The sequence below is a fragment of the Pyrus communis genome, chromosome 6 (genome assembly GCF_963583255.1).
Source record: "Pyrus communis chromosome 6, drPyrComm1.1, whole genome shotgun sequence".
NCBI classification, from domain to species: Eukaryota; Viridiplantae; Streptophyta; class Magnoliopsida; order Rosales; family Rosaceae; genus Pyrus; species Pyrus communis.
Window position 1 is genome coordinate 22,610,971 of NC_084808.1, and position 66,548 is coordinate 22,677,518.

The 66,548-nt window shown below is 36.6% G+C and overlaps 8 protein-coding genes, 1 long non-coding RNA gene and 2 other non-coding genes across 11 annotated transcripts; 6 read left to right on the top strand and 5 right to left on the bottom strand.

The window, feature by feature from the left end:
• Positions 1-1,052: 1,052 nt before the first annotated feature.
• LOC137738453 (glycerophosphodiester phosphodiesterase GDPD2-like) lies at positions 1,053-3,173 on the bottom strand. The gene is made up of 8 exons (XM_068478084.1): positions 2,979-3,173; positions 2,700-2,893; positions 2,419-2,478; positions 2,247-2,327; positions 1,950-2,150; positions 1,761-1,856; positions 1,476-1,672; positions 1,053-1,383 (listed from the first exon to the last, which is right to left on the bottom strand). The coding sequence occupies exons 1-8, from the start codon at positions 3,076-3,078 to the stop codon at positions 1,242-1,244; spliced, it is 1,071 nt and encodes a 356-aa protein (XP_068334185.1). The 5' UTR covers positions 3,079-3,173; the 3' UTR covers positions 1,053-1,241.
• A 4,544-nt stretch (positions 3,174-7,717) lies between these two features.
• Positions 7,718-8,973, bottom strand: LOC137737559 (delta(3,5)-Delta(2,4)-dienoyl-CoA isomerase, peroxisomal-like). Its single transcript, XM_068477080.1, has 2 exons — positions 8,299-8,973; positions 7,718-8,053 (listed from the first exon to the last, which is right to left on the bottom strand). The coding sequence occupies exons 1-2, from the start codon at positions 8,933-8,935 to the stop codon at positions 7,863-7,865; spliced, it is 828 nt and encodes a 275-aa protein (XP_068333181.1). The 5' UTR covers positions 8,936-8,973; the 3' UTR covers positions 7,718-7,862.
• Positions 8,974-9,071: 98 nt separating this feature from the next.
• Positions 9,072-9,143, bottom strand: TRNAQ-UUG (transfer RNA glutamine (anticodon UUG)). Its single transcript has one exon. It is a non-coding gene; the product is annotated as a tRNA-Gln (tRNA).
• A 7,539-nt stretch (positions 9,144-16,682) lies between these two features.
• On the top strand, positions 16,683-19,468 carry LOC137738221 (bidirectional sugar transporter N3-like). Its single transcript, XM_068477854.1, has 6 exons — positions 16,683-16,929; positions 17,714-17,750; positions 17,860-18,070; positions 18,219-18,380; positions 18,633-18,752; positions 18,829-19,468. The coding sequence occupies exons 1-6, from the start codon at positions 16,875-16,877 to the stop codon at positions 19,159-19,161; spliced, it is 918 nt and encodes a 305-aa protein (XP_068333955.1). The 5' UTR covers positions 16,683-16,874; the 3' UTR covers positions 19,162-19,468.
• Positions 19,469-20,783: 1,315 nt separating this feature from the next.
• LOC137736963 (serine/threonine-protein kinase PBS1-like) lies at positions 20,784-25,103 on the bottom strand. Its single transcript, XM_068476291.1, has 5 exons — positions 24,264-25,103; positions 23,440-23,657; positions 22,701-22,890; positions 21,901-22,292; positions 20,784-21,765 (listed from the first exon to the last, which is right to left on the bottom strand). The coding sequence occupies exons 1-5, from the start codon at positions 24,385-24,387 to the stop codon at positions 21,301-21,303; spliced, it is 1,389 nt and encodes a 462-aa protein (XP_068332392.1). The 5' UTR covers positions 24,388-25,103; the 3' UTR covers positions 20,784-21,300.
• Positions 25,104-32,905: 7,802 nt separating this feature from the next.
• On the top strand, positions 32,906-34,997 carry LOC137736516 (exocyst complex component EXO70C1-like). Its single transcript, XM_068475776.1, has one exon. It carries the CDS (start codon positions 32,906-32,908, stop codon positions 34,928-34,930), a length of 2,025 nt encoding a protein of 674 aa, XP_068331877.1. The 3' UTR covers positions 34,931-34,997.
• A 5,988-nt stretch (positions 34,998-40,985) lies between these two features.
• Positions 40,986-42,684, top strand: LOC137736452 (uncharacterized). Its single transcript, XR_011068749.1, has 5 exons — positions 40,986-41,187; positions 41,552-41,625; positions 41,720-41,787; positions 41,893-41,983; positions 42,550-42,684. It is a non-coding gene; the product is annotated as an uncharacterized lncRNA (long non-coding RNA).
• Positions 42,685-45,502: 2,818 nt separating this feature from the next.
• On the top strand, positions 45,503-46,143 carry LOC137738417 (glutaredoxin-C1-like). The gene has a single exon (XM_068478053.1). It carries the CDS (start codon positions 45,636-45,638, stop codon positions 46,017-46,019), a length of 384 nt encoding a protein of 127 aa, XP_068334154.1. The 5' UTR covers positions 45,503-45,635; the 3' UTR covers positions 46,020-46,143.
• Positions 46,144-46,707: 564 nt separating this feature from the next.
• TRNAA-UGC (transfer RNA alanine (anticodon UGC)) lies at positions 46,708-46,780 on the top strand. Its single transcript has one exon. It is a non-coding gene; the product is annotated as a tRNA-Ala (tRNA).
• A 2,277-nt stretch (positions 46,781-49,057) lies between these two features.
• LOC137736469 (uncharacterized) lies at positions 49,058-50,499 on the top strand. The gene is made up of 2 exons (XM_068475732.1): positions 49,058-49,349; positions 49,760-50,499. Exons 1-2 carry the CDS (start codon positions 49,181-49,183, stop codon positions 50,497-50,499), a joined length of 909 nt encoding a protein of 302 aa, XP_068331833.1. The 5' UTR covers positions 49,058-49,180.
• An 845-nt stretch (positions 50,500-51,344) lies between these two features.
• On the bottom strand, positions 51,345-57,617 carry LOC137737696 (protein MICRORCHIDIA 7-like). Its single transcript, XM_068477240.1, has 19 exons — positions 56,850-57,617; positions 56,601-56,675; positions 56,451-56,485; positions 56,282-56,360; positions 55,810-55,902; positions 55,598-55,682; positions 55,324-55,399; positions 54,718-54,846; positions 54,072-54,170; positions 53,851-53,952; positions 53,541-53,705; positions 53,358-53,453; positions 53,199-53,250; positions 52,970-53,081; positions 52,591-52,885; positions 52,273-52,367; positions 52,096-52,177; positions 51,878-52,000; positions 51,345-51,800 (listed from the first exon to the last, which is right to left on the bottom strand). Exons 1-19 carry the CDS (start codon positions 57,331-57,333, stop codon positions 51,735-51,737), a joined length of 2,343 nt encoding a protein of 780 aa, XP_068333341.1. The 5' UTR covers positions 57,334-57,617; the 3' UTR covers positions 51,345-51,734.
• Between the last annotated feature and the right edge of the window lie 8,931 nt (positions 57,618-66,548).

Sequence of the window (66,548 nt, forward strand, 5' to 3'; positions counted from 1 at the left end):
GTAGATTGAAATATCCACTGTTTCGTAAAAAAAGAACACTATTTCTGAAAAATGTTAAAAATCACAAAAACAAAAAGTAAACTGAAATATCCATTATTTCGTAAAAAAATAAAAAATAAAAAAAACACTATTTCTAAAAAATGTTAACAACATCAAATGTGATGAACACAAATTAATTCATAATAAATTTCTGAAAAATGAAAACAAAATCAAAATGAACAACATGCAATATAAACAAAACAAATCAAAACTTACCTGAGATTCTTCGAAATAAGAAACTCCTAACTGAAAATTTCACAAACCGGAATCAATCTGCTAATATGAAAACAAATCAACAACAATATATAAGTCAAATAAAAAGTTAAGCATATTACATGCAAAAACGAATTCAAAATCAAATTCGAATTCAAAAAGAAAAATTGAATTCAAAATTGAATTCAAAACTACAAAACAATGTCGATTACCTCCAAACAAAAATCTAACCAAATGTGAAAGACGATCACTCTAGTGAAAATATTCAAGCACAACGAACAACACCAATGACAACAATTTGATAGAATCTCAAAATATGCAACCACTGTGAATCTGTTATGGAACAAAGGTTTATTTCGGAAAAATCGTCCTAACAGTGACAAAGAACAACGGTGATCACGATGCGCTCTCAACATTCGTTAGCAAGCATTACTCAAACCACTCAACCAATTTCAGAAAAAATTGAAGAACTCTCAGAAATTGTTTTGCAAAAATTAAAATTCAATTGGCTTATAGGTTCGGCTAACTCCAAACTAACTAATCTAACAGAATAGTTAAGTTAGGTTAACCAAATTCATTAGGGGTAAAATTAACAAATCATCGTGTTATTTTGTTTGGGCTGGTATAAAAATGGGCTTTGGACGAACCATTAAGTAAATACTTCTAATGTGGTTTTTGATTAAAAATTAAAGTTTTCAAACCCTTTTAGTTAGTTTTCTTTTTATTTTATTCGTTTTGGTGTGAACCAAGCCGCAAAAAGTGTTGATCTTGTTTCTGTACACAAAATACTATATTGACGATTGAAGACAATATATTCCTTAAAATCATTGTTCATAATATTTTCAACTCCAAATTCATCTTCCATTTGAGAAACCATTTGGATACTACTAAAAAAAAAGGAAACTAAGGTTCGGTACACAACATTTTGCATCTGGTTCTGGCCACGTTGATCGGCCCTCGACGTCGTATCTACTCTGGCATAAGCTCTACTACGAAAGAAAGTTCCAAGTTCCTGCTTCTTTGACAAGAATTCGGGAGTTGGAAACCGCTTCTGTGATCTCTCGAACAAGGTCAACAATCACTCCCTCAACACCCATTAGAAGTTGCATGTAAATAGCGTCTGGCACATTGCTGCAAGTCCACAAACCATATGATCATATTATTAGTCGGATAAGTGTTTCTGATCTCAAAAGTGCTTTTAGGAAACAAAAATGATAGCTTACTTTAATTGTCCATAGGTTATAATGCAGAGTTTGGCCTGTTTAATCTTAGTCACTGCCCCTGGATTTCTCAAGATAGCTTTTACTTCTGATACAATTCCTTGCAAACCACCTCCCGAACACAACTTCATGGCCTCTTCTAGCGAATTCCTTCGAATGTCGGTGTAAATTTTAGACCCTCCGTTTGTGAGGAAATAAACCTGGTTTGCATACATTGCAGCATCAGAAACCAAGTCATTGAAATTTGTTCAACACGGCTTCGACAAAAGGTTTAGAATGTGATCTTACAGGATATGTCGCCTGCATTTTTCTCATCAGCAATGCAGCATCAGGCTGAAAGCTCGAAAACAGGATCGGCCTGTCCTTGGCATACTTAATTACCACCTGTTTAAAAAACTCTTAGTACATATTATGTGCCTAAAACAACATTGATCACAATGTTCTATAGAACATGCTAAACAAATTTGGCATCCTTACCTGCAAAATTACTTGAAGAACATGTTCGAGCTTTTCTTCTTTGTAGACAATCTGATCATCGAACTTCAACTCAATGTTAAAACCCTTGGAACGCTCAACTTTCTCGAACACCTCCTGCAATGTGCATAGGGAGTCATCCTGTTCTACCTTCCAGTCGAAAATTCTCCCGTCTTGTATTTTTCTGACCAAAGGCCTCCCCACCTACATTTGAGCGAATGAAAAAAAATAGACTTGTTAACAAAACATCCACATACATTTTAATGATTTGGAATCGGATAAAATCACCATTTTTGATACCTTTCCGGCCTCTTTTTGGGGTCCGTAGGAGAGAAATTCTAACAGAGTAATGTCTGTAACCCTTTCCTCCTTGAAAACACCCTGAAACAAAATTACATTTAACATCAATATTCAGCAGGAAAATAAAAAACAAGGAATTCAAGGGTCCGTTTGATAACAATTCTGAACTAACCTTGTCCTCGGCGCCAATAAAGTTGTCATGAAAAATGACCGGACAGTCGTCTTTGGTCACCTACAAAAATAGCTTTTGCTTACAATTTTCCCTAATTGTAAAACCAAGAAATGGAAACGAAAAGAAAGAAAGAAAGACAAGAAGCAGAACAATTAGTACCCTCAAATCAGAATGTAATATAAAACTTTGCACAACAAGATTCTATTTTTCTTAACAAAGATTGTGACTTCAATCAAATGTTTTCTTCTTAGTCCCTATAAAATCACAAAGATGATGCTCACCTGAACGTCGAACTCGACGAAATCAATCGGGAACTGAGTGGCGGCATTGAAGGAGAGAATGGAGTTCTCTTTGATGGATTTAAGCTTTGCATCAGAAGACTGCAACATGTTCATCCCGCTGCCTCTGTGTCCCATCACGACGAACTTTGGCCATTTGTATCCCCATTTCGTTTCCCCATTTTCATCTTTCACACCTATTCACAAAAACCCAATTCTAAAAATCAAATTCCATTTTGTTTTTGTTTCTTGGATTCCAAGTAATTTGATCGAAACGCCCACCTTGAGCCAACCACGGCGAATATACAGCCAATGCGACGGCACTTTCTGTGACTTGGTCGAGGTTCGGAACGTCGGAGGCATGAACGGCCTTGAGAGCCATTGATTTTTTCTTGCAAATTTGCAGACTTGCAAAAATGCAAGCTTTGGGAATTCAAGAAAAACGAGGACACTAAGAAAAATTGACACTCGATTTTAGAGAACACAGAAGCTCGGGACACGTTTGGACAGTGATGGCGGTATTTAAGAAGGTTCAAAAACTAAAAAAAACAGACAAATCTCAATTGCCAACTAATTTTGTTTTGAGATATTTCATTGTGTTCATTGAAAAAACGTGAAATTCGCAAAATTTCTAAATTATTCATATTCTAAAAGAATATGCTAATTCATATTTCGTTTGTCATGTTCATCTTACGTGTTTCTAAGATATCTTTATTTGTGAGGACAATTTGAACTTTTCAAACAACAAATTGACTTAACTTCATTTAGTATTTTCTATTTTGGCCTGACTAGGGAATTGCGTTTTACAGTGGTCATGCAAATCCAAAATATTCCCAAATCGGCAAATTTAATTAGCATTTCTTTGCTGACGAGGCAATGCTGACCATATTCCTGGCTTTTGTCTATGTTTAGGGTTCAAGGTTTGACTGTGTTCTAAGGCGTTTGTAGCACTAAACTTACGTTAAGAGTGTTTATTTATGCATTCGAGGTATGTATTCAAATGTAAATAAACGACAAAGAGCGTACTACCAAAGGGCCTATCTAGTATAAGGGACAGACTAGTTGGGTCTCGAAACCTTACAGAGGATTAGAAAGTGACTTGTAAGGTTCTCTAGGGACCTTAGCTATAACAGTCTAATATGAAACCAAATAATGATCGAAAAATGTTTGATGAAGTGCTTACTCAAAAAATATCGGTACATAGAGCTTAGCGGATGTTGACAAACCTTGACAACATTGCTCCCAAATGTCAACATGCGCCCCCAAGTGCTCAATGAAGTGCCACACTTACAAATGTTTTGAACTCTTCCCCTAAAACCCCATGCCATAAGCACATACCGTTTATTTTGCATGCATGCATGGTTGGTTTGGGGGACTCCTGATTTCCCAACAAATTATTATCTTTGGAATATGAAGTGTAGTAGTCATACGTGCTCAAACATTTGCAATGATTTTCATATATTCTATCTTATATTTAAAAATAACAAATATGAGTTCTATTTTAATGGGATGTAAATTTTAAAATTGCACTTATTTTTTTCTTTTTAAATGGCGGGTCGCGTCTTAAAGATTAAAACATGATGTGTATTTAATTATTTACATTTTTCAGTCTATTTGTATGATAGGATATATCCTGTCAATTGAAAAGCTTTCCAACCAACAAAAAAAAAAAAAAAAGAATATCCACTCCTTTACATTTTCCATCTTCATAACTAATATTAATTGACATACTCTTCCCGAGTTTTGACAGACTCGTTTAGAAATTCTAGATCTTAAAATCAAAGGTCACAATTAAAAGTGAGATGTAACTGCTAGGTTTTTTTTTTTTTTTTTTTTTTTTTTTTTAATTTTTTTTATTTAAGTAAACGATAGTTGATTCATTGATAACAAAAGTTATACACATGCCAAAGCAAGCTTACAGAAATGCAATCCTCGACAAGAAGGTCTAACGACAGACAAATTAATGAAAGGATCCACAATTTAAAGCAAATCTCCTTCAATCAAAATATCTCGAAAACCCTTGCCGCCATCCAAGCCGCACCTTCTCTTGCTGCCAATGCCTCTGCTTGCAAAGAACGTCACCGCTAGGTTAGCCATGCATCATCAAGCAACCAAGTTGTTTGGGCGAGTGGAGCACTAACACTTGCTCAATATTTTTTCCAACTTTTTCAACATGATTTTTTAATCTGTTTCTTTTTTCGTTTACTTTATTCTCCAATTATTTTCACAATCATTACTTGCACAAATTTCACGTGAAACATACTGGACAATCAATATGTCTATGTGGGAGTTCATGAATAATTTAATACCCGAAATCAATACAAAACTCATCAAATTTTACTAGTAGAAGAAATTCAACTTAACAAGGAACTGCCAATGCGTAGTTTACTTCTTTTTTCAAATGCATATTTTTGTACATTATCGATGTTTGAATTGAATATATATATATATATATATATATATATATATATAAATACATGAAAACTAAAAAACAAAAATAAACAAAAGCTTACAAAAGAAAAAAAAAACGTGCAGAGATTATTTCTGAGAATTAATGAAAACATTTTTTATGAAAAAAAATGCAAAGCATACTCTCTTAAAAGTGGGACGTTCGGGAATATTTTTACTTACCACCATAACTATGGTGTAGGTTTGCCATACACCTAATCAAATGACACATGTTTTTCATCTAACTCTAGTTAACTTTCACTTTAAATCTTACTTTTTCAATTTTGAAATTAACCAAGGTTAAATGAGCGGACATGTGTCAATTGATTAGGTGTATGGTGAGCATACATTATAGTTTATGGTGGTGAGGAAAAATGCACCATGGATTCTTTGTCACATCATGTTTTTGACACAATATTTTATATTGTTGTCATGAGAATTGACGTAAAAATGTAAGTAGTTGGCAAATAGTTCATAAGGAGTTCCACTTTAAGTGAGTCTCTTTAGCATTTCTCTTTATTTATTTTTTTGATCAAACAAGATTACTTCTATTAAAAATTAGTAAAAAGCCCAAAAAGAATCAACTAAACAACAACATATAAAGTAAAAGGTTTAAGTGAAACGAGAGAGCTGTAATTCAAGATATAAAGAAAGATCCACACAATTAGGCCAAAGGCTGCCAAAAAAAAAAAGAAGGTAAAAACAATCACTTTTATCATTTCTTGAAATGGGTGCACAAAATGCATGTGAAGAAAAAGTACGAGCTTCTTACCTCATTTGGAATAATGAAGACGTACATCCAATCCAAACCGAATTGGGCCAATATGGTCTTTGACCCAATTAATGCCATGGAACTGCCCATTTCTTGGTCAGGTTGATGTGGACTAACAAACACATAAACAACCATATAGAGATAATCCAATTGCAAACAAATAGGGACTCTTTTGGAATTAATCAATCTATATGGATATTATCCCTGATTTATCTTAAGAATTTGATTAGAATTGATAACTAATTAAATTAAAGCAAGTGACCCTTTACCATATTGGTGGAAAGGTGTTGAGTCTTTGAATAACGTCGTGGGTTTGAACCCCATTGACGGTTAATCTATCAAAATCTATCGTTTGACAAAAAAAAAAAAAAAGATAATTAATTAAATTAAAAAAAAATAGATACAAACTTCCAAATATTGTGTAAGTTTAAGGTAAAACTAGGGAAGATGAGTGCGTTCTCGCCGTAAAGACATAAAAGAAATATAATTATGTAGAGATAAGATTACTTTTTGTAGAGATTAAAAGAAATAACTCGCTACTGATTCATCTTCTACTGTAACTAGATACTAATCTATCTTTTACCTTCTATTTTTGATAATAACGTATGGATAGATGCAATTATCAAAGTGAGGGCAGAATTATTAAGAAAAATAAATAATGTGGACCGAGAGAATGAAGCTTGGTGGTATGGATGAAATAAGTTCTTGATGGTTGTGTGAGAATGTGACATGAATTCAGTCCCTTTTGATAGGAATCAATGTAGTCTAGGTTCAGGTAATTTCTTGCACGATTTGTTAATCTGATACGAAATAATACCTAATTAATAGGTCTTGAGTCAATAATATTAACAAGTTGGACCATTATCGTATCATGTCATTATCAAATCACATATTAAGAACCTGATAAGATAACGTGTATGACAGAAAAACGACACGAACACGACTAGACATTAAATATGACAATTTCTTGCATGACCCATTAACTCGACATGAATCAACATAACCTATTAACAAATCGAGTTATTATCGGGTCACTTATTAAGAATCTATTAAAATAATAATTTGATACCACACAACCCGTTATGATAATGAATATGATACAAAAACGATTGGAACACGACAAACACAATTCGTTTTCCGGAGAAATACTTTAACAAATACTTCATGAATCCCAAGTATAGAAAAATCTGTTGTTTATCAACGTCGAGCGCAATGGCGTAGCCACACTAAAGGCTACGGTGGGCTGTAGCCCAGGGAGGATTTGTAGCAATATGTATATATACTTTAGTGTGTAGATATAATAGACAAAAAAAATGTGCAAGAATAATTATTTTTAATGAAACTAGCCCAGTGAGTATTTAGCACAACTAAAAATATAAAAATTACCACAAAAATTGTGATGTCATTTTGTTCAAGATTATTCTGCTTTGATATAGTGGGGTTTATATTAGTTTCAACCAAGTTTTTCATATTGTCTTTACTTCTACTTTCAGTGTATTGCTTTGATCTAGTTGTGTGATTGTAATTGAGATATCAAGTTTTCTATCTTCTTTTTGTGTTTAAATCTAATTATATGTGAAATTTGATGATTCATTGTAATTTTGTTAGTTTGCAATTGCAAAGCTTATTGAGTTCCTGCCAGACAAATTTTAAGTATATAAATACAAAAGTTAAACTTAAATTTTTACATAAAATACGTATGTAGCAAAAACCCAAAAATTTTTTAGGGTAATTTTTTTAACTAGCCCACCCATAAAATATTTTCTGGTTCCGCCATTGGTCGAGCATGATCATAATCGAGTGCAATAACAAGGTGCAGGGTACACCTTTTTATTTTATCTCATAAAGGGTGTGCTTTTATCACAAGTGCTTTTCACTGTGAGAGTATGGAACAGCAAATTAAAAAGACAACAGCATCAAGGAAATTGCAACTGAAGTTGCTGCAATTAGAGCTTGGCAAAGATGGGCTTTCTTTTCTGGGCAGATGCTGAGACAGCCTCCGTTAAATCATCAGATAACAGCATTGCCGAATTCCATGTTGCAACATAATCCAATCCTTGCTCCACATTCAGCTCCCTACTTCTTTGCAATACCGCTTTCGTCCCGGTCACAGCCAGTGGAGATTTCAATCCAATTCCTGAATGTCATATCCCAAAAATATTACTACTACGGGTTTATGATTTACTTCTAAAATGGCTAAAAGCGTGTTTTGTCAACTAAAAGCGCTTCTGACTCCATATTAAAAAAAGCAAGGTGCTTTTGGCTTGTAAAAGCGCATTCTTTACGCTTCCAAAGTCCACACCCTTGTCAGCATAAGTGTAATGACAAACTAATTTAATTGATTAATCACAAATTATTTGTTTTTGGAAATGACCAACTTACCCTCAGCGATGAGGCGTACACCGTTTTCCAACTCGTCCCTGGAGTCGAACACTCCAGAAACCAGGCCCAGCTGCTTAGCCTCCGGACCCGAGAACCTCCGACCCGTAAGCGCCAGTTCAATCGCGTTTCCGTACCCGACAATTCCCGGCAGCCTCTGAAGCGTCCCGAGGTCCGCCGTGATCGCCAAGTCGACCTCTTTGACCGAAAAGAACGCGTCCTTGCTGCAATACCTTATGTCGCAGGCGGTCACGATATCGATACCACCGCCGATACACGCTCCGTGGATGGACGCAATCACCGGCTTCCGGCACCGCTCAATCGCCGTGATCGCGTCCTGCAACCACTTGATCTCCCGCCGAAACTGCTCCCCGACGCGGCCTCGGTCTACGGAGACGAACTTTTCGGAGATCGATGTAAGCGTTTTCAGGTCGATTCCGGCGCAGAAGTGGTCACCGGTGCCGCTGAGGACGATGACGTTGACGTTAGGGTTTTGGTCGAGGGAAGAGAGGGCCTCAGGGAATTCGGTGAAAAAGTCGCGCGAGAGGGCGTTGCGGTGGCTGGGGCGGTTGAGGTGGAGGTAGAAGACGGAGGATTTGGGGTTTTTCTGAAAGATTTCTAGGGATTTGTAGATCGCCATTTTTGTCTGTCACTGGCTGAAGATTGTGAGAAAGGGAAGGGTAATAAAGACAGAAGCGAAATGATATTACCAAATTACCGCAACCCCCAAACGACAGCGTATAAAGATTAAAAAAATAAAAAATGTTACAAAAAAGAGGTCCTACCGGGAGTCGAACCCAGGTCGCTGGATTCAAAGTCCAGAGTGCTAACCACTACACCATAGAACCTTGTTGTTTAAGTTTGTCTTTTTATTTAATTTCCCCATTGTTCCATAGCAGAGTTGAATGCTGTGATATTATTGAAGAAGAAGTGCCAAAATTTACACATGATATGCATGTAATTATTAAAAATTGAAAATAAAATTTACAACGAGAAAAAAAAATATAAAATGGTTGCTAAAATTAGTTTGTGAGGACTTTCAAATGATTTTTCATAGCTGAAGAGACTGGTCATAACTATTTCATCTCTGAAGTTTTTTTTTTCTTTTTTTATTTTCAGGAGAAAAACGTAGAAGAGAAAATGAGGGCAACTGATATGGTTGCCTGGCCGTGAAACTTAAAAATAAAAAAAATAAAAAAAACCCGTTTGTATTTAAATTGCCCATAATTTTTAGTATTAGGTACCTAAAACCCTCAACCTTTTAGTGTCATTTAATGACTAGATAATATCGCGAGATGAAACCCAAAAATACTTGCAAAATGATGAAAAATCTCAATCTTTCGCATAGAGGGGATTCGAACCCCTCCCATTTTACTCCTTCAACACCTTGACCACCATATCACTTATGTTTTTGTGAAAATATGCTAAAATATTTATATATATGGTTTTGGGGATTTATCATTTGATGACTACTCTTCACAATACACTTACTCTACACATAGAGATGATGAAGATAGTGAAATTTTTGAACCTCATAGGAACTCTATGTGGTACTAAGTCACTCATGTATCTTACCATGCAATTTATAAAGTGTAAATTATTGTACTAATTCATTACATATAAATGATTATGGTGTGTTTAAACTTCTTTCATTAATTACTACATATTTTCTACACTCACAATGTTTGCTAGCTTGCTATATAATCAACTTCAATAAGTTAAATCCATCATGCAATGCATTTGCGTCCAATTTTTTGTGATAAACTAATAAATAATTGACTAAATAAACATCCTGCAAAGTTTCAATAAAAATTTCCAAGTTTTTCTTACAATTTCCGTGGTTTTTATTCAATTTTTATCGATATCGATAATATCCCAATATTTCCATCGAAATTTCCGTGTTTTTGGACTACTGATATTTCCGATATCATCGATATTTTAAACCTTGGTGTCATTCCAAATTGGTCTCAACATTTTTAAAAATTCCAACCTATTGAAAATGTCACGTCCATTAAACCCCAGTTAATTTTTCTGTTAAATGCACATGTGGCAACAATGGATCCAACATTTTAGCTTACATGGACACTAATAATAAAAATAACTTTAAAAAAGACAAGAATAAAAATGAAGATTGGGAATTATCATGCCCCCGCCACCACCGAAACCCCGTTCCAACCTTTATATTCAAAACCCACCAACTAGGTATAATGGAACCCAATGATCAACAAGTGTTGAATTGAATTGAAAATAGACTCAAATGAAACTACATCAGGCATGCAATCTCCTCACATAGAAGAGAGTTAAGAATTCATATAGGGTTTCAAAAAGCTTGTTTCTGATCATGTGATTTTCTCATTGGTAAATTCTCAGTGTGTAGCTTCCAATTCTTCTTTGTGAGCAGTGAAGATGGTGATGGGCACATTATGACAGTCAATACCATTTCAGTAACTTCCATGACCTTCTTCTCGATGTTGGCAGCTTGAGTTGTAGGTGAAATTGGTGGTTGTTCATTAAGTTTGGAGGTGATGGCGTGGTGACCATTAGTTGGTCGAGGCTATGCTTCCATGACTTTTTATTGAATTTGGAGACAAAATAAGTCATAGTTAATTTAACATAAATTTAATTGAGGCTTAACGAATGCAATATTTTCAATAAGTTGGGTACTTGTTTGAAATATTTAAAAATGTTGAGACCAATATGGAATAGCACTAAAATGTTGAAGATTTTTAAGTACTTAATCCTAAATTTTAGTTATTTTTCTTTAGTTTTGCTGCAGGATTAATTTAGTATTTTCACTTTTGATAAAGAAAATTCTATTAATGAATATCTAATGCTGCCACTTTTCTAGCTAGGGTTTCTACCTAGCCAGAATCAAATTTCCAAAGAGAGTAATATGGTCCCACGACGTAATGCCAGGATTAAGGAATCATAATTTTACATGAATTAGGGCACAATTAAGAAGCTTCTGCTTGCACTGCACGTAATCAAACGATTACTTTTTTGCATCAACGTTTTTAATATTAGATGATTACGATACAAGATAGGATCTTGTGATTTGAACCAATTTTGTTGTTGTGATGAATTTGACTCCAACATGATCAAAAGATGAAGCTGCATTTCAAATTAAGCTTCCTGTTCTTGAAGATAACTCTGTTCGTCGTCCTCTACCTTTTGCCTTTATATCTTGTTTTTGTTATGTGACATGGTGATCTGACTCCCACCAATGGTAGAAAAGGAGCCTGGAGCCCAATGCCATCTTACCACCAATCTTAATTAAGATATCTCTGACTGATCATCAGAAATGAAATGTCGTAAACATCCAGTGATCATGATAAGATCCCATATAGTGCATTCTCATCACCAAATAAATTAGTAATCTTGGCATTGGCAATTAGGATTAGTTTTCTTCAATTGGTAAACTCATGTTATTTGCCACCATTAGCGCATCTTTAGACAATAATTTAAATTTAGCAATTTGGTTCACTTTTATATTAAGATACTTTTTGAGTATTTAAGATTTTTTAGTGGGATAAGAATTTAAATTACTCTTCTATGTTTACTAGGTGTACCATTGTGTTCTTGTTTGTTAGGAATTGGGTCTGCAGGCGGGGATTAAATTTGGCAAGGTGTAATCAATCTTTTCGGATTATGAATCACGTCGTCCATTATGTAGTATTCTTCGTAATTTTAGTGAATAAAAATTTAGAGTTTGCAATTCATTTTTCACTTTTTTTTGGTTTCTGGTCTTCTAATTTGTTAACAATATACAAACCAACATTATATATCTTTGATACATTTGATTGGTATTTCTAATAAGTAATAAGTAATATTACATTTATAATCCATCAATGATAAAGGGTAATGTTAGTGAGACAAAATTTGTAGACAAAATTTCGGAAACTAAAGGACATGGAAGTTGATGATTGGTTTATTACTTAAGCGTTGATAAACGTATTCATTCCTATTGTTGACACATTATTTAGTTTGCAAATTTTATCTTCAAATTTAGTCTTCCTAGCATAATTACCCGATGATAAATGACCTACTTAACTTAGTGGTTAGATTATTGCTTTCATACGGCGGGAGTCATTGGTTCAAATCCAATAGTATACTCAATGCTAGATGCAAAAACACATAATAGATCAATATGAACATCATGATTAGTCCCGTAACAAAATTGATTGATGACGATACTTTATTCTTGGTTCATTCTTCTCCTTCTTCCATAACCCATGCTCAGAGATCGGAAGAGATAAGAGAACCCTATGAAGAATGTGGTCATAAATCCATAATATCGTCTGGCCACACCGACCGAATTGATTATCTTCATGCATAAGGATACTAGATTAATGTAATAACTAAGTTTCTTCCCTTCTGAAAGTGAAATTAATCAACCCCAAATGAGTTTGGCTCATATGTAATATAAGAATATCAATTATGGGAGGTATCGAGCTCTCTCTTAATTCAATTCCAATCATTTGAGGGTTTACGTACCTACCTAAGCTAGTCACCTTAATTTCAATAATTAAAAGTCAAATCCTTAATTATTTAAGCATAGATTATTAGCTAGGGTTTTGGGGTGTACGTAATCATATTTTTAGTTCTATATTTTCTTTTATCGATAGAATGTTTAGTGTTTGACTTCATTTCAGGCACAATACACCAGGATGAAAAATCATGGCAATATCCTTCATGTGCATGTAAGAGCAAGTCCACTGGGAGTGGATTGCCCAGCACCCAAAACAGGCTGGCCCCCAACCAAATCACTTCACCCCAGCCTAATAGGCTGGCACCCAGCCCAAGTCAGGCAAGAGACCGGTCTAGATTTGACAAACCCACATGCCAGGCCATCCATGTTATCGATGCCGATGCCAGCTCTTCCCACAACCTTCAACCTTTCGTCGGAGGACTCGAATACCTCGCGGGTGACCTTGGTCTTGCTACGCACGATCAACGCGTCACAGAGCGAGATCTTGGTGCAGAGCTCCTAGGGGCTGAGGTTGATTCTGGGTTCTCCGAGCTTCGACGAGGATGGTGGGCTTGGCGTTGAGGTTCACAGCAAATAGCACCACGACCAGCCTCGGAGGAGCTCGGTGGCGTAAGGCAGGAGTTACTGAGAAAGCAGAGAGGGAGGGCTTGGAGGTGAAAGAGAGGGTGGGGTTTCGGAAAAATGAGGAGCGGATTTGGGACGGCGACAATGGTGTTTTTGTATGTATAGGTGTGTGTGGGTGTAATTTATAATAATATTTTATAAAAATATCAAAAATTAATAATATTTTTTTATAAAGTCAGAAATTAAAAATAAAATTATTATTATTTTATAATAAAAAATAATAATATTTTAATAAAATTGACTAGGCTATTTTTTGTTAGGGATGGATATGCATTTGACCTATTATTGTTCATTGAAATCTATCACTGTTTATTGAGTAGATTAAATAGGTTAGATGCTGACACATTTTTTTAAGGATGGACTTGCTCTATTCACCTGTGCCTTTTGAAAAATTGGCAGCTTTAATTTCGATGAGATCGATATATAACAAATAGCAAGCAATCATGGATGATGAATCATACCATATGTAACCCTTTGTATTTTTATTTTTTTAAGTTTCTTTTTTCTATTTTTGTGTGTGGTTCTTCTGGCTATACATGAACGATAGGGCAATTTCAGTGTTAGGTGTTCACTAAGCTGGCCACCGATAAATGCCAACTATATAATGCAAATGCAAGATTAGATTGCCATCGCTTTATATATATCGTACAAGGAATGAGAGGTAGCTCAACGTCGTAATATTTGGTTGAATAATATCAACGGTATAGTATTGGTGGCACTCAATGAACATGTCGATATCACTGCATTATTGATCTCTGAATACTCATGAGATAAGGACAAGGATTCTTTTCGGATCCTCTTTAAATTTGTGGGGATTCGGGAATCAATCAATCGTGTACGTTCATCGTACATCGTGCGACCAATTTTCTTTAAGTACTATTTATATTCAATTTTAAATTAAAATTTTAAAATGATTTTTAACCGCATGATATATGATGAACGGACACGATTGATTGATCCTCTGGATCCCCACAAAGAGGATCTGGAGAGGATCCTATTCCATGAGATAAAAAGCTCAAATCATTTCAGGAGGCAAGGACTAGCTATTACGTCATAAAGTCAGGAATTGGATCCCATCCGGATCTACTTTGTGGGGATCCTCATATTTTAGTCATTTATTGTGTATCGTGTGGTCAGAAATCATTTGACTTTTTTTATTTAAAATTACACACAAATAGTATCTGACAAAAACTGATCGCACGATATACGATGAACGGTTAGGACGTGGGGATCCTAGATCCCCACAAAGTGGATCCGAAGAGGATCCCTTTCCATAAAATCAGCACACTGACCTACATTTCTGGTTTTTGGGGTGAGAAAAAGAAACTTATTTTTCTCAAACTTGTCAAAATATCAACCTACCTAGCTTAGATTACTAATCAAGCACTTGGTTGAATATACTGCTCAAATTAAAAGTCTGAAAAACGCACGTATCAATTAGCTCTTAGTTTAGCTGTATTTATCTTTCCATATTAGAAAATGTCTCAAGTTCGTATTTCTTGTTATTTCCTCATTAATCAATGACTAGTTGTTAGTCTAGTTATGAAACTTGTTTAAATTTTATCATGCTTACGTCGCACGTTCTCATTGATCAATAACGAGTTGTTACTCTAATATTATTAAAGTAACATAACTTATAAAGGATCTAAACTCCAGAAAAATAAAAGAATATCGCAACCAAATCACACAAATTAATGAACGTCGATGGAAATAGCCATGTACATATCTAGCAATCTGTCCAAAGGCTCCCATGGTGTCCACCTAGCATTCTCGAATCCCAGCCAAATGATAGAGACAAGAACGAGTAACAACATCATGATTGTCTTGTGGCTCATCTTTAATTAAATTCTTTTGTCATAACTTAAAGCCTCCCTCCCTCCGTCCCCATCTCATAACCGCAAAAAATATGAAAAAAGCTGGCCAGGCTGCTTGGATTGTGGAATTTTATTACTTGAAGAAGAAAAAAGTCAGTCAAATGAACCCCCGATGCACACGAAACCCTCTAAATATTGCATGAACATTGAAGCACTACCAAACAAACATTCAACGGCCTAGAACAAAAGCTTTGTGAACAATATTGTAAATCTTTGAGTGTGTGACTTGGAAAGATTGTTTGTTGTAATTGAAATATTGTCAGGTTGTGTTATTGAATTCAATTTATAATAAGTATATTTATTTTTGAGGCCCTACAAGTTGAACATATCAAATTTGTTGTCTATATTCTTAAGAAATTATTTTTGTCATTTCAAAAATTTAATTGTGCAATCCAAACTTTTTATATTTAAAAAGATTTATGAGAAGTGCATAATTAATTTTTTAGAATGCTAATAATAATAATTTTTTATTATTATAACACGTCGTGGCAAGTGTTCCGAGAGTATATATATACAACTATATTGTCTGCGTGTGACTTGTGAGAATTTACAAGTGACAACTAGGGCTGAAGCCTGACGCGCCAAGGCGTGTTTCGTTTAGGTTTTAGAAGATGGAGAGAAACGGTCCAAACAATGGCCATACAGTATGCACTAGTGCTTGGAATTAGAGATATAGAAGTCACGTGAATCGGGCTCTACTCAGGACAGCTTTGCGGTCTTAGAAGAGATGAGTAACGTAAAAAATCATATTCTTATTTTAGTTGGAAGAAGCCACTTGTTTTTTTTTTTTTTCAAAGAGCGTGGAATTCATGTTTGATTAGAAAAAACTCATAAAAAATTAGTAAATTAGTGTCGATTAACCAAAACTATAACTATATAACTCTTCCTAATTCGCAGTTATGGTGAAATTAATTATTTGAATAATTATGGTGATGATTTGGGGGCCTACCCTAATTCCTATCCAAAGTAGTGTCAAGAAGTGTGGTGAATAATGCTCTGCTTTTTTTTTCTTTTTTTTTTTTTTTGTGGCCGTTGGATGGAGGTTACGCACACGTGATAGAGGGGCACGTGGAACTTGGATTTGTGGTTCATTGAATGAGTTCGTTGAGTAGTTTTTTATTGTACGGGAACATGACTTGGTACACCAAATGTCATAATACTAGTGATTTGATATTAAATTTTTTTTTCCCAACCACTTGCATTATGACACTTGATGTATTAGACAGTGTTCTCGGCACATTGAAAAAATTCTCGAGAGCATGGTACACCACCTACTAATCCTCCATCTGTCATGCAGCCACAATGAGTTCAATACGCACACCCTATTTCTTTTTCTTTCACTTTTTGTGTGTATATAAACAAGCTGCGTAAACCCATCGACCATCCTCAGCTAATAGTCCTCTAATTTTCTCTGCATGAGAATTTGAGAGGGAGGGAGAGAGAGAGAGCTCTAGGGTTTCTCAACACCAACTGAGTCCTCCTCCTCCTTAGCTTCTTCAACATATCATTCTCTTCATTTTCATTGAGAAAGAGAGAGAGTTCATCAGTCTGAGTTTTCTTAGCTAACTAGGGTTTTCAGATCTAGAGAGATCATGGCTACAGTAGCAGACAGTCACCATCCTTTGGCATTTACATTTGGAGTTCTAGGTAAACAAAATTCCATATGTACATTATTCATTGAAATTTCTTTTTTTCCAAATTTTTTTGTTACATTAGAGAGTGTCGACCTCTGTACTTAGCATATCCCTCCCGATCACCCTACTCATGCATCCTCACCACTGAACTAACGCGAATGGCTCATTACGTACTAGTTGTTTCCAAGAAATTTTAGGTGAGTTATTGTGATGGGAACTAGCCAGCTACTAGCAAGCTAGCTGGGTGTACCAATGAAGGAGCTCAACAAACACGATACATAAAATGTCATTTCTGGGGCTCGATCGATCATATGTATTTGTTTGAGTGCCATATACTATTGTTTGTTATTGTCATATTCTTCTCTAGTTATGACGCCCTTAAAACCTAGTTGGCCCGCATTTGTTATCTAATCTTTGTCATCAACTTGGCCATATTCTTTTTCCGTTAGTGAACCGTCTGAAATTCATCAGTGACTACTTTTTCTTTGCAGAAAAGCCTAGCTAAATAAATTTATATAAAAACAACCAAATATACATCAATAAAATTTCTTTGTATGTACACTATTCAAAGATTAGTTGTCCAATTTTTTGCTTCTTGTTAATTTATAGGTAACTTTTTATATTAAGTAACACTGTACATCATTGTGATCCTTGATGATCAACCTTCCTCACCACTACCCACTAATATATAGATAATGAAAAGTGTGATTTATTTTAATTAATTGTAATGTTTTGATAGTCAAGAAATTCTAATTGAATGACCACTATTGTATTAATTATTTCTTTGATGATGCCAGGAAATCTAGTCTCAACCATGGTTTACTTAGCCCCAGTGTAAGTGATGCATACTTTTTTTTCTTTTTTCTTTTTTAAATGTAAGGAATAATATGTATATAAGTCTATAAAGAGACATATGATTAACCTTTTTTTTTTTTAAATGCAGGCCGACATTTTATCGAATTTACAGGAAAAAATCGACAGAAGGATTCCACTCGGTGCCATATCTGGTAGCAATGTTCAGTTCCATGCTTTGGTTCTATTATGCGTCGCTAAAAAAGAATGCTATGCTGCTCATCACCATTAACTCATTCGGAAGTTTTGCAGAGATGACCTACATCGTCATCTTCGTTGTGTATGCACCAAGGGATGCTAGGGTACGTACGTATGTTTCATCTTTAATTGTTATTTTTCTTGTATATATCAATATAATTTCAATTTCCCTGTATTTTATATGTGTGTGTGTGTGTGTGTGTGTGTGTGTGTGTATATTCTCTAATAACTCTATATATTTACGGAATGCAGAAGCTTACAGTGAAATTATTTGGTATTATGAACGTGGGACTTTTCACCTTGATCCTTGTCGTGTCTCACTTTCTAGTGAGTCGTGCGTACCGGGTCCCAGTTCTTGGATGGATTAATGTTGCCATTTCTACCAGTGTTTTTGCTGCGCCCTTAAGCATTGTGGTAATTGACTCAATCGTACAAACATATGACCATATTATTTGTTGGTGCTTTTTTCAATTACGTAAATGTTATTCACACTCTGATATTGTCTTCTTATATTTTATTTTTTAAGTGTTTTAAAATATAAAAATGTTAAATTTGGAGCTTTAAATGAACTCTTAACGCTATTTAATTACCTTTACTTATATTCTGAGCACACATAATGTGTGTAATATATAACATATTCATTCAGTTTATTGATTTGTATTGCAGGCACAAGTTATCCGAACAAGAAGTGTCGAATTCATGCCATTTAGGTTATCATTTTTCCTCACTCTGAGTGCCGTTATGTGGTTTGCATATGGATTGTTCCTCAAGGACATATGTATTGCAGTAAGTATACTTACACTAAATTAAATCTATTTTCAAATCAATTATCCCTGCATAATTGATTAATCACTTGTTGCAGATTCCAAACGTTCTGGGTTTTGTGTTGGGACTGCTTCAGATGCTGCTGTATGCGATGTACCGAAACCGAAAGCAGGAGATAATAGAAGATCATGAGAAAAAGCTACCGGCTGCTACACCAGATCACGTGAAAAACATTGTGATCATAGCCACATTAGCAGCTTCCGAGGTTCATCCGGTGGATGCTCAACCGAACAATCGCAATGATGATGGTGACGTTAATAATAACGCGGCCGTTACAGAGGCAAAGGAGCATGAACAAACGGATGATCATCGTCATGTGGAAAATGCTTCCGTCGAGCTTCAACCTAATGAAACACCATCAGCAGTGTGATGCTGGCAAAGTCCTATGTCGTACTTCTCGGAAAGAAAAAAAACTACGATCAGTCGAACCTCGTTTGATGTGTAACAGCAGCAGCCGCTTGATCACGCCAAGATGTGGTCTGATCTTGTTATATTATATGTTTCGTTAATTGTCTCTTATTTATTTATTAAATTCCCAGTTCCAAGCGTGGGGACTGTGGCTGTGCTCATCGATGCACAAGTATATGTGAATTGGAAAGCTACAGCTATCCACGCTTGGCTTTGAATACTACTACTCAATATTAATATCAATGGACGTATGCTTAATTTATGTCCTCCGTTTCCTTGAGCAATATTTTTGTTTAAACGGCCCGGAAAACAGCTATGTGGTGTTCAAGGAAATAAAGAGTCCCACATCGGAACATTCACAAATAAATTACAACGTATATTGAATAGTTCTACTTCTAATACACAAAGATTTTTTATGATAAAATTCACCAACTCGACCACAAATGCTCATGCATGACAGCGTTCCCAAAACACACAATTTCTCATATTTTCTCCACAAATTTATACATTAATTTCGTATTTTTCATATTAATTGATTAAGCCGTAATCGATAGACATAATTAAGCACGAAGTTTAGATATGAGAGTGCCAGTTTATAGTAGGAGAAGCCAATGGTGGAGTTTGCGTGAAGAGCTTTAACACAATTGCAGTTGACATATGAGAGTGCTAGTTTATAGTAGGAGAAGCCAATGGTGGAGTTTGCGTAAAGAGCTTTAACACAATTATCTCACGGGTTGTGAGGTTGCATATTTCCGCATATCCTGCACATTGGCACGAAATTTTCTTGCTTACACATTAAGATTGATATCAAGTTTGAAATTTAGTGCATTCATCGATAGAGTAGTGAGGACGTCAAACATCATAGGACAACATAAACCATGCTCTAGGGTTCACATTTTTAGTACACTACTGTACCAAATTACGCAATAGATGATGCATCAATTTCCAACTCGTCACACAATAATTGATGTCATAAGCAAGTAGGCTACACCTACGATATTGGTTATGGTAACATTCGCTACACCAAAATCTTGTTTTAATATGCGGATTACACTTACCTTGATGAATGTGAGAGAGATGTGAACGTGATTGTCTTATAACTTAAATTAGAAGAATTTAAATAAGGAGCTAGAAAGTGAAATTTTACTTCTAACATGATAATTCATAATATAGTAAATCGATGTGAACCTTATTAAGTAATAGGGAATTTTCAAATTGCCACGTCAACTTTTTATTGCGTGGAATTTCCTAATAAGAGCTTGTTATCATGGATTATGATGACAATGCACCAAAATCAACCGTAAATAAGGTAAATCAACAAACAAGCAAAATTAACCACAACAATAACATAAAAATATACGGTACATCCAATCCGGTGATCCCCTTAAGAAACTTCACTAGAGAATAGTAATAACCCCCTAACCCTTATCAAACCATGGATCTTAAATCTCTCTCACCCTTTGGCTCAAACACTTTGATGCCCTTATGGAACCCTTGTAATGATTATAGTTCAATAATGAAAAATCGCTATCGTTTCTTGTCAAAACTTCCGTCATAATCAAGGCCAATCAAGAGAAATAATTTATTGTGGATGAAAAAGACACCCCATTTTTGTAGCAGGAAAAAAGGAACACCGCAAGTTAATCGCGCATCCTTGGTAATGAAAGAGAGAGTAATTGAACATGTACGAACACATTACCAAAGAAACATGTAAAACGCTCGATAATACTAAGGTTAACAAAGACAGGAGTAGCGACAAGAGATTTTGTTTTGTTTTGTTCCAAAACACACAAAAATTACAGAAGGCAGAAGAATCGTACAGCATTTAACCAGACGTTTTTACTCTCAAAATTTTTAAATACGTCCTCTTTCTTCTGTTCTTCCTTCAGTCTTCTAGAAGATAATGTACAAATTCCATTTACGGATTATTCTTCTTCTTCGTGTTCGGAGAAGAGGAAAAGAACAGAAAAGGGGTTAAATCAGGACGCATGTTGGTCTGCACCAACGCTCCATTACATTGAACACCCCAAACTAACCAATCTGCGAAAAAGCGAGGGTAGGAGCTGAGGTTGAAGAAGACGAAGCATTGTACACTACGGCGCTACAAGTTGGTGCCATCAAAACTGCCTTGTGCACTCAATCGTCTTTTCTCTCGCCAATTCTCTCCCCACATCTTGGCCTCAGCAACTGCTCGTTCCCTATCCAACATCCTTGCGGTTTCCTTTGGGGAATCGTCCTTCTCGGAACCATCTAAATCCCATCTTCGTCCGGATCCTCCTTCCTCATTCTTCAATATTCTACCACCATCCCTGTGCCTTTTCTCATCCTTTTCTCCTGAACCTCTGTGGCCATGTCCTGAAGCCAGGTTAGGGTCATAAGACTGGTTGGCTAGGTACGACAGAGCAGTAACCACATCCCCAATGAGAGGCCGTGTGGCAGCTTGTTCCTGGATGCACATGGATGCCACGGCTAGAGCTTGGTAGAGACCCCGCATTGGATACCGACCCTGAAGTCTTGGGTCTGCCAATTTCGCAAACTTCCTTCTATCATTGAACAATGGACGTGCCTGCAGACATAAAACCACTGCCATTTAATTATTGCACAAACACAGAACCCATGCTTGCCAGACCCACAAAGCCTGCACAACAAGAAGATAAGTTTCTTCAGGCAATTCTACTACAAGAAACAAAGTGAGAATTACCCAAGTGATAAGGTTCTGTTCTCCATGGGGCCGGTCACTATCTATGGCCTTGCGTCCAGTAATCAGCTCCAGAAACACTACCCCAAAACTGTAGACATCTGACTTTACTGTCAACTGACCAGTCATTGCATATTCAGGAGCACAATAACCGTAAGTGCCCATAACCCTTGTGGACACATGGGACTTGTCTCCAGTGGGACCAAGCTTCGCAAGCCCAAAATCTGAAAGCTTTGGGTGAAATCCTTCTTCCAGCAATATGTTGGATGATTTGAAGTCCCTGTAAATAACCGGAGGGTTTGCCTTGTCGTGCAGATATTCCAATCCATTGGCTGCACCAGAAGCTATTTTCATTCGTGTGTTCCAATCCAATGGTTCCTTATCAGGTGGAAGATCTGCAGAGGGATCAACAACCCATTATAGGTGACTCATTAATTATCACTTGGATTAACTGTCAGGGAAAACGAATAGTCCAATAACACAGGAAAACAGAAGTTTGGTGCACTGTGTTTATTGAGGTTGCCAAACTTTTTGGAGACGATGCCCCCGAAAAGGAAATGTTTCTTTTTTCCTTTTCTCCATTTTACCAACGTGTGTGTGTGTGTGTGTGTGTATAAGCAAATACTTCTATTTTCCCATATGCCAAACTTCAAAATTCACCATGCATCAAATGTATTTGTCATATTTGCATAACAGAAGTATTCATATATAACATAACTGAACGCTTCAAGGTGATTCCATGATCATTATCCAATAGTTGACATTAAACAGACAATAAGCCAAAAGAAGGAAAGGAAAGTTACCATGAAGGTGATCTTCCAATGATCCTAAGGGCATAAATTCATAAACAAGAAGCCGTTGATCTCCATCAGCACAGTACCCAATCAGATTCACTAGATTAGGGTGATGCAGAAGACTGAGCATGAGAACCTCAACAAGAAATTCTCTGTTGCCCTGGAGTCCATTCCTATCCAATTGTTTAACAGCAACCACCTGTGAATGTCAGAACAAAGTCAAATAATCAAAATCACCTCAACCAGGCCTGAAGTTAATTCTGTGAAATCTTGCAGCACACCAGTGACCTTCGGGATGTATAACTAACAATGGATACCATAAGCATTCTATAACGTTGGCATCATACTTAGGAGGAGAGATGGAGTGGAAAGTATGATATGGAATTCAGAATTATCGCATTCCAAATACGGTATGAAAGTTTAACAACCATCGTTATGAGTTATGACACTGATACATAAGTCTACGGCCTTGCTCACATTATAACCTTGCCATTTGTTATTCAATTCTCGTTATTGTTGACATGACAATACAACATAGCATTCTTGATTAATACTTCATATAGCTATAGAGTTGCAACATCTTATATCATTGCTACAGTAATTAAAAAAAAATAATCCTTATCAATGTTTAGTATCTGACTTATGTTTCTTCTACCTATTGCCCTCATTTGCTTCTTTTCAATTGAACTCATCCTGTAATTCCTGTTCTGTGTATAAATAATAGATCATGCAAAAGCAAAGGAATTACCTGACCAGTGCTCTCAAGTCGCCCCTTGTATACGCGTCCAAATCCCCCTTCCCCAATGAAGGACTCTGGCCTGAAATTCTTTGTTGCAGTTGCAAGCTCACGGAAAGTGAAAGTTTGAGCAGCAATTTGGCCCCCAGGTACAACATCCTTAGGATCAGGCAATTTGGGCTGCTCCCTTCTGGACCCTCCATTGCTTCTTGATCTCAGTCTGTCTACTCCTGCACATACGACCATAACAAATTAGTGCAGATCCCTAAGTATCATCAAACCTGTCAGTCTCGACTACACAAGAAGATAGGACCATGAGTTAAGCTAAACACCCAAAACCGAAAATCAATTGGATTTCTAATAAACCATAACCCCAATACGAAAAACGTACCACACTATTCAAATTTGACATCTTATAAACCACATAAAGCAAATTTTACTAAATTCAGTTGTACTGTATTCGGTTTGATCAAATTATGAATATCTATCTTAGTTCTTCACTTACGTATGAAATCATCCACAACTTTGGACACCACTGATTACCAATCAAATTGATCCTGGGCAATCAAACTTATCGTGAGATCCAATTTTTACAAAAGAAAGACACTCTTTTATGAACTATGTCAGAAATTTGTGGGGTCTACCTAAAACCTCTCAAATTTAGAGCTCGAACACTCAATGAGGTCATCAATCGTGGACTAACACACAAACCCAAATAACTAATCCATACAATTATATTTAAATCAGGAAAAAAAAAACCCAGATCAGATCGAGCAGTAACACATTCAAATTACTAAATAATAAGGATTGATAAGCAAAAGCAATCAAGAACTGACCAGAAGGCAATCTGGAAATGTTATTAGAGACCGTTGGTTGACCCTGCTTTCTGTCATCAATTTCTGCCGCTGGATTGTTCAGCTTCTCCTCCTCCTTCGAATCGAAACAAGGAAAACAACCCATTTCCCCAAATCCAATTAAAACCTTATTTTAACTGTTTCCCAATACAAAAGATTGAAACTTTATTAAAATCCCGGATGAATCCAAAGCTCAATCAGAGGAGAGGAGGCTGCTCTTCCAATCTTCCAATCCCAGTTTTTACGACAACCTCATCATCTGAGGGCCAAGGGCCATCCAAATATCTGGGCAACTCTCTCTCTCTCTCTCTCTCTCTCTCTCTCTCTCTCTCTCTCTCTCTCTCTCTTGGTGTTTCTTGATGCGATCAGGGCAGGCAGATGCTGACGATATAACTAAAGGGGACAAAAGCAAAACGAATCCAAGTCCACAAACACCAGAAACGATAACAAAGAGGAAGCGAAAAGAAAAATCCTTTTTGAGTGCCCAAAAAGAATCTGTGATTAAATGGGGCAGTGAAACAGAGCAGCTAAAACAAAAGTGAGCCGGCTCTCTCCCCTCCACCCCCCGCCCCCCTCTCTCTTTCTCTCTCTTTCTCTCTCTAAACTTCTGAAAGACTTTGACCAAAAATAAAAATGGCAACTCTGTACCACTCTAGATTTTCGCAAGAAGTTTGATTTTAACTGAGTGAGGTAAATCCAACGTTTTTGTTTTTGGGACAAATGGGAAGGCAGAGAGATAGAGAGAGAGGGAGGGGATTGTGGGAAAGTCGAAAGATTTGATTGGACCGGCCGAAGAACAAGTGGTGTGTGATAATGGGATTGAACCGGTAAGCACAAAAACGTGTCAAATGGCGGGATTGGCGGACTACACAAAGTTGGGGGAGGATCTGTGGGCCAATTGGATTGGCCCACCCTACGCGGCGCTATGCGTGTCCTCCGTGGATGCATATAATGCTGAGCAGCAAAGCACTACCAAGTACCAACTTGAGGTTTTCATCCAATGCCAATTAAGCAATTAAAACATGATGAACATTATTCAATTTTGTACCAACTTTTTACTTTTGGGACATGTTGTTTAGATGATCAACTTGAGGTTTTTTAATCTTGTTCTGAGTTTGTGGTGTTTGTTCTGAGTTTTAACTAAACATATTGGACTTGTAATGGCATCGATGATATTTTGTGTCTGTGGATGGAGAAAGATCTTGTATTATATTTTGTCATTGATTTACTCCTTAAGATTTTATAATGGGTATACAATTGATGGTAATGGTGGATCAAATTGGATGAGATTGGGTTCATGTAATATATGGTTTTAACAAAGGGTAATGCTAGGGTGACCAAATTTTGTAAACCAAATGATGTGGTTATTGATGATTGGATGATCATTTAAGTATTGATTAATGTGCTTATTTCCTATTGGTAACACATCCCTTAGTTTACAAATTTGATTTAAGAATTTGGTATTCCTAGCATTATTTTTAAACAAATTATTGCATGAATTGTTAAAAGAGGTTTTTAGCATTTTGGGATTTGGTGACGTGGCAATTCATAATATTTACTAAGTATGGTCATCATCGACACTAATACACCTTGTACATTTTCAATTGAGCAATGTTCTTAGCACTGCAACATAGTCAATTTGTATTCTCTGATTCACTGAAGAAGTGTATAAGATATTATTTCAAAGTGCATCTAACAATTCCCTTTCGATTTTTTATTAAAGCTTTGGGAACTTGATTTCACTAGTCACTACTTCTATCGTCATTTTATCAATCTCAAGTCTTCGCTAATGTCACTGCATATCAATAATTAAATACCTTAATTCAGCATATCAACAATATAAAATCTTAGTCTCCACTTGTAGATGTGTGAATGGAAATGGTGAATCTTCCATGCATATGTACGTGGAGATGGAGAGTGATTTTTCTTCAATCTCTCAAATGCCAAGGTTTGAATGATTGGAAATAATCTAGAAATAGCAGGGCATTAGCACCAACAATATTCCAAATGCATGCTTTGCAGACAAAAAAAAAAAAGAAATGGGATTGGAGATTGGGGAATGGAGTAGAATGGAGGGTCATGATTGATTGTTGTAGACAGAGGCAGGCAGGCTCTATCTAACTAGATGGTTCCCTTCTGATGTCAATTCATCGGTATGGAATTTTACTTTTCAGATTCATATCATACACAAAAGCAGTTTTCTTTCGGGACCAACATTAGGGCCAAAGTTTTGCTATACTTCGATGTATAGCATGTACTGAATTAGTGAAATGTAAGATGTGCATCAAAGGATTTAACAATTAAGGATTTGACGACTACAAATATTAGTGTACTCAGAGCTTAACAATTGTCAGCATGCTAGAAAATTCCTCATTAAGCGGCTACAGTAAAATTATAAAAGTAAGACTTAACAATACAAGTAGGTTTTATCTCTATTATAAATTGTTATAGAGGTTCTTACCATTTTGGGATTTGGCAATTCATAATATTTACTAAGTATAGTCATCATCGACACTAATATACCTAGTACATTTTCAACCGAGCAATGTTCTTAGCACTCCAATATAATCAGTTTGTATTCTCTTATTCATTAAAGAAGTGTATGAGATATTATTTCAAAGTGCGTCTAACAATTCCCTTTGGATTTTTTATTAATACTTTAAGAATTTAGTTTCACTAGTCACTGCTCATATCTTTATTTTATAAATCTCAAGTCTTTGCTAATATCACTGCATACCAATAATTAAATACCTTAATTTAGCATATCAACAATATAAAATCTCAGTCTCCACTTATATACGTGTGAATGGAAATGGGGAATCTTCCATGCATATGTATGTGGAGATGGAGAGTGATTTTTCTTCAATCTTTCAAATGCCAAGGTTTGAATGATTGGAAATAATCTAGAAATATCCAGGCATTAGCACCGACAGTATTCCAAATGCATGCTTTGCATACAAAAAAGAAAAGAAATGGGATGGGAGATTGGAGATTGGAGATTGGAGATTGGAGATTGGAGGAGATTGGAGGGTCATGATTCATTTTTATAGGCTGAGGCAGGCATGCTCTATCTAACTAGATTCTAAAACTTTGATATTCCAATTTTTGTCTTGCCTGTCAGAGTCTACACTGAAGGTCCCTTTCTGAGGTTGTCAATTCATCGGTTCGGAATTTTACTTTTCAGATTCATATCATACAAAAATGCATTTTTCTTTCGGGACCAACATTAGGGCCAAAGTTTTGCTATACTTCGATGTATAGCATGTACCGAATTAATGAAATGTGAGATTTGCATTCAAGGATTTAACAATTAAGGATTCGACGATTACAAATAGTAATGTACTCAGACCTTAACAATTGTCAGCATACTAGAAAATTCCTTATTAAGCGGCTACAATAAATTGTATGATGTGATGTAAATGATATGATTTTCTTAGAATTATCATTTTCTTTCGTGTTTTTAACTTCATTTCAAAGATGAGATACATTTATGAATATGACCACCACCACATCGCCTGTTGAGTTGACGTGTTTGATGATTTTCCAACTTAATATATAAAAAATATAAATAAGCGTGTTGTAACATGAATAAATTTGTAACGCCACGTGATATGATTGACTAGCAAATACGAGTCTATTAGGCTTAGCCCATATATAGGTAAGCTTCCTTTTGTTTTACTTTTCCTAATTTGTCCAAAACATTTGTGGGAGGCCTGTCAATTTTATTGTCTTCTAGTAAAGTTCGTGCCGTGTAAAATTAATCTAAATTCTTTAAGCTATCAACGCGTCTTATCCCTCATTTTAACTTTATTTCTAAAGTAGCATTATATATATATAAAAAAATATCAAAGTAACATCAAGTTTAATGTAAATAAATTGAATTGTAGTACCAAAGCTTAGTAAATTTGTGTATTATATGCGTATCATACACGTATTTATGTGTTTTTAAAAGATATATTTATTTTCGTACACATTTTAATGATTTGTTAAATTGCAAATTTTTTAAAACTCCAACGAATCATATGTAAGGATCCAAGTGAAGAGAAGATCAAGGGTCAAACTAAATGAAACTTGTCAATAGATTAATGAATGAGTTGTTATAGGTTGTTACAAGTTAGTTGAGATAAGGAGGAGAGTTAGTTTTTAGCTAAATATCAGCTAAGTAAGGAAGAGATATATAACAACCATTGTAATCATAGCTTGCTTATCAAGAAATCAATATACATTTTCACTTTCTCTCTCCTCTCTTTCTCTCTTTCGAGTTATCTCCCTCTTTATTCTTTTGCATTCTGTGAACCTCTCAAGAACAAATTCATCAATATTAACATAGTATCATCGCGGGGGACTGCACTGGCGCTTCCGCACCTCCATTAAAAGCATTGCTTTCTTTCTCTAATCCTCTGTTTTGCAAACTACTGTGATTCTAAAAATTTGGGGTCTTCTCTTATCTCCGAGTTCTTCATGATTTTGTTCTTCTTTGATTGCCTTCTACGTGTTTGATCAAATGTCTCAGTGAAAGTTTCTTCTCAAAGGTTCAACAATGGTGACTGTAGATCAATTGAGAATTGTTCAATCTCCGATCACAAACCTCATTTCCACGGTTTCTACTTCGGTTACAGTGAAGTTGGATGACTCTAACTATCTTACTTGGAGTTTCCAAATCAAGTTGCTTCTTGAAAGCCATGGCATCATGGGGTTCGTTGATGGATCAAGAAAATGTCCTCTAAGATTTGATGATGATTCTGAAATTGAAGGAGTTGAAAAAGATGATTACTTTGTATGTAAAATGCACGATTGTGCATTTATGCAACTGTTGATTGCAACATTGTCTACTATAACAATGTAATCCATAATTAGCAGTCACAGCTCTCATAAGATGTGGGTGAATCTCACTGAAAGATTCTCTACAGTCACTAAAGCTATAATCTTTCAGATGAAAACTGAGCTTCATAACATAAAAAAAGGTCTGAATTTGTGTCTGATTATCTCCAAAAGATCAAGGATGCAAGAGATCATCTTGGAGCTGCAGGAGTAATGTTTGAAGATGATGATGTGATAATTATTGCGCTGAAGGGGCTTCCTGCAGAGTTCAACACTTTTAGATGTGTTATAAGAGGAAGGGAAAATGATATATCTCTCAAAGATTTCAGATCCCAATTACTTGCAGAAGAAGCTATCATCGGTTAGTCATTTGAATCTTCTTCTGCTTTACCATTTGGAACTATAATGGTTGCTGACGCTCAAACAAACAAGGGAAAAACATTAGTTCTTGGTCAAGAAACATCACAGTATACTAATATAGGGTCTAGTTCTGGATCATCTAGTTAAGGCTTTAACAATCATGCTGGTGGATCAAATACCACAGGAAACAACTTTGGGAATTGTTCCTTTAACAACTACAACAATTCATATGAAGGGTATTATAACTATGGGAGATACAAGGGGAACAATTTTCGAGAAAAAGGAATAGGCAGATCGTATAACTATGGTCCAAGATCTTATAATCCTCCACCAAATGGAAGCCTTGGTATTCTTGGTGCCCCAAAACCCTATCAATTAAGCTATGCAGAACATCTTTCTGAGATCCCTATTTGTCATATTTGCAACAAAAAAGGTCATGTTGCTGCTGATTGTTTTCAAAGGCATAATTCTTCACATTATAATGCTAACATGCCAATTCAATGTCAAATTTGCTGGAAATTTGGACATTCAACTCTGCAATGCTATCACATACGCAACTTTGCATATCAAGGGAAACCACCTGCACCAACTCACTACTATGCATGCTCATCATCAGCCTTCTACACCTGAGCAACAATTTTGGATTGCAGACACTGGAGCTACTTCTCATATGACATCTGAGTTAGCAAATTTGGATATGCCTACTCCATACCAAAGGAATGATACTATAACCACAACAAGTGGTGCAGGTTTACATATTTCTCATATTGGCACATCAACATTATCTATTTCTAGTAACACACTTGCCTTGAAAAATGTTCTACATGTTCCAAAGATCTCACAACACTTGTTATCCATCTATCAATTGTGTAAAGATAATAGATGTCGATTCATTTGTGATGACACTTTCTCATGGGTTCAGGACAAATCCACAGGGACAATCATAATTAAGGGGTTGTGTAAAGAGGGCTTTTATCTTATTTCTTTCAACACACCAAATAAGCTGTCACCTGCACTACCTCATAAGCATATATGCTGTTTAGCAAAACCTGTTAATACAAGCTTGTGGCATAAAGGACTAGGACATACATCAAATGCTATTACTTCTGCAATTCTACATCAAAATAATATCCCTACATCACTTGATACATGTCAATTAATATGTACACCTTGTCTGGAAGGAAAGTTTACTAAGCTGCAATTTAATTTTCCTGTAACCAAGTTTGTACAACCTCTAGAGGTCTTGCATAGTGATGTATGGGGACCAGCCCCCTTGTTATCTCATGAAGGATTTAGGTATTACGTAACCTTCATAAATGAATGCACTCGATATACATGGGTTTTCCCTTTACATAATAAATCAGAAGTTTTTGCAACATTTGTGCACTTTTATGGCTATTTAAGTACTCAATTTTCTGCACAACAAAAATTTTTAAGGAAAACTAATGAAAAAGGCTTGAAAACTTTGAGTTTTAATGATAAGGACAAAATAAAAGGTAAAGTGAATAGTATCAGGATTGACTTTTTAGTGTAAAAATATGGTTTTTCGTTAAAGTGAACAGTACCGTGGGCTTTTCGTTAAAACTCCCAAAATTTTACAAAGTGATGGTGGGGGTGAATATGTAGGATCCAAGTTTCAACATTTCCTGTCACAAAAAGGCATGTTACACCAAAGATCTTATCCCCACACCCCATAACAAAATGGGTTGGCATAAAGGAAACATAGACATGTTGTAGAAACTACAATCACATTGCTTCAAACTGTAAGTTTACCTGCTAAATTCTGGTTCCATACTTATGTTGCAGCTACATATTTAATCAATGGAATGCCATGTGCTACTTTACAAATGAAATACCCTCACCAATTGTTGTTTCAATAGGTTCCAGACATTAATCATTTGAATTTTTTTTGTTATGCATGATTTCCACTACTTAAACCATACAACAGCTCTAAACTACAACCAAAAACCAAAACCTGTGTTTTTCTTGGTAATGTAGGTCATTATAAAGGTTTTCTATGTCTAGATATTACAACTCAAAAAATTTGGGTTAAAACTTATTTTTAGGCCAAATAAATGAGTCAATGTTAGTGACTGGAACCTAGTTGCTAACGTTGTTAGTTATAAAATTATGTTTTTTTATCAGATCCCCATGTAGTTGGACCGTTGATTGAAACAACAGTCCATATTCAATTTTTTTTAAACAACCAACGGTCCCGATTCATTTAAAAAAAATAAAAAAAAATAAAATTGTGAATGTTATCTCGGTTAGTGAAAGAGTTAATAGAAATAATGTATGGAAATTGGGCCATCCCCCAACAAGAAGAAAGTTGAATTGCTTATTTGCCCCTTTCGCACCCGTCTCCGACCAAACACACTAACAATCCGTGATCGCACCAGTCCAACCCGCTTTCACACTGTTGCTATTACAGTTTGAATTCATTGTCCAGAAGTATTTGATGTTCTGTGAGATTGGCTCACAAAAGCCGTGTCGTGGTTGCACATCCATGGACCTCGTCGAAAATTGGCTCAGAGTTCCTGAGAGTGAGACGGTCTTACTGATGGTGGTGGCACATGTTGGCTTTCCACCGTTCATATGAAAATTGGCTCATGCAAATCTGAAAAACTTGCCGAAAATTGCAAAGGTTAGTTTTTTTTTCTCGAAATTCCCGATTTTCTACGCAAATATCCCAACTTTGCATGCGACTGGATCGGGGAACAACCGGTCACTTGTTTGGTTTGGTTGTTCCATATTTGGTTCAAATTTCCTTTTCGTAGTTAAAATAAATTTAATATAAGTTGTTCTATTATTTGTTAAAAAACAAAATTACACCGCTTAATGATTAATTAATTTAATCGAGATTTGAGAACTGAATCGAACTAACCCGCACCGCTCCTTCGAATTCAAAGCCCACAATGTGACAAACATGTTTTTTTTTTTTTCCGCTTTATCCAGGAAACACGTGACAAACATTGAAAATTAGAAAACTACACAACGTGACCACTCCTGCCAAGTCACAAGCTGATTTAGCGCCAAATTGATGCACGATTGGATTCCTGTAATCATATAGTAGTGTTACAGAAAGAGTGGATTAGTCGTGGGAAGCACAAACGACAGGTCAACGGTGCAAAGACCACCTTCCCCCCGCCCCAAAAAAAGATTAACGTCCCAACCCACAAAACAAATCAAAATCCATTCCTATCCGTACGTCCCCCTTCATTTTCCCATCCCCTCCGAATACTTCTCCTTCTCTCGTTCCCTTTCCCTGCCGTTGTGGATCCCTCATTCTTCCACTTTCCCCCATTTCACAAAACTCCCCCATTTTCTTCTCCACAGATTTGAATAACTTTTTTCTTTTGTTTTGCTTGAAATTTGATTAGAGGCTAATCAAATTGATTAAGGGCTAATCAAAATTGATTACCGGGTGGAACGAAACGGACTTGATGGAGAAAAATGCAGCGGCGCCTGAAAAGTCCGTCAGTTTTCCAAGACATTCCAGCAAGAAGAATCTCTTTTTGAGTCCCGCCACCCCGAGACAGCGATACGAGACCATCGATGAGGAGGCCCCACCAGAATCCGACGCCCAGAATCGTCCCAATGACCTCAACAATTCCTCCAATCCTACGCCCGAACTGACCTTTCAGGAAATTCTGGACGACGTCGACCGCTTCCTGGAAACCTTTTCCGAATCTAAAGAAACATGGACTCCGCCGGAGGTGGTCCCCACGTCAGTGGAGTCGCTATCCAAAGCGGTCGACTCCATGATAACAAAATACGGCAGAGGCCTGGCCCGGTTTGGTGAGAACGAGGAGGACGACGAGCCGTTTGTTGAATCCGTGACGCGCGTTTCCAAAGTGGCGACGGTGTTGGAGCAATTCCCTTCCAATTCCACGACCGCCATGGCGTTGAATCGGACCGGCACCGTCTTGCAACGTGCCATGGCCTTATTGGACGAGGAGTTCCGTAACCTTCTCATCTTCGATCAGCACGAGCCGAGCACTGCCAAGTCGGATAATAACCAGGACCACAGCTTTTCGAGTCGGATCACCTCCAAGCTCTCCTCCTTCAACAGCTACAGCAGCAGCTCCGCTCACGATTCGTGTCGGTCCATTCAAACACAACCACCCGAATCCGAACCTGACAAATTAGACGAGTTTCCTTCGCTTTCGGAGGAGAGCATCACCACCATGAACAAAATCGCCTCCACCATGATCGTCGCTGGCTACGAGAACGAGTGCTGCTTGGTCTACAGCATCTTGCGGCGGAACGCGTTCAAATCGGCGCTCAACAATCTCGGATACGAGAACATTTCCATCGACGAGGTCCAGAGAATGCAGTGGGAGTCCCTGGAAGGGGAGATCGCCACGTGGATCGGTGTCGTTAAACTCTGCTCCTCAGTCCTCTTGTCTGGCGAGCGGAAGCTCTGCGACGCCGTGTTCGCCAGCCACAAGTCGTTGTCCGAGTCCCTGTTCTGCAACCTCATCCGCGCCGTCGCGATCCAGCTCTTCAACTTCGCCGACGCCGTGGTCTTGACGAAGCGGTCACCGGAGAAGCTGTTCAAGATGCTTGACATGTACGAGACGCTTCGGGACCTGGTCCCGGCTATCCGGAACTCGTACCCAGAGGAGATCGGAAAAGAGTTGGTGACGGAGGCCGAGGCAGCGAGGAACCGCCTCGGCGAGGCCGCCGTCAGCATCTTCTGCGATCTCGAAAACTCCATCAAAAGCGACAATGGAAAAACCCCGGTCCCCAGTGGCGCAGTGCACCCCTTGACGCGCTACGTCATGAATTATCTAAAATACGCCTGCGAGTACAAGGACTCGTTGGAGCAAGTGTTCGTGGAGTACGAAAAAGAGCACGGCACGCCCGGAACGACGTCGTCGCCGTTCCAAATGCAGTTACAGACCGTTATGGACATGTTGGACGCCAACCTGGACATGAAGTCCAAACTGTACCGGGACCCCTCATTGCGGTACATCTTCTTGATGAACAACGGGCGTTACATTATGCAGAAAGTGAAGGGGTCCACGGAGATCCACCATTTGATGGGTGACACGTGGTGCAGGAAGCGGTCGACGGACTTGAGGGGATACCATAAGAACTATCAGCGGGAGACATGGGGTAGGGTTTTGCATTGTCTCAACCACGAGGGTTTGCAGGTGAAAGGGAAGGTGTCGAAGACGGTGATCAAGGAGCGGTTTAAGTGCTTCAACGCGTTGTTCGACGAGATACACAAGACGCAGAGCACGTGGGTGGTGAGCGACGAGCAGCTTCAGTCGGAGCTTAGGGTTTCAGTGTCATCGGTGATGATTCCGGCCTACCGGTCGTTTTGGAGTAGGTTCAAGCAGTACTTGGAGGGAGGGAGGCAGTTGGAGAAGTATATAAAGTACCAACCGGAGGATATTGAGAATTTGATTGATGATTTGTTTGATGGGAACCCTACTTCTATGTTAAAGAGGAGGACATAATGAATAATATGTATTTGATGGAGCTACGTGATAATTCATGCATGGTGGGAAATATTTCAATTGCTCGATTCTGATGACAAAGATCAAATATTTTTCTGTTGTTTTTGTATTCTTCTCTTCAGTTTTGCAGATGAACTATATGTCTTGTAAACTATATTTTGGATTTATTTGATTATGATCGTAGAAAATCTTTTAACAGAAGGTTAATCTGTTTTGTGTGTGTATATATAATATTATATAGTTTTAACCAAACACTTCCAATACTGTTTACTTTTAACGAAAAATCACATTTTTACTTTTATACTAAAGCACCACAATGTTGTTCATTTTTTCTAACAAACAATATTAAACGATATTATTTATATTAAGGGGGATGTGAGTTTAGCCTCACAATGAACTAGCACTAATATGGTTCAAATTCGTTTTTAAAGAGAATCAAACCTAAGACCTCTCACTTACAAGTGAAAAGGAATACTACTAAACCGTAGTACTAAGTAGCCACAATGTTGTTCATTTTGGTTCCTTTTAAATTGTAATATGTCAATCTGTCTATTGCCTAATATGAATGACCGACTAAACAATGTTCAAACTCTTTTTCTCTTTTTTTTCTTTTTTTTTTATTTTAATAAATTGACATTCGAAAGGCATCCAATTATGTAATTTATACGAATGAAATACATTAATCGTAAGCGGATCGATGGTCAATTAATGTGCTGATACAAGGATGGTAAAAAAAAAATGTGTGCTTGCTCATTGTATCATGTCCTATACTTTTCATTAGGGTTTTTATCAAAATAGTCCCTGAGATTGATCAAACTCATCATTTTGGTCTCTCACTTTCAAAATCAATCAATGTCGTCCCTGACATTCACTACCGCACATCAATTTGGTCCTTCCGTTAAGATTCCATCAACTATTCTATTAGTTTGTATGTGGAACCCACAAATCCAATGAAATGGTGACAAGTGGATTATACAAAATAAGGGTTTTTATTGCAAATAGTTCCTGACATTGATCCAACTCCTCATTTTGGTCCCTGAGTTTCAAAAATCGATAAATTTGGTCCCTAACTTTCAATACCGCACATCAATTTAATCATTCCGTTAAAGTTTCGTCAATATTTTTTGTCCCACTAGTCCAATCATATGGCATCACATGGATTAACTATAAGAAACTTTTTTTTTTTTTTTTAAAGATTTAAAACTAAGAGTAAAATAAGAAACTAAAAACCAAAACTAAAATAAATAAAAAAGTCATCGTCGTCTTCATCAGGGTATGCTCAAAAGGAAAAGGAAGGCACCATGACACCACTAAAGTACTTGGCCTCCTGAACTCACTCTTCATTCTTTTTAGTGGGTTATAATCCTAAATCCTATCAAATTTGAATTGAATTTGGATTTGATTTTATCGAATTTAGATTGAATTTTTTTTCCAATTGGGGTTGTTGGATGCGAGAAAAATGTCAACGTGAAATACTCTTCTTTTGGTTCACTCTTAAGAAAAATAATTTCTTATAGTTAATCCACGTTGAGCCATATAATTGGATTAGTGGGACCACATTAACAAAGGGAATAAATTGATGCGCGGTAGTGAAAGTCAAGGACCAAATTTATCGATTTTTGAAACTTAGGGACCAAAATGAGGAGTTGGATCAATGTCAGTGACCATTTGCGATAAAAACCCTTATGTAATCCACGTGTCACCATTTGATTGGATTTGTGAGTCTCGCATACAAACTAACAGAATAGTTGATGGAATCTTAATGGAAGGACCAAATTGATGTAAGGTAATGAATGTCATGGACGACATTGATTGATTTTGAAAGTGAAGGACCAAAATGATGAGTTTGGTCAATCTCAGAGACCATTTGTGATAAAAACTCTTTTAATTATTGTAATTCAAACTACCTTAATATTTTGATTACAAAGAAAGTAAAGGGTTGTTTGGTACCATAATTGAATCTAATTTTTTATTTTTAAAACTAATGAGTATTAAGTAATTTAGCTACCTTCACTGTTTTTCAGTGAAATTTAGAATTAGTCCTTGAACAAAAAAATCAGTTAATTTTTGGTCATGAAATACCATTTCAAGAAGGATACTAAACATGCTTTCAGTTATTCACAACAAATTTGAAGCCTGTTCCCTAGATTTATTGTTAGTATACGTGTTTTCATGAATTAACAAAAATATGAATAATCTCTTGAAGTTACTGAGGTTGAGGAGTGACTGAACTTTAAAATGTAATACTTATACGTGCGTAGTATATACGCGTATACATATAATATTGAATTTGTAATTATACAAAGTTTTGAGTTTTGGACTACTAGAAAATATAATTTTGCCGACAAATTATAAACCGACAAAGCAAAATTTTGTCGGCACAAGAGTCCTTTCTCGACGAAAATTTTAATTTGTTGGCTAAATACTCACGATAGAATCAATTTATAACACCAATCTTAGCCGAGAAAATTGGAACGTTAGCCGACGATCATTTTGTAGGCGTAAATTTGATGCCCTGACAAATTTTGTTTTGACGGGTAAACTTTGGCGGGAACTTTTCCCGTTATATTGAAATATTAGCCGATGATGTGAGGCAACAAAGTATTTCATCGGCAAATTGATTAAAGAGGCAATAAAGTATGTCATCGGCAAGGTAATAATAACTCTACGTGAGAGGTTTTCACCAGTGCACCTTTCCATTTTTTTCCGGGGAACGCAATCAAAGCTCTTGGCGACTATTTATGCTCTCATTCTGTCTTTCTTGTTTCTCTATACGGACGGGAGCATATATAGATAAAGAGATATCTAGCATTTCATATTTCTGGATTGTAGTTTTATGCCATCAATAATCTATATTGACAATTTGATTTCATAATATGTGAGTGTTTGGAAAAATAAAAAATTCCTTATAGTATTAGTCTTGCAACTTAACCCAATCTCTTTATGTTCGCTTCCATATACATTCCATGCAAACTAACTAATATTCTCATGCGAAAAGTATGTTGTAAAACTGTAAATCTAGATCAAGTAGTGAAAAAGTTCTTCTTATCAATTCTGACTCCAAACTACTTTCTAGCAACAGATAACTTGGTTTAGGTTATGATCAATTATTAGTCAATTAGTCAATTACAATTGTAAATTTGAATATGGTTGTATGTAATCATCCATTATAAAAACATAACATATAATTATAAGAACAAACTTATAAATTTGCCAAGGCAATCCAAACCTACATCCCCCAATTGCATGATCTCCCTCCCATTTCTTCCTAATCCTATTTTGCCGCCACATGATCTCCCTCCCATAATCGGTTCACATCCCCCAATTGTCGGTTCACATCATGATCTCCCTCCCAGTTGCATGCTAATCCTATTTTGTCGCCTCATGATCTCCCTCCCAATTGCATGCTAATCCCGACTTCCCTCCCATATTATTCTCTCGCGCCATCCGATTTCAGTTTGATAAGGATTCTTATTTATGAAAAAACTTAGCGGGGTCTTTACCGCTCAAAAATAATTTTAACGATTTCTATCGTAGGTTTATATATTAGATGATTTTCATGGATTTGAATGGTTTAGATTATGAAATTCGTGCGCCTAATAAACAAACATCCATACACTACTAGTCTATTACAAAATATTAAATGTGCAAAGATATAATAGATTCACTAACAATTAAGAGTTTATTCATACTTTCATTAAGTATAACATAAGATTTTGTGGTATCCACTAGTGTAAATATTTTAAATTGAAGATCGAGTTCATTCATTGCACTCGTATAGGGTCAATGAGTGTAGCTGTAAAAAATCATCAAAATCGGAGTTAAAATAACCGTTAAATCGTGATTTTTCATTGATAACCGTCGAAAAATTTTGCCCCATTACTTGATCTCTGAATGTTTGTTTTTTGCAATTTTTGGCGTATGTGATCTCGAAGTATATACAAACATGTTTGACGGTTGGATCGTTGAAACTAGTTTCGTAGAATGCATATCCCATCAAAATAATAGATTCACTAACACTAAAGAGTTTATTCATACTTTCATTAAGTATAACATACGATTTGTGGTATTCACTAGTGTAAATATTTTAAATCGAAGATCGAGTTCATTCATTGTACTCGTATAGGGTCAAGGAGCGTAGCTGTAAAAAATCATCAAAATCGGAGTTAAAATAACCGTTAAATCGTGATTTTTCATTGATAACCGTCGAAAAGTTTTGTCCCATTACTTGATCGCTGAATGTTTGTTTTTTGCAATTTTTGGCATATGAGATCTCGAAGTATATACAAACATGTTTAATGGTTGGATCATTGAAACTAGTTTCGTAGAATGCATATCCCATCAAAATAATAGATTCACTAACACTTAAGAGTTTATTCATACTTTCATTAAGTATAACATAAGATTTTGTGGTATCCACTAGTGTAAATATTTTAAATTGAAGATCGAGTTCATTCATTGTACTCGTATAGGGTCAAGGAGCGTAGCTGTAAAAAATCATCAAAATCGGAGTTAAAATAACCGTTAAATCGTGATTTTTCATTGATAACCGTCGAAAAATTTTGCCCTATTACTTGATCTCTGAATATTTGTTTTTTGCAATTTTTGGCGTATGTGATCTCGAAGTATATACAAACATGTTTGACGGTTGGATCGTTGAAACTAGTTTCGTAGAATGCGTATCCCATCAAAATAATAGATTCACTAACACTGAAGAGTTTATTCATACTTTCATTAAGTATAATATAAGATTTTGTGGTATCCACTAGTGTAAATATTTTAAATTGAAGATCGAGTTCATTCATTGTACTCGTATAGGGTCAAGGAGCGTAGCTGTAAAAAATCATCAAAATCGGAGTTAAAATAACCATTAAATCGTGATTTTTCATTGATAACCGTCGAAAAATTTTGCCCTATTACTTGATCTCTGAATGTTTGTTTTTTGCAATTTTTGGCGTATGTGATCTCGAAGTATATACAAACATGTTTGACGGTTGGATCGTTGAAACTAGTTTTGTAGAATGTGTATCCCATCAAAATAATAGATTCACTAACACTGAAGAGTTTATTCATACTTTCATTAAGTATAACATACGATTGTGGTATTCACTAGTGTAAATATTTTAAATCGAAGATCGAGTTCATTCATTGTACTCGTATAGGGTCAAGGAGCGTAGCTGTAAAAAATCATCAAAATCGGAGTTAAAATAACCGTTAAATCGTGATTTTTCATTGATAACCGTCGAAAAGTTTTGTCCCATTACTTGATCTCTGAATGTTTGTTTTTTGCAATTTTTGGCATATGTGATCTCGAAGTATATACAAACATGTTTGACGGTTGGATCGTTGAAACTAGTTTCGTAGAATGCGTATCCCATCAAAATAATAGATTCACTAACACTAAAGAGTTTATTCATACTTTCATTAAGTATAACATACGATTTGTGGTATTCACTAGTGTAAATATTTTAAATCGAAGATCGAGTTCATTCATTGTACTCGTATAGGGTCAAGGAGCGTAGCTGTAAAAAATCATCAAAATCGGAGTTAAAATAACCGTTAAATCGTGATTTTTCATTGATAACCGTCGAAAAGTTTTGTCCCATTATTTGATCGCTGAATGGTTTTTTTTTTTTTTTTTTTTTTTTTCGATTTTTTGGTGATGCGATCTCGATGGATATACAAACAAGTTTGACGGCTGGATCATTCAAATTAGTTTCGTAGAATTTGTATCCTATCAAGTTCAATGGTGTGTGTGTATATATATATATATTTATTATGTAGATTTAAATTTATTTATTTTGTACGTATAACACTTACGAAATTTAATGGTATGTATGATATGAATGATTTGTAAAGATAATTGTTAGGGTCAAGGCACATAACTACTAAAGATTATACATAACAAAAAAAAAATTGAATAAGAACCGTCTATTAAAATTAGAAATCAGTACAAGACAAAATTTAATTGCATGAATTGCTAGCCAGTGCTATTTGAATGCAGCATGTCACTCACAATTCTAAACTTTAAGAAAACAGTATTTAACAAATTAAAAGGAGGCGCGGAGTTGAAAAAAAAAAATTAAGAATTTAGTCCTTGAAGCAGTTAACTCTCTCCGTCCCACCCTTCTCCCTCTTCCTCTCCCGCTCCACCTTCATCTCCTTCTCCACCTCCATCTCCGTCGCTGCAAATAGACAGACCGACAGCATCCTTCCGGTGGAAATCGAAACCATCGTCAAAGTCAAAGCCTAAAAAGGTTTTTCCCTCCTAATTGTTATCTTCAATTTACGTTTCTGATGGATAAACCCATCAGTTTTCTGTGTAATTCTCTTAGGGTTTTCAATTTTCTTTTTCGATTCTTTTGCAAGTATATTGTGGGTTCTTCCCCTTCTAATTCTCATCTGCAATTGTTTTACCTTCCATTCAATTTTTTTAGTGGGTTCTTTTGCGAGTGTATTGTGGGTTCTTTTGCGAGTATATATTGTGGGTTCTTCCCCTTCTAATTCTCATCTGCAATTGTTTTACCTTCCATTCAATTTTTTTACTGGGTTCTTTTGCGAGTATATTGTGGGTTCTTCCCCTTCTAATTCTCTCTAAATTTGTTCAATTTTCCTATACAGAGGGCGGTTACAAGGCTGGGCTTATATACTGAAGAATCTGATTATATTCTAGGCTAGCTGCTTTCTTTGGTAAGGTATGTTGTTACACCGTCACCCTCAGCCTATCTTATTCATTGTTTGATTGCTGGTCCTAATGAATGTTGCATGTAAAATTAAATTTGTAAACAGGGAGTAGATACTTTATATGCCATGGACAGGGAATGGATACGAAATCCGAATCGATTTGTATAATATTGGTAAAAACAATGTCCCTTGACTTTAATTCCAGATTTCCAATGTAATTATTCGATATTGTGGTTTAGGTTTGACATATTTGTTTTTCCTTTCTATAACACTTGCAGGTTGTCTATGGCTAAGTGGAATTCTGAGCTAGATAGCTTACAACTGATATCAGCACGGCATGGAGACCAGTGTGAGGATCATTCATGCCAGGTAATTTTGATATTTGAGGATTAACTTGATTAGTAGATGTCTATATCTTCTTGTTTACACTGATAAAGATTATAAACAGTGATGAATTAGGGTGCTTTAGTATCGTTTATTTATGTTTCCAGGTGCATATGCTTATGTTCTAGAGTTATAACCTACTTAGCTAGGTTGGTAGTGTTATGTTTATATACATTATAGACCTTTCAAGGATTTATATCATCTACTTATCATGTTGCCTTGTTTACAGAGTGTGAGAATCATGTTGCCTTGCTGTTATGTTTATCTTGTTGTTTACAGTGATGAATTACGTATAAGTAGTTGATGCTAACTTGATTATTACCTGGTATCTATTAAACATGTAATTTTTCTAGGTTGTGATGCTGCATGGTGTTGGTAAGTTAACTTGATTAGTAGATATCTTTATCTTGCTGTTTACACATTTATGGTTTCATAAGTTATTTGTTTAGAAATACCACTCTAGTGTGGCCTTGCATTTCCTTAGTGTCAATGATATTTAGCACCCTTAAAGTTTGCTAATCAAGTTTTTTTAATTTGTTTTTCTTCTACAGTTGTTTGATACTGGAATGTTTCATGATGATCCTAATCGTTTCCCATTTTCATGATGCTGAATATCAACGTGATGAGGACTATAGTGAGAATGGTGATACTTAAGGATATTTTATCTATATTATAGTAATGTCGAAATGGAAATATAGATTTTTTTGTATTTTGTAACTAAACCGAATTGTGAACCTTACATTATTTTAAATTACATGAATTTTGTGTTGTTCATACATTAATTCTTCATTCACGCCCCTTCTCGATCTCTTAAGCTTGCTTGTTTGTGATGGTTAAAAATATTATTAAAAACAAATGTGAATAAAAATTAGAAAATATTGGACTTGACATGTTTTGTCGGCACAAAAACAATTAGCCGACAAATGTTTTTGTTCACAAAAGATTCAACCAACTAATTATTTTGTCTACACAAGTAATTTGAACCAACTAATTACTTAGCCGACAAAATGTTTTGTCGCGACAAGATCACTAAGCCGACAAATAACTTCATCGTGAAAAAACAACCTATGTTGACAAAATATTTTGTCGCAATGTTGGTTTGGTGACGGGCACAGTTTGACGGCTGAGATTTGTCGCCTTAAAAATGAGCCAACGAAATATTAAGATTCGTCGAGAAAGATCTTGCGCGACATGCTTTTAGCGACAAAATTACCGACAAAATTTTTTGTTGGAAAAGGCTCTTTGCCAACGAATTTTGACTTTTGCCGACAAACTAATTTTGTCGGCAAAGTGGAAATTTCTAGTAGTCTCCTCGACTTAACTGCGGCTCAACGGCTGGACTAACCAGATTCTGTTGTTAAAACCAGTCCAGTTTCAACACCTGAGAGAAGAGAGAATCACAGAGATGGTACTTGTCCTGAAAAAGCAAGAAACAAAAGTATGTCTGTGGTCGGACCTATACACCGAACCCTCAACTAAATCAAACCCAGATGTGCATAAATGGAGAAACGATCCCCCAGATCCTGCTGCGGCATGCGAACTGTGCCCGCCGCCCGACTTCATCTGTATTGCAGACCACGCCTTCCTTTTTCTTCTTTCTCTATAATCGTTCCAACATCCAAGTCAACCGTTTGTTTACTTTGTCATTGCTTTTGCTCCTACACGCTACTAAATTCCAGACTTTTTTGTTGTTGTTTCTGTTGTTTTTATACATATATCTTATATATTTGAATCCCAGATCAACCCAAATCTAATTTTTCCGTGTATATATAATCGACCAAATAAAAGATGAAAAGATAGATATATAAGACAAACGTTACATGTGCACTACTAATTTAGATAAGGGGTAATGTGTATAATTAAGCTAGGTGAAAACTATATAACATGAAGGACATATGGTCCAACCCATACTCAGGAGAAAATCTAATTTGTCGGGTGGGGTATATATGTCTATGACATTCTTAGATAAGAGATGTAGACATCAGGAGATATACTTTGATTGTAGGAGAAAATTTATTTGTCGCCAATTGTATTTAATTATATGTGTGGGAGTAGAGTATGCAAAATTGAGCAATGAATCTTAGAAGAATTTAATTTTGAACGGCATGACTTTTTATATTTTTAGGCCAGTATTTGAGTTGTCTCCCCTTGTCTTTCAGTTGGCACACTCCAAACAAATAGGTCTCGTCTCTTTCATGTTCTCATCTCACAATCAGTCCTGTGGCAAAAGAAATATAAATATATATAATTGTACACAATTGGTACTATATATATGCATAAGAACTATAGAAACTAAAAGATAACCCTATTGTAAGAGAAAATTTGCCTATCACTTATTATATCATGTGTCTTTGTTTAATTCATTGCTAATTGCGTAATTGAAAAATAGACACATAGTTGTATACGATCATTAAAACTTAGCAATTTGCCTAATTAATTATATATATAGGACAACTGCTCAACAAACATATCAAGTGGACATACTAATGTTAGTGGTAGAAATTAATAGTCAATTACAATACATACACACTACTCTCAAAAACTAGCGCACGAGGGTTTTAGTGTTTGGGGTTGCATGCGTTAGCAGAACCTCATGAACACTAAAGTAAACTAAATTAGGCTTATTTATAATGGTAATTAACTTTGAAAAAGCAAAAAAGTAGTAAATTAAGCAGGAAGTCACAGCTCCACAGAGACATCAAAAACATGAAAATAATTCAAACACTAGCATGCATGCAGGGCATGCTGCTAGATGTCGCAGTTCTACTTTTTCATGGGATGGGAGTTGTTTGGGGGTCAAATTGCAGAACCCAAGAAAGAAGAACCGTTGATCATCACGATCACGTTCTTTGTTCTCTTCAAGCTTTGGGCAATGGCCATGCCAATACCGTATCTGTTGAGAGAATCCAAAATCCAAAAACACCAGAATAATTAAAGGAAAAAAAGAAGAGAGACATGCGCGTAAGGGTCACGTCAGGATTGCAAAAAGAAGTTTTGGTCTTATATAATAGCGCTCTCGACAAGGAGGACCAGCGCAGCCGTCTAATCCTTCTGCCTCTCCTTTTATTAAAGCCTGCTTCAATTCCAACATAATCTGAATAAAGCCCTTAATTTAAGCTTAAAATAGAGCTGACACACTACCCCTCCCTACTCCCGACCGTAGATAAAAATACCCCACTCACCGCCTTCCACCTCCTGACACCGCCGCTTCCGCCAGTGACCGCCACAAAATACGAGTATGTATTTTGTCCACGTACGTCTACGCTCCTCTCCCCTCGTTGTACATTGTAGTACAGACAACAATCCTTTTAAAGCAAAAACCACGACACCCTCTTCGCACGCCCTGCGACAGCAAACAGACAAAAAAACTCGATATAACCCACTTAACCCCTCCCAACCCTTCATTATTACAATTTTACCGCTCCCAAACATGACTATAAAATCCGCACCTCACTGTCCAACTTCTTTCAATTTCAGTTTTCAAACCCTAAACAACTTCTCTTATCTTCTCTCAGGTGTAACTTGTAATCTTCGACTTTTTTACTTGGTTAGTTTAGTGTTTTGTTCATCTTTGGGTCCAAATAATCAATAATTATATAAGTGGAGAGATTAGGATTATACTAGTACATTGTTAATCATGATGCAGTACCAGGCAGCTGCTGAGTCATGGGGGTACTACGTGCCGGTGAGGATGAGCATGGGGGACCCACTGGAGCGGGTGGCGAGGCTGGCGTCGAAGAGCGCGGTGGTGATATTCAGCGTGAGCAGCTGCTGCATGTGCCACGCCGTCAAGAGGCTCTTCTGCGGAATGGGGGTGAACCCGACGGTGTACGAGCTGGACCAGGACCCCAGAGGGAAGGAGATCGAGAGGGCTCTCATGAGGTTGCTCGGAACCTCGTCGGCGGTTCCGGTGGTGTTTATTGGTGGCAAGCTTATTGGCGCCATGGATAGAGTCATGGCTTCTCATATCAATGGGTCCCTGGTCCCACTTCTTAAGGAGGCTGGGGCCCTCTGGCTCTGATCGTCATCATCGAATTTATCACATGCAGGTCAAGTCAAAAAAAATGGAATAGAAAAGAGTGAGAGTGTTCATGATGATGTTCAGTTTTAACTACATTTGGATATATTTATGATAATTTCACTTTCATTTTCTACTCCAATCTCGCAGATATATATATATATATGTGTGTGTGTGTGTGTGTGTGTGTGTGTGTGTGTGTTTGTGTGTGAAAGGAGAGACCTGAAAAACTTGAAAGAGCCTATTTTTGTAACATTCTACAATTGCAGAAAACTAGAAACAAAAATTGAACAATCTTACAAGAGAAAGACACTAAAATAATAGAGAGCAAAACTCTGAATCTTTCATTCATCAAAAAACGTCTAATGACTCTAATTTGATCCATTGTGCTTTACAAATACATGAATTCAGAGATGCTTAAACCCCTACAATTATGACTCATACATGTACATTACAATGATATACTATAAAAAACCAGAATAATTCCTTTTAATATTCAGCCACTAAAATATAATTATAGCATAAAATTAATTGTTGTATTCTTCTATGTATAATTATCATTAATTCTTCGTGTTATTCACCTCTAGCTAATTAATCAGGCATAATTACAGTACTGACCAATATAAAAACTGAGCATAAACAATGGCATTGACATCACTAAGTTATTTACCGAAAGAGTTCACCATCTACTGGGGATGTAGCTCAAATGGTAGAGCGCCCGCTTTGCATGCGGGAGGTACAGGGTTCGATCCCCTGCATCTCCATTTGTGTTTTTTCATTTTTGTAAATTTCCAACTAAATGAAGAAATATTGTGTATTTACTTGGTATAATTAATTAATTGTACCCAATCCATATGTGTAAGGTAATTGTATAACTAAAGTTCCATATATGAGTTTATTATAAATGCATTTGTCTTAAACATAAACTTGTTCGCTAAAAGTTGATAATACATTGTAATTGTGTTTTTTTTGTCTTAAGGCATGGGTCTTGAGTCTTTTAACATGGGAAAAACTTCAATACAGCACTTAAGCCTTACTTGGTCTCACCTTACTCCCTCTCAGGTGCATATTCCTCTATATTTTGTTCATTCGTTCCCGTATTGGTTCCACTTTCACTCGTGTGAGAATATAACAGTTTATTGGTTAGGTGGTCGCACAAATCTAACTACATGGGGTCTCGATTTAGTATTCTCTCCAAATACTGTTGTGAAATCTTGTGATTAGTCCTTACTTCCTCAATGGTAAATCTGCAGTTCCATAAATTCAGTAAGTTCAATCCTTTTAGTTGGATACTATTGCAAATTCATTAGATGTAAGAAATCAAGAAAAATAAAACTTTCAAAAGAAGTGTTACTCCTCCAGTTTCAACTTATCTTTACTTTTGGGCTTTGGAACGACACGTCTACAGGCCCAGGCTGGCCCTGTTCTAAATTCATGACCAAAGTCGGATCAATTAAGGAGTCAATTTGGACTCAATTATATACTAGTAACTGTGTTATACATAGAATAAATTGAAGCAATGGTCCCTCAAGTAGGAATGGTCACAATTGAAGATAAGATGAGAGAAAATCAGTTAAGGTAGTTTAAACATGTGAAACGAAGACCTACAAATACTCTGATTAGAAAAGGCGAATATGAAATAGCGGCTCACAGTAAAATGGGTAGAGGAACTGAGGAAGACCTAAGAAAACTTGGAAAGAGACTCTAAGAAAAGATATGGAATGCTTGAAGCTAATGGAAGACTTGGCCAAATCGAGAGCAATGATGTTCTAAAATTCATACTAATGCTACTACACAACTCTTCATATATATAAGAATAAATTGTAGAAATGATCCCTCTACTTTAATCAAATTAGAGCAATGGTCCCTCAACTAAAAATTCATTACCATTGGTCTCTCAACTCATTAAAATGTGTAGCTATAATAATTTTCGTCAACTTCGTTAGAATTTTGTTAAAATAAGTTATATTGGAAGGATCATTACTATAATTGGGGTTCATCAACTCATCAAAACGTATAGCTATGGTCTTTTCATGAAATTCGTCAGAATTTTGTCAAAATGAGTTATGTTGGAAGGATCATTGTTACAATTGGATTAAAGTTGAGGGATCATTTCTCCAGTTGGATTAAAGTTGAAAGACCAATGGATCCTTAGTTGAGGAACTATAGCTGCACATTTTGATGAGTTGAGGACCATTACTCTAATTGAGTTAAAGTTAAAAAATCATTTCTACAATTACTCTTATATATATGAAAAGTTGTGCAGTAATATTAGTAGGAATTTTAGAACATCATTGCTATCGGTTTTGGACCAAATCTTCCGTTAGCTTCAAGCATTCCATATCTTTTCTTAAAGTCCCTTTCCAAGTTTTCTTAGTTTTTCCTCAGTTCCTCTACCCATTTTATCGTGAGCTGCTATTTCATGTTCACCTTTTCTAATCGGAGTACCTATAGGTCTTCATTTCACATGTTTAAATCACCTTAATTAATTTTCTCTCATCTTATCTTCGATTGCGGCCACTTCTACTTGATTTCGGATATCCTCATTGTTAATCACGTCCTTTCTCATAATCTTCAAACAGAAATTTCCTTCAAATTGTTAATCATCTAGTGGTCTTCAAGCAATGTGGGGGAGGAGTCCAACAGAAAATGACCCCCAAGCCCCACATGCAAAATGTCAAAAATAAAAAGGAAGAAAAGCCCCATATCCAGTTACAACTTGTTCCATCCAGAAATCATAACAGAAATTAAATCCCCACCATCCCATGTCTAGTTACAACCGAGGTAAACTTACAAGCAACAAGAATTGTCAGTATTTCAAAACTAATTACACAATGTTATAAGTGCAGCTGTACACGTTAAAACATGCAGTAAAACTTGATGTGTTCAGAATACCATCACTTTAGCATTTGGATGTAATTTCTCTGATCTACCCCTCTTACCTGACAATCATGCCAAAAAGGGTTCTTCACATGTCTTTGTTTTGTTCTGAATATATAAAGCATTTCATGTCTCTGGTTACAGTTGGTCCTAACACCAAATACTCACGGGCTCCATTAAACATAGAGAGCTTGAATCTCCAGCTATATAACACAGACTAGCTAGCAAATAGTCTATAAGCTTTGTTATATGCTGCTTAATTTAAATCAGTAGAAGCTTCTTCCATGGATCCCATCATTTCGTTTGTTCTTCTTCTTGCATCTCTTGCCATCCACCCACCTGCTCTGGCCGCTCGATCCACACCCCCAACCGCTCGGATCACCGTTGTGGGAGCAGTTTACTGTGATACCTGTTTAAGCAACAGTTTCTCGAGGAGCAGCTACTTTCTCCCAGGTAAATAATCTCCAAAGTGCAGTATGGTTTCATTTAGAATCCATAAATAAGCACTTATGCTCATAAGCACTTATGTTAAAAGCACAACAAAATGTTTACTAATGGTACGTTTTGGAATGCGCTGCAAAATAAATTGTATGAAATTTCAAAAATTACCTTTCAAGATGTTATCAAAAAGTATGGGAGAGATTTGTAGTGTTTGAGTGGTTCAATGATTACATTCTCGTATTGCATTTTTAACAATTTAGTCTAAAATTCATTGATACTTTAAAAGTTGTTCGTTCAAACATAACACAAAAGTTTAAGTACTTTCTAACTTCTAAGTTTTTCTGTCGAACGTCGTTAAAAGCGCAACTTTTAGTTTTTTTGATGATTTTTTAGTCATTCTATTAGTTTTGTTAACTGAGCAGGTGTGGACGTCCTCATAAAATGCAAATTCAGAGCAAAATCCCGCAAAACAGCATCACAGATGAACTTCCAGGTCAACAAAACCACAGACAAGTACGGAGTCTACAAACTGGAAATCCCCTCTGTCGATGGAGTCAACTGCATCAGTGGCTTTGCCATGAAGTCAATGTGCCAGGCAACCTTGATAGGCAGCTCCTCCTCCGCCTGCAATGTCCCCGCCTTAACAACCACCGCAGACGAAATCTCAGTCAAATCGAAACAAGACAATCTCTGCATCTACAGCATGAACGCCTTGAGTTTCCGACCACGTAAGAAAAATCTCACGCTCTGCGGAAACAGGAAGGTGGAGGGTGGATTGGCAACTTCCTTCAATTCCTCCAAGTTCTTCCTCCCTTACTTCCCACCATACAGGTTCTTCCCATGGCCTCAGCCGCCGCCATTTTCTTCCCTGCCCTTTCCTCCTCTGCCTCCATTGCCATTTTTGCCGCCATTCCCGTTCCCGTTCCAGGGCCCGCCATCTTTGCCTTTCCCATTCCCGCAGTTCCCTCCGGCACCAAATCCTTTTGCCCCAAATGCTCCGCCGGCGTTTAATTTGGGGGATCCGAGGACTTGGATTCCTTACATTCCTTCAGTTTTTTCTCCTCCGCCGCCGCCTGCGTTCAGCCTGGGAGATCCCAGAACCTGGATACCACATGTTCCTCCTCCGTTCCCTCAGATTACCCAACAAAACCAGAATCCATAGTTTTACGAGAATTATTATTGACATTCCAAAAATTTCATTTTTTATTTTATTTTCTATAATTAAAAAAAATTATACCCTTGTAACGAATGTAGAATAAGAATTTTGGATTGCTAATAACAATTTCGCTTCAATACCTAAAATAATTGTGTTTCATATATATGATTGTTTATCGTGGTCAGAAAAGCTTATTTGTGTATGTTTGCGATGGAAAACATTTGGATAAAAAATTAACACATATTCTACATCAATCCCGTCTCTGTCAGCCTGTGACTAGTGATTTGTTTAGCGTAAGGACAAAGTGGCTAAAGGTTTTTTTTTTATCAGAAATGATCTTTAAAATGGACTAAACTCCTTAAACTTAAAAATTAATTAATATTTTATTTGAAATTCGGTACTATAAATCAATGTCGTCATTTCATAAACATCCATCAAAACTTCTAACAAAAACAAAAATAATGACCAAACTGGTAAGAGATGTAATAACCGTACTCCCATTTTCACCTTTAGCATGTATTAGTTGATTCTCCTATGAATTATCAACCTAATTGCTAAGAAAATACGTAGTGCTGGAGATGAAACGAGGAATGTAGAAATAGTTCTCTGTTGATAAAAACAAGGAAACTACATAGACCAAAAGTGATTTCGAGCCAAAATGGTAACTGTACTTTTGACATAATTATTTTTGTTTTCAAATGAAGAAAGATTAGGCGAGACTATTTCTTTGACAATAGTCGCGTGCGAGGCACCTATCCTCTTCTAAAGAGGTGAGGACCATTACACCAAGAAACTACAGACTAGCTACCACCAGAAACTAAAGACAGACAATTTAAAATATATTTCTGTGCAATTATTACTTACAACAATGAACTAAACATTGGAAATTAGTAAAGCCGAAAAGAAATTCTTATGAAAATGTACATACTGACTCCCAAACCAAAAAGCGCTTCCAATCGTACTTCAACCTTGCTACTTGCTCTTCCTAATCTGCAATGTTAATGCTATCAAAATTACGCAATTACCACATTGCCTTAACATTTAGCAGACAATGTGTATACAGGTTTTTCAGGTGAACTACACAAATCCTGATATGTAATATTCAGGTCAACTACACTCTAGCCTTCCTTCTAGACCACGGAATTCATTGGTTCTGAGAATATATGTACGGCAAGATACACGTAAATCAAAGCATGGGCACTCGCGCTTTTTGTGCCTTACTCATGCTCAACTTTAGGGTTCTATAGCTTCCTTCCTTCTAGCTCTTTCACCTTCTCAAGCAACTTGCCGATCGTGTTAGAAGCATCCTGCATCCAGGGAAAAAAAGATTTCTCAGAGAATGGACAAGTGAAGATGCAGAGAGCGGCTTGTGATATATCCCCACCGTTAGGCTTTTCCTTAATCTTTCCTCTTCTTGTTCTCGCTCGGCCTTTTCTTGCACTATTATTTCTAGGAAAGCCGATTGCTCTTTCTCCAACTCTTCTATTTTTTCTTTTGCCTGCTCAAGCTGATTAAAATGAAAAATGAAAAGCACGAGCATCAAAATTTAATTGACATGATAATGTACAGTTTAAGATAACTATTTAAAGCTAGCACACTTACTTCAGTCCCAAGAGATTTGCACCTTTCACAACTGCGCTCGTTTAGCAATTTAGCCATTGCTGGACTGACAATTTCCTTCAAACTGCAAAGAGAAAGGACAACAATGAAATGGTAAGTTTTGAATAAAAAGACTATTTGCACAAGCACACAACGTAAGCGAGCTGAACTTTGCAGAACCTTTCTGTCGCTTCATGGGATTCCTTTTTCGACTTGGTTGAACATTCAGCATTGCAATCTGTAGAAACTTGTCCCACTCTGTTTGTAGCGACCGTCTGCTAACGGGAGCAAATACAAGCAATGAGCAAACTTGTGAGTGGGTAGCAAAATTTAGCGTACACAACAATCTATTAACTGTCTAATTCTCGACAGTTAACCATAAGGTCCACACTAATCTATTAACTCTTTTGTATTTGCTGCTACCACAATGTGCACAAGTGATCATATGATCTGAAGCAGAAATAAACACGAGTGAGAAGTAAAGGTAAAATAAAATGCCTTTGACTGTGAACGTGTAAGCATTTGAGGGACTCTTTCATCTGAAGCAGGATCTTGCTGAGGTTCAATACAAGAACGTGATGCCTCATAACAGCTCCCATTTTCACTTGAAACATTTACGGCTAATGATCCTTTTTCAAGTTTGTTACTGGACTTAAGTCGTCCACTACTAGAACCATGGCAATTCTGATTTACGCGACAGGATTTCCTTCTACCAGACACTGAAGGTTCTCTTTCTGGAAAATCAGTAGTACGTCTTACTGGAGCATACCCAACAGTCTGGCAATTTGCATACCTAGAAAAGATGGATCACAGTAAGTGAGATACAATCATACAAACAACCTCAAGTACTTAAGCAGCATTGAGGAAAAGAACAAACCAGTAATCCTTTTGAATTTTAACCAATTTATTCTCTAGTCTTGAAAGCACAGCTGTCCGCTCAAAGCCCTGTTTGTCGTGAGTTGGTTCAACAAAATCAGCTTCCAAAACACCTGTCACGGAGAGAGATGACAAGAGTGGGGTAACAAAATTAATCCATATCACAATTAGTCAATGCAACTCCGAGAAAAACACAATAACTAATCTGTTTGAGAAGTATTACAAAATACCTATAATGCCACGACCATGACTTGCGGCAGGATTCCACAGCCTCCAAAACGGCTGATAAAAGTTTTTTCAGGCAAAATATGAGAAGAAAACAGAATAAACTGTACAGGATTGCAAGTATTGTGCCTTATTATCAACAACAATTTAAATGAGACACTAACCTTAATCAGTCGATTTTTATGATAAACGCTGAACCCTTGGACATCAATATGATATTTTGCATCCTTTACAAAACCAAGTGTCACATTTGCAGTCATCTGTAAAAATAAGGGAATAATCAGTAATATTGTAAAATAAAATCATAAAAAGTAATGCTATTTCAAGATTAGTTATGGAGGTATTACATTTGCAACTTTTGGCGACAGTCCTTCCGGAAGTTGCAGAGGTCTGTATGTTACCTCCTTCGTTAACATCATATCATTAACTATATTATGATGTTCAACATCTTTCCCACGAAGAATAATTCTGAAGTTGTATGGAAGCCTGAGATAAAGAATTGATGCATAACTCTGGAAAAAAAAAAAAAGAATAAAGATGTTTTGGTTATGATTGCTGATGTAAGATCGTATGTGAAACTGTCTTCTTCGAGAATTACAGTTTCTGTCACAGTGAATGTTGACATTCATTGAAGTTGAATGAGTTCTTCAAACATACCCTTAATGAATGCCGATAGGTTAAGAAGTGTCTACAGTTGGGATACCGTTTTGCCATCTGAATGTTCTTCTCATCCCTATTGACTCCTCTAATTTGAATATCCTGTCATTTCATGCACAAAAGATAAGAACCCAAATCTGAAAGTGCAGCGAAGGTACCCTACAATTTACAAGACTTAAGATAAAAAACAACGATCAATTGAAAAAGAGTCAAAATCTCACATGGGGATCAGTGTCGAAATCAAGTTCCAGTTTTCCTTCATCATCCTCCCAAAGGTTGTATATTATTATACATGTACCATGCTCTTTAAAGAGATTAAACTACAGTGACAAAGGACAACAAGTGCATTAGCATATGAAGGAGCTAAGTAACAATTTGTTTTGACATAATATTAAAGACAAACAATGGTGCCCTGAAACATAGCTATGAAATGTCAATGTGGTTATCAATACAAGTAGTGACAATTGCGCAAAACATTTGGTGTTTCACTGGAAACTTGAAGAATGCATTACAATGTACATTCCTGCACTCATATCTAAAGAAGTCTATATTTTCCTTTCTCAAAAATAAGTATTATTCAGAGCAATTTTGAGCAAAAGAGGATGAGTCATCAACCCAAGCCTCAAAAAGATATAAATAATAGAAAATTTGAGACAACAATAATGGTTACAAACCAAACCTTAAGAGTAGAATATTGTGCATTAATAAGAAGCAAAAACACAGTAAGTTGGATCTCTCTCTCTCTCTCTCTCTCTCTCTCTCTCATAGTCAGATTATGCTACAAACTTGAAAAGGCAAAAGGGAAGTAGACCAAATGAGAAATGCCAAGTTCAAAAACAGAATTTGAAAAGAAAAATTAAGAATTACCTGCTGAAGAAGATCTTCTTCGCTTAAATAAGGAGACCACTGTACTATGGTTGCTAAGTTCTTATGCCAGTCATCTGGAGAACCCCGCATCATCTTGTTCCAACCTTGGCCTCTTTTCTCATAATCAACCTTACAGTAAAAATAAATCATAATTAATGGAATAATGGAGAGAAATTAATGCGAGACTGATAATTAAGATCATTTCTCCAATTTTCCCAGTGATAAGCTTCTCTTACAAAATGCATCACTAATTTATTAAAAATGGTCCTTAACTAAACTTCCTGGAAAAAATAACATCACAACTTGTGGTAACAAGCACATCATTATAAAAAATTTAAAGCTACCTTTCGTCTGAATTATTTTTATTTCATCTTTTAATAAGTCTTAAACTTTAAGACATGCATTAGTAATAACATACTGACTTGATCAGAGCAATATGGTTCAAAAATCACAATACAAGGAAAGGATTAAGTAGCGTATGGTGATAATTATGAAAGTTACAGTACAAAACTATAAACCCAAAAGCCTGGCTACAAAATCAGGGATGGTCAAAATGTTGTCATTATTTTACCACCAGAAAAGAAAAAAAAAAGAAACTCTGCTTACCATGGGAACCACAATATCTTCCTTTCCAGTACCCCTCAAAAAGGTGTAGGATAGAACTCCGATGGTCTGTGTCGGTCTAAGAGAAAAGAGTATGAGTCGGATACTTTTCAATTTGACAAAATAAAAACATGAGGCAGATGACAAAATAAAAAGTAACAAAAGACTGCCGTTTCTGCAAGTCCTTATACTACAACCATGTAAAACTTCAGACTTCTAAGACCAAATGAATCAAGTTTCCAAGCTAGGGTTTAACAGAGACAGATTAAAAACAAACCTTCTCCCATCCTCCCCCTCACAACGAGAAAACACTATTACGTCTGCTCCAAGCCTCATAGTACTAGTCTTAAACCCATTGCCATCTGAAAAAGAAAATATTATAAGAAAGAGAAAATTATTAGTGAAACAATCTTCTCTGTTATAGCAGTTATTCTCTACCCATTTACACAGGAAACTCTATAGTATAATGCTAGTAATATAGAAGCTCACATTGACCAATAGTATTTGCCAATTTGCTTTTTGCAGAATACCCAAGAGACATGCATTTTCGCATTTTTTCAGGCGTCATCCCACCACCGTCATCTGTAGTAAAAACAAGGTTAATAAAATGTAAAAATCAACTATTATCATTTGTACAAAGAGTTGAGATGTTTCAAGTCAAAGCAAAAAAAAAAAAATATAGGGAAGGGAAAAGCAATTGTGATCTTAAAAACTCAAGCTGAGCACATATGTCTTAGAACACAGATGGAACTGCGAACACCGCTTTGTGATACCTACAGCTACCCTGGTCCCTGGATACCAATATAACTAATATCGAAACAGTATATGCAAATAAAGGCCACTACTAAATCAGTCAACTAAGAACCAATTAGAAATCATAAATGGTAATGCCTGCACCCTATCGATACAAATAGTTCACCATGCGCGAGAAGAAATATGACAAAACTATGGAGAAGCATACCTTCAACCATCAACATCTCATTACCATCTTTTTTGTTTCTCACCATGTCAACACAAACATGGTTGGCCCCATTGCAGACCTACGCCAACATAAATAGTCAAGACGCACTTCCATATTCCTTAAATTTTTGAAGAAAAGAAAAGGAAACAGAAAATATATGTTCAATAACCTCATCTAAAGCATTGTCTAGGAGCTCCGCAAAAGCTGCAAACAGAAGATCACAGTCAGCCAAATTCCAGTATTGCATAACCAAATTCTTTTCACTCGGGGAAATGAAAAAACAAGTAATCCATCGTTCACAACTTCAGTGACAATGTACCTCCCAGCGCCCACTTATGGCTGGTTGCATTTGAATGGAGAAACTTGGGATGAACCCTAACATGGTCCATGCCAGCTGCAAAATCCAAAAACATCCAAAAACGATTAGCAAATTACCATCAGACTCTCCTAAAACACTCCAACAAAGACATGTAGAGCAAGATTCCAATGAAAAAAGACTTGCAGAGGAAGAAAACAAATTGTCAAACACTTGGTAAACAAAAACAAAGAGCCAGAAGCACTAACTTACCAGACGAAAACCCAGAAATGGCAATGCCTCCAATGTCACCCTCATAATCCCCTGCTTTCCAAAACTGCTTGCATCCCCTTATAACCGGGCCCACCTGGTTATTACAACCGGACCCACTCGGCAAGCACATTGTCGAGGCGGGCAAAACCAGATCCAGAGGCAACTCCTTGGACAATTCCAACGGCGGGAGAGGACGCAGAAACCCTACCGGCAACACGAACCCCCTTTCACCGTCGCGTTTCGCCTTCTTCGCCGCCGGAGCATCATCCCCTCCATCCGCCAAATCGCGATCGTCGCCGTTCAACTTGCTCGTCACGGAATCGAACAAGGAATTGGTCTCAAGGTCTTCGATGTCGGAAGAATTGACGGAACTGGCGCTACTGCTACTGCTACTATCGCTGCTTAATGGGATTGGCAGAAGGTTGGGGATTTGGTAGGGTTTCTCGGAGGGTTCTTGCTTGACGTTAACAGCGCTGGAGGCCATGGTTTGAAGGGCAATGCGGGAAATTTACAGCGACGGATTGTGGGTTTTTTTGGGTTAGGGTTTGTCTGGGGACTGGGAAAACGCGAGAAAATTTCAGAGGATTTTGAAATTGGAAGGAGAAATCGAAACGACGACGGAGAGGGAAGAAGAAGACGGACGGTTACGTCACTCTCGGAAGTTCGGGAACAAAAGTGGCGCGACTCTGTAACAGAAGCAGAGATAAAATTAGGATGGAAGTTTTGCACGTGAGAGCACGTGGATAATAACGGGCATTCACGCGGCGTGCTGCAGTTCGGAGCTAATTCCAGAATGGCAAAAAGAAAGCAAAGCAGAAAAGCACTAGGAAAACATGCTCGGAGTTGCTTTTGGAATGATTGGAAGTCTAAAATAATTGTTGGTAGTTCGAGTGAGTTGACTCGATACAAGCCAAGAAGGATGTGAAGAGTAGTCTCAAATCAGAGAAGCACAACAATTATCTATCAAATCCACTCTTAATTGCACTGATATTCGTTTTGATAATATACTCATGAATTAACAGCTTCGATATCTATATTTCAATACAAATTTTTTGTGTTTTATTGCATTGATAAATAAGTATGCATTTTCTTAAAATTAGAGCTCATTAGTCTTGTTAAGGATAAATCTAGCAAAACAAAATTTACAAACTAATGATGTGTCATCAATAAGAAACTAGCACGTTTATTAACACTTAAGCAATAACTCAATTGTTAACTTCCATCTCATTTAATTTACAAATTTTATCTACAATTTTAATCTCTTTAGCATTACCCGTCTTGTTAATACTAGTCGGGGCAATTTTGAGATTAATGAAAATTTAACCAAACACATATACTAAATTGTCGTTTAATTTTTGTTTGTACTTTTATTGAAATTGATAAATAAAAAAAAAATGAAAACTACCTTTTATTGTTTTCAAAATTTGACTTTTAGTTTTTATTTTTTTTAACTGAAAATATTACCAAAGTAGTTTTTTCATAAAATAATTAGATACTAAAAATTAAAAATAAAATATTTATCAAACGACCCCTAAATAAATTTTGAATCAGATCTGCCGAACCTTGCTCTGCCAGATCTATCATAGTTTGTCTCTATCTGGAGCTCAATATGAGTCTTTTCTTTGTGCCAGACCTATAAACCTTGCTCAGGAATATTTGAGCTCTACATCAGGACCTCCAATTGTGATTTTTCTTGGCAAGGATTTTGCAATAAGATATATATTAATTGAGCACTAGCATATGGGCACAAATAAAGTGTGTGAGAAATTTTTTAATTTTTTAATTTTTGAAATAGAAGGAGAGATGAAGAGAGTGATAGAGAATGTGAGAGTGGGAATTTTATTTATTTATTTTTTAATTAGAGATATGTTAGGATTACATGTAGGTGAGGCTTTAAAAAAAAAAAGTAAAATTTGGTTGTGTGAAATTACATTTCTGCCTCATATTTCTTATTCATGTTCTGTTTTAAGTAGAGTTAAACTGATAATTTCATAGGATTTTGGTAGACAATTAGTGTCTTATTAATTAGTAGAGATATGTATCGAAACTACTTATTAATAGAATCATCTTTGTCATCCAAAAGAGAATAAAAAAAACTATCTAGTTTTCTATCACAAAAAAAGGGCAATAGTGTAAGTTCACAGATCTAAATTTTACTGTTTTTTATTGAAACTTTACCTACAGTGATATCAAGATATATCTAATATTAAAATAAAATAAAAAAACAAAAACCTCCCAGTCCCACCCACGTTCTTGTAGACATCGAAATTTCAGTAAAATAAATGTTAACCAATGTATTAAAATTACAACATTTATTTACTTCACCTACAACCTCCACTTACTTCACCAACCTCACACACTTACTTCACCCACAACATCCACTTACTTCACCTACAACCACCCACAACATCCACTTACTTCACCTACAACCTCACACACTTACTTCACCCACAACATCCACTTACTTCACCTACAACCTCCACTTACTTCACCAACAACATCCACTTACTTCACCTACAACCTCCACTTACTTCACCAACCTCACACACTTACTTCACCTACAACCTCCACTCCTCCACTTACTTCACCAACAACATTCACTTACTTCACCTACAACCTCCACTTACTTCACCAACCTCACACACTTACTTCACCTACAACCTTCACTCACTTCACCAAAAAAATGAATGGTGGTGATTCATTCTCAAAACCTATAAATAGGCTTCTCCATCAAGAGGAATATCACCAAGAAAACCAATTCACAAATACATTTCTCTACTCCCAAATTGGAAGAGAATTCCCCAAATCCTTGAGACTTTGAAACTCTAAAGCTCTCAAGCATCCAAATTCCCAAGAAATCCCGAAGGATCAAGAAAGCACTTTTCGTTCTTCGTCAAATCCTCCTTCAAGATCAAGCCCCAACGGCCCTTGAAGAACTCACACCAACTCAAGATCAAGCCCCGACGGCCCCTTGAAGAAAGTGTTCATCATTCATCATCCGTTCATCCTAAGATCAAGCCCCAACGGCCCTTTGTATCAACAATTTCAACAAATCCACACATCCAATCGTTCTTCAAGACTAAGTCCAAAAGCCCTTGAAGATCTGCTCATCCATCATTCTTTAAGATTAAGCCCAAAAGCCCTTGAAGAAATCCATACACCCATTCTTCAAGATCAAGCCCAACGCCCCTTGAAGATCCATTCATCAACTGTTCATCCTAAGATCAAGCCCCAACGGCCCTTTGGATCAACAACTTCAACAAACCCATACACTCATTCTTCAAGATCAAGCCCAACGCCCCTTGAAGATCCGTTCATCAACTGTTCATCCTTAGATCAAGCCCCGACGGCCCTTTGGATCAACAACTCATCCACAAACCTACACCCTACGAAGATAGAATCAGAGGACCAAATTTGAGAGAGATCGTAACCCCAAAATCATTAAACACAAAAATATTATTTTGTACACGTATTCTTGTTTCTTGTTTCAGGAATTTTTCGTGTTCACAGTTCTCTCTCCTTCCCATTTTAAAAACAACAATAAAAAAGTGTTCATACATACAAAGTGTGTAGGCATACGATGATATAAATTTAATAATATAAGAAAAAGAAAAAAAAGAAACAAATTGATGAGGGAGAGTCTAAGCGGGTAGGGTTCGCCGGAGTTCCAACCCATTTCTAGCCATCTAAAACAGTGAAATCCGTACCATTCGAAGGTACCCCTTAAGCCCAATCAAACCCCCATGTTAATTTCACCATTTGTATTCTTGTACATAGTGATAAAAAAGCTAAAAAGATTGTAAAACCAGGCACTGACCTTATACCACCCATGCTGGTTGGGCTGAGATGTTTTTGCCACCGCTTCACCCAAAAAATGCCAAGGCTTATCCTAAAACTAGTTTTTTTTTAGACATTGATAATGGCAAAGCTAGGATTTCATCGCAATAAAAGAAAAATAAAAAATTCTTAAATTTGTATAAATACTATGATTTACAAAGTTTTGCCAATTATATAGCACTTGTAGATTTATGTTTTATATCAAAATTAGTCTTCCATTTATAAATGCAAGGCCAATGTATTCCCAAGCATGTGTAAATCTTAGTAAATAAGATCCATAAACAACACAAGATATGAACCTGTAAATCTGTAATGATCAATACGCAGTAATCAAGCTCCTCCTCACTATTACAAATGGTGATTGCATAATCGTGGTGCGGCTGCTAATGAGAGGACCTCGCTTATATATGTGTGTGTGTGTGTGTGTTATATTAGGTTTCCAACCTATTATGGAAAAAAAAAATCTAATTCAGCCCAAGCCCAAATTGTTCGGTTGTCAGACATATTATTGAGATTAATTTCATTCGAATAATTAAATACTTTACGAAAAATAATAAATAAATATATAACATTGTTGTAGCCTATTTTATTTGACAGGAGAAGGGGGCCGACGGCACAAAGAGAGATGTGTTTGTTGACACACCCCGACCCAGAAAGTCCACTTGGATCCTGAATCGAGCTGTGCTGACCGACTCCTGGAAGGTGACGAAGCCATAAAATGTGATAGAGTGTAGAAAAATGTGAATAATTTGAACCTAAAAATTTTAAATACCAAAGTGCGTTGTGAGCAGGAGCGAACCCATTTCACACACGATATCATAGCATAAGTAAGGTACAGGAGTGTGGATAAGAATCGTACCCTCAGAACTATCCATCAATACTAAGATTTGCCACAGATCATTGTCGATACAAACTCAGCAGCTAAAACCTGGAGGGCACCAAACAGAAAGTGTGAGTGAGCAATAAAATCAAGCTTCCCAAAGTTATTAACTCTCTAAAAGTAATGCCCCTCAATGTAAAACCCGTATCGTTTTCTATAAGACAATACAACATATATACATATATCCAAACCATACTCAGAAATGGCCAAAACCATTGTTTGCCATCAACTCCACCATGCATTAATAAGTAGGCCAAATGAACTTAATCAATACAAAATGATATATCAGTCGGAGTCATCTAATATGACATGTACAACTTATCCATATCTCATCAATCATGACTAGCATATAAGTCGGAGTCAGCTATAGTGACCTGTACGACTTATCCATATCTCATCAATCATGGTTAGTATATAAGTCAAAGTCACCTATAGTGACTTGTACGACTTATTCACATCTCATCAATCATGATAGCATATAAGTCGGAGTCACCTATAGTGACCTGTACAACTTATTCATATCTCATCAATCATGTTCGCCAATAGCTCAATAAGTATACCTGCACACGAGTCGAAACCACCTAAGGTGATCTGTACGACAAAACTGGGTGTAAATAAATACGCTCAAGTGCTATGATCACGTGAAGACTGTGCGAATAATCGCGGGTCACTTACGAGTCAGAACCACCTAAAGTGGTTTGTATGATAGGACTGTGCACCTACCTTGGATCCAAGGTGAGCGTAAGGTGCGAAAAGTGAACATCACGTGAAGAACTGTGCCCTGGCCACGAGCAAGAGCACTAACACCGGGGTGCAGGTTTATGAGCTATAATATATCTCAACATAATCATACTCACTAACATCACTAACATCAACATGTACTCACCTGAAGCTTACCTGGGCGTCCGCGGAGTCATATAGCACTTCAAAGCATTCACAATAGTCAGGTCCAGGTAAATCCATATGAATATGCCATGATGCAATATAAACCCAAACATTTCATAATATTCCCAAAATATATAATACGGCGTAACATGTACAATCAATAACACCCTACACCCAAACTATTTACTTTTGAGAGTAATCATTAGTGATAAGCCCAATTAGACCCTAGTTACATTAACTATCATTACTTACCTTTCCTTACTTCAATTCCTTGATTCTTCACGCATTGATTTATGATCAACATTTAATCACCAAATCATAGAGCTAAATCTCACACTTCCCACCAATGTCCCTCACATTGCTCAATTCACTAAACAAGGTTATTGTCTTAATTATTTAATCTCATTTATTATATGGCTGCATCTAACGTCTTGTTAGATTGCCTATGTATCCTAAACAGAGATCAAGCCATTCGTAGTTCACAATGATTAATTGTAGGTAACAAGCATAGATCACTATAGAAGTGCTTGTGTAACTATCAATTATATGCCTATGAAAGAAAAAGACTCACTCACCTGGAGTCCACACTATGATTATCTTGCACGCACATTGAGACATCACAATCTATCGTCGCCTGTGACCAATTATCAAATCACGTCTCAAAGTTCTTACCGATAGAATACATAATTTAAATAAAACATATCCTCAAGGACCTTCAAGAATAATTTGAGACCCATTGACCAAAAGTCAACCGTCGATCAAAGATTGACGGTAGGGTCTACAACCCTGTATAACTCGATTCGGAAGATCCACATATCAGATTTCCAATATGTAACTTCCAAAGATACACATAATGCTTCTAGAATAACATATTAAAATTTTATTACGATCCAACGGTTGGATCCTCGCCAATTCCCAAAACTGATTAGCGGTTAACATTTTATTTTATGAATTTACAAATCCAATTCGGAAAAATCTGTATGTCGGATTCCCAATCTGTAAGTTCCTACATTCTTCAAATATTATGTACTACAAAATAACAAAGTTTGGTGACAATCCAACAATTGGATCGTCGATTCACATAAATACCTATTAACATATCGTAGAGAATTTAGGTTCCAACGATCAACCTAAATCATTCAAATATCAAGACTAAATTCAAGACATTCGACATAATCTAAAAATATCATTGGTGGCCCACTGGCCACGCACCGTCGTGGGTGGCGGTCGGCGGCCTCGACTCGCCGGAAAATCCAACTATTTCCAAAAATTCTCAAACTTCACAGAAATGAAGATCTCAATGAGTGGAGCAACTTTTATACCTGCCACAAAGTTCAAAAGTGGATGGAAGATGGTCAATTTTGCCCACAAAGCCGGCCGGTGCCTAAAACTTCCCGACATCGATTCGTCGTCTACGGTGGTCCAACGGGGTCAAGGTTGGTTGGGTTTTGCTCCTGGGATGATGGGCTACAAAGCCTAAGTGGTGGCATCGGCCATCGCTTTGTCGATTTGCCGAAAAATCGAAAAGGGTGGCCGAAGCACTATTGATTTTTATCAACTTCCGTGCCTCCAACCGCCACATACCATGATTAATCAAGGTGGTTCTTGGGTGAGTTTTGTAGAGGGGAATGAGAGTTTCAAGATGGTGGTGGTGGGTTCGAAAAACTCCATCGGAGTTGACCGAAATCGGCCTTGGAAGATGGGTGATCGTAGAGGTGTACGGACGGAACCACGGGAAAAGCTCCCAGCTTTTCCCTTTTTTTTTTTTTTTTTTTTTCTCACTAGTCCTCCACCCCTTTTAATTTGATTGGTCCATTTTCTTCTTTACTTAAGGCTGATTAGTTAGTCTTCCCACAAGGTGGGAGTTCAAATAATTTAACTACCTTTAAATAACTAACTTCAAACGTCCGTAATTATACCGTTATAATTCGGACTCGCAAACAACTTTCGCCTATGCGTTCGTAGTGACAAGTACTATGAGGATATGCTAAAAGAATAAGTCATATGTCACTCTAACCGATGATCAATGGAATTCAAAGTCTTTGCCTTTAGGGTATTTTCATAAATTTACGCTTCTAAAATTAATAAAAATGTAAAATTTGGGACGGGTTGTCACATTTGTAGTGTAGAGGAATGCGTGTGTTATTCCCTCTACGCAATGTCTTTATTTATAGTAATAAAAGAGAAAAAATCTTTATCCTCCAAGCAATACAAGTCCATATAGGAAAGAATAACTATAATCAAATCTAATCTAGGATTTACACAATCACACTTAAACTAGAAGTTTATTACACTCCCCATTGAGTGTGTAAATACTCAAGTAGATTCGACATCATGTAAAGGTTGAGAAAGTTGACTCGTCGACACTAATTATAGGAACATGTTATTCTCAATAAGGAAGGAACTTGCATAAGAAAGTAAGTCTCACAAAAAACCATATGACTATGGTAAAAACCCGAGTAGGGAAAAAACCCATAGTCTAAGGAAAACTGTGTGAGAAATGCAAAGTCAAATGAAACGTCTACGATACGTCATCGGGGATATGATCAACCCAAGATGGGTGCCTCGTTAAAACCTAGTGGGATAAATGCTCCTAATCATAGGAAAAAGAGCATATTAAGATCAAACAAGTATACTTCAGGATACTCCCCTTGAGTTTGACACAATTCCAAAGAGAACTAGCAATGTTACAACTCAGAAAGTTTATGCATACCAATTCCTTGAACAAGCTTCTGAAACATCACCTTAGGTAGTGATTTGGTGAAAAGGTAGGCCAGATTGTCTTGTGAATGGATTTGCGTGACCTCAATCTTTTGATTCTCTTGTTGTTGATGTGAGAAGAAGAACATCGGCGTAATGTGCTTGGTGTTGTCTTATTTGATGTAACCTTTCTTAAACCGTTTGATGCATGATGCGTTATCATCATAGGACATCAATGACGGGGTAAAGATTGCAGGATAAGATAAGTATCATGCGTCGGTATAACCAACAAGGCAAGAATCGACTCAAGATAAGGGGGTGCGGCATTACTCAATGATCTGTAGGGATAGAACAAGCCCAGATCCGTAGTACCCTTAAGGTAGTGGAAAATGTCTTTAACACAAGTCCAATGTCTGCATGTTGGTGCATTACTGTATCTTGTCAAAAGATTAACAGAGAAAGAGATGTCAGGCTAGTGCATCGATCTAAGTACAATAAAGCGCCTGTCGCACTTAGATAAAGAACTTCAGGCTTCAAAATCTCTTTATCATCCTCCTTTAGATGGAAGGAATCCTATTTTGCATCTAGCGATCGAACAACCATAGGAGTACTAGAAGGCTTCGCTTTATCTTCATTAAAACGGCACAACACCTTCTGGGTGTAGTTCGTTTGATGTATTAAGGTTCCATCCGAACGGTACTCTATCTCGAGACCAAGACAGTATTGAGTCTTTCCTAGATCTTTCATCTGAATTTCTAACTTTAAGTGTATGGCAATTCTCGCGAGCTTTTCAGGAATTTCGATATGGTTCATGTCATCGACATATACTGCAACTATAGTAAAACTTGAATGTGACTTCTTAATGAACACACAAAGGCATAGTTCGTTATTCACATATCCTTGGCTAGTCAAATACTCACTCATACGGTTATACCAGATTCTTCTAGATTGCTTCAAACCGTAGAGTGAACGCCTCAACTGAATTAAGAGTGTGTTATGGGGTTTGGAAATATTTGATCCAGTCAATGTAAGTCATTCGGGAATTTTCATATAAATTTTTGTATCAAGATCCTCATAGAGATACGCAGTTACTACATCCATAAGCTGCATACTCAGTTTTTCAGAAACTACCAAACTGATAAAGTAGTAAAAAGTAATCACATCCATAATGGGTGAATAAGTTTCGTTATAATCAATCATAGGGCATTGTGAGAAGCCTTGCGCGACAAGATGAGTTTTGTAATGCATAATTTCGTTCTTCTCATTACGCTTCCCAACGAAAACCCACTTGTGACCAATGGGCTTCATATGTGGAAAAGTAGAAGTTACAGGTCTAAACACCTTATATTTCGCAAGCGAATGGAGTTTAACTTGGATTGTTTGTTTCCAGTTTGACT

Bases quoted from the DNA above. Each gene is read 5' to 3' on its own strand.
- LOC137738453 (XM_068478084.1), bottom strand. From the start codon at position 3,078: ATGGCTCTCAAGGCCGTTCATGCCTCCGACGTTCCGAACCTCGACCAA. The intron at 2,151-2,246 runs GTATCAAAAATG...GCTCAAATGTAG, and splicing joins CCCAAAAAGAGGCCGGAAAG to GTGGGGAGGCCTTTGGTCAG. The intron at 1,673-1,760 runs GTAAGATCACAT...TATGCAAACCAG, and splicing joins AAATGCAGGCGACATATCCT to GTTTATTTCCTCACAAACGG.
- LOC137737559 (XM_068477080.1), bottom strand. From the start codon at position 8,935: ATGGCGATCTACAAATCCCTAGAAATCTTTCAGAAAAACCCCAAATCC. The intron at 8,054-8,298 runs GTAAGTTGGTCA...TATGACATTCAG, and splicing joins TGTACGCCTCATCGCTGAGG to GAATTGGATTGAAATCTCCA.
- LOC137738221 (XM_068477854.1), top strand. From the start codon at position 16,875: ATGGCTACAGTAGCAGACAGTCACCATCCTTTGGCATTTACATTTGGA. The intron at 16,930-17,713 runs GTAAACAAAATT...TGATGATGCCAG, and splicing joins ATTTACATTTGGAGTTCTAG to GAAATCTAGTCTCAACCATG. The intron at 18,753-18,828 runs GTAAGTATACTT...CACTTGTTGCAG, and splicing joins TCAAGGACATATGTATTGCA to ATTCCAAACGTTCTGGGTTT.
- LOC137736963 (XM_068476291.1), bottom strand. From the start codon at position 24,387: ATGGGTTGTTTTCCTTGTTTCGATTCGAAGGAGGAGGAGAAGCTGAAC. The intron at 22,891-23,439 runs GTAATTCCTTTG...TGACATTCACAG, and splicing joins GACTTGAGAGCACTGGTCAG to GTGGTTGCTGTTAAACAATT. The intron at 22,293-22,700 runs GTAACTTTCCTT...ATCCCTCTGCAG, and splicing joins ATTGGAAGATCACCTTCATG to ATCTTCCACCTGATAAGGAA.
- LOC137736516 (XM_068475776.1), top strand. From the start codon at position 32,906: ATGGAGAAAAATGCAGCGGCGCCTGAAAAGTCCGTCAGTTTTCCAAGA.
- LOC137738417 (XM_068478053.1), top strand. From the start codon at position 45,636: ATGATGCAGTACCAGGCAGCTGCTGAGTCATGGGGGTACTACGTGCCG.
- LOC137736469 (XM_068475732.1), top strand. From the start codon at position 49,181: ATGGATCCCATCATTTCGTTTGTTCTTCTTCTTGCATCTCTTGCCATC. The intron at 49,350-49,759 runs GTAAATAATCTC...TTAACTGAGCAG, and splicing joins GAGCAGCTACTTTCTCCCAG to GTGTGGACGTCCTCATAAAA.
- LOC137737696 (XM_068477240.1), bottom strand. From the start codon at position 57,333: ATGGCCTCCAGCGCTGTTAACGTCAAGCAAGAACCCTCCGAGAAACCC. The intron at 53,953-54,071 runs GTGAGATTTTGA...ATGAAATGACAG, and splicing joins ATTTCGACACTGATCCCCAT to GATATTCAAATTAGAGGAGT. The intron at 53,082-53,198 runs GTATTTTGTAAT...TCTCCGTGACAG, and splicing joins TCATGGTCGTGGCATTATAG to GTGTTTTGGAAGCTGATTTT.